This window comes from Miscanthus floridulus, chromosome 7 (assembly GCF_019320115.1).
Source record: "Miscanthus floridulus cultivar M001 chromosome 7, ASM1932011v1, whole genome shotgun sequence".
NCBI classification, from domain to species: domain Eukaryota; kingdom Viridiplantae; phylum Streptophyta; class Magnoliopsida; order Poales; family Poaceae; genus Miscanthus; species Miscanthus floridulus.
Genome location: NC_089586.1, coordinates 63,293,389 through 63,365,477, shown reverse-complemented (window position 1 = coordinate 63,365,477; position 72,089 = coordinate 63,293,389). Strand labels below are relative to the sequence as shown.

Sequence of the window (72,089 nt, the reverse complement as noted above, 5' to 3'; positions counted from 1 at the left end):
AATAAGTATACTAGTCTATAGGTGAGACAATAGGAGATGAAACTCCTACGCGAAGCAGCTACCCTTTTACTAGAGCCTTACCATTTTAATAACTTGCCTAACAACACATGGTGGAATACAAAGACTAGACAAGGCTGCCACTACTTGCTAGTGAAAGCCTAGTTTGGTTTTGAATAATTGATTAAACCTATTGGACTAACCCTATGCTCTATGTGTAGAATGAGATAGGTTGGTCCAAGTCCAAGAAAGAGCTAGATGTCACTCATGTTGATGGAGATGTCCTAAAGGTGTTGACCAACCATAGAGGGGGTTGGCCGACCCCCTATGACTAGTGGGCCCTCACATCTTCTTCTATAAGCATGGCCCACATGTCATAGTGGAGGTTGGATGATGTTGTCATGCTAGTTTTGCTTCCTTGTGGGCCCATGGATCCATGTGACTTGGTATTGAACCGTTGAGAGAAAACACAAAGTGGATCCAAGTGTTGAGGATCACTTTTGGGATGCTTCACACATGGATCATGGTGACTTGGCATGGCTTCGTGGGCCTAAGGGGGGTCGGCTAACCCCCCCCCCCCTTGGGGCCCCACAAGCTCAATTGTCCCCACTTGTCATATCTTGTAGAAAAATATCCCAAGGTACAAATGGAACTTGTTATTGATAAAATATGTTCATGTCATGTTATTCTTCCTTTGATTCAAGATTGTTGATGGTGTTTTGAGTGTGTATATTTATGACATTTTCATTGTCAACCCATACCATTGTTGTACATTGGAGAGGCTTATAGTCTTGTCAGACCACACCAAGCTCGTTTTTGGTGTGGCCGCCACCGTGTACCAGAGAGAACGAGGCCCAAAGCGATTTGGCTAAAAGCTCGTTAGTGAAGATAGCGAGAGTTGTTCGGGAGAGGCCATCTCGAAGATCTACTTGAGCATAGGTAAGGCCTAGGGGCTATCCGTGGAGTTACTCAACTAGGAGCTTTGCCCTAGCGAGGGCATTCTCGTAAGGGGTCCAACGAGGACTAGGGGGAAGCATGAGATTCTCGATACCTCAGTAAAATTATCGGAGTCATTGACGAAGAGTTGCATCTCTGTCTCAATTAAGCTTCCACATTTATATTGCATACTTAGGTTATGTGCTTTACTATTTAGTTTAGCTTGCTAGATTAGTTGATAGGATTGGAACTTAGGTTGCATAATTTATTTTAGGTTGCATAACTTATTTACTGGTAGATACATCAATACACCTAGCAAAATCTTAGTTGCACATATCGGTAGATTGTTTTATTGCATAGGTTTTGACTAGTGGAAATTAGAGGCAATAGTTTAGAGTAGATTTGTAGAAGGCCTAATTAAACCCCCCAGACGTCACAGTCCCTTTGAGTAAGTTTTTAATTTGAAGTTGTTTAGAGTCTCAAATATTTATTTTAAATTCACATATTTAGATTCAAATTTTTAAAATTTTCAAATCTCATATGGAGACAACCTTTATCAAAATTGTAAAGCTCTACCAGACCTAAACTTTATAGTTGAGACTTTTTCCATTTGAAATCATTTTGAGGCTGAAATATTTAATACATGATTACGAAATGTTGATTAAAAAGGATTACAAAATGTTGATATATACTCACAAATAAGTGTATAGTTTATTTCCTCAAAAAAAGTATATAATTTAGTGGGAGAAAAACATTATACGTTTTGAAGGTTCGAAAGAAAACCATTTATAGAGATAAGCATCTTAACATGTTTGTCTCTGTAAATGGCATTAGTAGAGATGGGCACCTTGATGCCCGTCTCTATTAATCAATTTACAAAGACGGCCGCATATGCCCACCTCTAGAAATGGTCAATTAACCATGACTATGCCAGAGGCGGCCATGCTTCCCGCTTCTAAAAATGAATTTTGACCGCCTCTAGAAATCCAAAATCCCTTTATCTAGTAGTGTAACGTTGCTCCGAATTGTTCAAGCCTCACAACAGAGATGAGCAAATCACTAAAAAGTAATATTTCTACACTCTACAGACTTGTGGAAGTTTTCTACACCTTCAATTCTAAATTAACTTTTTTCCTAAATTGAACTTGTATAACGTTGACGAAGCTTTTATATTAATAGCATCTATAAGTTCCAATAAATACACAATTAAAATATATTACACAGAAATTTTGATGAAACTAATTTACTGCGTTGTTCGTTTAGGCTTGTTTGACTTGTTTTTGGCTTGTTTTCAGCCAACGAACAGTATTTTTCTCTCACCCTAAATCAGTCAACAGTACTTTCAGCCATGGCTTATAAGCCAAACACGACCAAGCGAACAGGTTGTTAGTGATTTAGATGTAGGTGCTTTATTTATAAACTCGGTCAAAACTAGAAAGTTTGACGTGTGATAAAGCTAAAGTAAATTATAATTTGAATCCAAGGGAATGAACTCTTATCTAAGTTTACTTGTCCCAAACTAGCCCCTAGCACTTGCAAGATTAGAATTGGGGTGAGAAGCTCTGCCGCACGTTGTTGCAATGCTGTCTGATGTACGCAACTGAAGACTGATGCAGTGCATATCTCCTGCAATCCATTAATTGTAGAACAAGTTTGCACCTCTTGTCCCGTGTTGCTCCCTTCACGAGCTACCCGCGGGTTACCTCTGCTGCATTTTCAAACCATTTGAGCAGCTCGCCCAGCAAACAATATAGTTTGGTCCAAGTAATCTAGTAGTAGTAATCTCCCTCAAATCAAGTAATGTTTCTAAAAGAAAATGAGAAAATGGTTTAAGTACCCAGAGCTAGCCCCTCGGCCGCCAATCCTCTCCCATGCTTGCTTGACACAACAGTAACTGCCACGAAATGGCCGGCCGGCCACGTACGTCTACTGAATTTCCTCGTCGTGACCTTCATACCAAAGCACTTGGCACGCGTTTTGACATGCATCAGACATCACACGTCGACATCCCCTAAACCTAAGCGTCTGACCTGCAAAAGGCAGCCTTGGCCTGGGCGCTTGGCCACCACACCTTTTTTCTGGCTCTATACTGTTGGCCCACAGGATCACCGGCTCAGCTGAGTGAATCATTCACCGGTCTTTTCGAGCACCCGCTAGTGTTGCCGAGCACCCAATAACTAAGCCGACCACGAACAAGCATTGTCCTGTCCCCACACACTATGACTAGGGGTTGAAGAAGAGGAGAGAACAAAGCATACACACAGTACAAGACACTAGCGTTGACCGAAGCCTTGTATGAGAGATGACAAATCTGAACTCTCTTTACTGAGTTACCGTGGTAGTCTATTTATATAACTCTATCCATCTAGTCTTAGTACAACGCACATGTTATAAAAGTAGTAGGACTGACTTCTACGTCTGTCCTTGCATGTGGCTACAGTGCGGCAGGTGAGCCGTTCGGCGCCTGCCTCTGACAGTGGCTACAGTACACACAGCAGGGAGTCTTTTCGACTGTCGCCTTCTGTCGACAGAATATCGTCGGCAGTCCTCCGAGGGGTATCCCACGAAGGTAGATTGATCGGCAGAGGAGCGTGAGATCAAGAATAAGAAGACAAGAGAGACACACGAGTTAGACAGGTTCAAGCCGTCAGTATGACGTAATACCCTACTCCTGTGGTCTGTTGGTTTGTATTAGCTATCGTATGATATTGCGTGAGTTTGGAGGGGGTCCCTGCCTACCTTATATAGTCCGAGGAGCAGGGTTACAAGTCGGTTAGATCTGAGAGATAACCGGAAAGTAATAAGTGATTATAGGAATATTGGGATCATACATATCCTAACAGATCTCGTAGTATCTTCAAGATATCTTCCTGGTGTCTTGCGGGTGGCGCCGAGCAGAGTCGTGCCCCGCAAGGCTTCATCTTATAGGCTGAGCCACCCCTGGGGGCGCAGCCCATGTGGTCTGCCGTGGGTATCCGGGGTCGTACCTCCCACAGCTAGTCCTCGAGCGCCTTGTACCCGTTGTGCAACACTGTCTTGAGCTCGTCCGAGCAGGAGCGAATAAAGCCGAGTAGTCAAACTCATGGTCCAACCACCGTGATGAGTTGCCGAGCAGTGTGAATTGTCGTCGAGCAGCGTGAACCATCGCCGAGCAGTGTCAACCATCGCTGAACAGTGTGAACCGTCGCCGAGAAGCGTGACCTATCGCCGAGCAGTGTGACCCAAGTACGGCTTGCCATAAGGGTGTAAGGAGCTCAAGTTCTAAATCGAAAATTCCTTCGCAGTGGACCAAGTGTGCCTACTTAGAGTCCGATCATGGTAGGAGGAGTCAATCTTCTTCTGTAGTCATGTAGTATTCGAGAAAAAATCCCGCACATTCACGACGAGGTGAAGTGTGCCCACTTAGTCCCCAAGCTTGACAGTAGATGATGTAGTCATGTGGTGTCAGGGTCAGAAAATAGTAGAAATGTAGAAAACCAACCGAACAGGCAGCCAGTCCCCGGACGTGACCCAAAAAGAGACAAAGCACATTCACTGCGAGGTGAAGTGTGCCCACTTAGTCCCCGAGCCTGACAGTAGTTGACGCAATCAAACCATAGAGGAAAAACCAGAGTAATGGTTGTACAGTGTTGGTTTCTGAGCCTCAATAAATGACGGAGAAGTCGGTGATTATTCGACGAGTGGCAACTGACAGCGGCGACAAATGGGCGACGTGGGCTGCGGTTGCGCAAAAGCCCATGTTATGGCCCACCTTACTGTTGTGGAGGACTCGGAGAGGCGCAAATCGTGGGAACAGTTTCCCAAAAACCCTCGACTACGAAGAGGTGGGGAAACTGCTTTATAACTACGCCGCCGCACCCCACGCTTCCACCTTTGCCACTTCATCTTCCTCCAAAGCTCTCACATTTCCAAATTCGCATCCACAGTAGCCTCCGCCGCCAAACCCCAATCGAATCTAAGGGATGGCGCTGAAGAAAGGAAACGCCAAGTTGAAGAAGACAAGCCCGAAGAAAGCAGGAACCAAAGCCCGGCGTGACGAAGAGTGGGTGCCATCGCGTATGGGAGAAACGGAGCTGAATAGATTGGTGGAAGCCGGCGTTCTTCCTGACCGCACCTCCGCCGGATGGCGGCTGGCCCTCGATGAGCCCTTCCCAACACCTCATACCGACGAAGTGGTGGTATTCGAAGATTACTTCTAACGTAGGTTGGGATTTCCTGTTCACCCATTCCTTAGGGATTTGATGGAGCTTTGGGCGGTCAATCTATGCAACCTCCACCCAAATACCATTTTACACACCTCTATCTTGATCCATTTCTGTGAAGCATACCTTGGAATCCTCCCCCACTTCAACCTCTTTCGCTACCTATTTTGGTAGAAGAAGAAAGGCGGCGATGGTTCTAAGGTGGTCGGCGGAGTGTACCTTCAGCTGCGCTGACGGAATGGTGGGGGAGTACCTTACTGTGCCGCTCAACACATCACTGAAAACTAGAACACCAGGTGGTTTTACATGAGGCAGAGTCATCCTGGCCATCCGCTATGATACCGATCACGTTCCGAAAAACCAGAGGAGCTGGTCGGAGATTCCAAGAAGCGCTGATATGGAACAAGTAAAAGAGCACCTTAGCATAATTCAGGGTGTGAAGACCAACGGTGGATTGGTAGCATTGAGCTTCATAGCTCGCCGCGTTCAACCTTGCAAGGAGAGAGCCCACCCCTCCTTTGAATTCAAGGGAGAAACCGACGGTACCCGGGAGAGGCCGGAGATACTGTCGAGAGATGTTGTGGAGGAGCGGGCTGTAGAGCTATTCGCTCTGTTTGCCTCATTCAAGATGTCGGGGTATTCAAAACCCTTTAACTATAGGAATCTGCCACATCAGGTAAACATCTCAAGGTCACATTTGTACTTCTTTGTATCTTTTGTCGAATCCAACCATGGTAACTAATTCACCTTTGCGAAGATCCATTCGTAGGAGAGGGCGGTCTACTTCTCGGGCGTGCCGAGGGGTGAATGGCCGAAAGGGGTGGACGCCCGACCACCGCCACAGCCCATAGAAGAGGCGGTGAGCATCTCATCAGAGAGTTTGTCCCCAGTTTTGGAGAAAATCCGGGGGAAGAGGGCAGCAGAAGACAAACCAGCTCAGAAGAAAAGAAAGATGGCGGGTGCCGCTTCCCACAAACTAGGGCGGCATCTTGCTTGGTGATGATCAGACCACTCGACCGCGGAGGACCATGGTGTTTGACTGGTCCGATGACGATGAAATTTTGGCAGCTGGTCTGCCGAGCACAATGGAGCCCCCACACAATGCTGGCGTGGAAGATCGATCCAAGGGACATAAGGAAACCCCCGAGCAGCGAACGAGGGAGGTTCCTGCACAGCAGACAATGGAAGCCCTGGTAGTGCAAACGACCGGAGTCCCCGAGCAACAAGGGGAGGTGAACCTAGAGCGACATGTAGAGACGAGGTCTGCTGCGGAGGAGCAGGAACCTTCCTCCTAGAACACTGGAGTTGAAAACACTGTTGCGCCTAGGGGTTCAGGCAGGCACCGCCGGCTCAAGAAATTGAACCGACAGACCAAACCATAAGCATCTTTGTCTTTAAGTACCTCTGTGGTTTCTTTAGTTCCTTAGCTACTGATGAGCTGATCTGACGTAGTGCAACACCAAGGCCTAAACCCATGGTGGGGGCAACACTGGATGCTCCCATCCCGAAGTCCTCGAGCACCCGACAGTCGGAGGAACCATTAGCGCAAACAACAGACGCCTCGGCAACGATGGTCGAAGCGATGGCGAAAACCGTCGGGCCTTCAGGAGCGGAAGCTATAGTTGCCGACGATGTGCCAAAGCCCAAGGAAGCAAATCTGATGATGGCCGAGGAACAACTGGTACCGCCTGAAGCATTGCCAGGGGTGGTCGGACCCGCTGTCTGTCCGTAGAGCCCCCCGACGATACCTCAAACCATGGCGGAAGAGGACGAGGTGGAGGAGATCGAATGCGCCAAATCTCAACTGCAATCCATCCGGATTATCCGCAAACATGGCGACGAGGTGGTGGTTATCGAGGAGGAAAACACCACCAGGGAGATGAAGAGATTAAAAACTACCATCGCCGGAGTAATGAACCAAATCGAGGTGAGTACTGCAACTGGAAAGCTTGTACATGTTATTGGAGATCGAAGGTCATCATTAGCGTTGTACATCTATAGGGGATAACCCGGACTGCCAAGCATCGGCACCAACTGATAAAGAGGATAGAGCCCCTCATCAAGGAGAACAAGAAACTCAGGGAGGTGATGAACCTTTCAGAGAAGAACATCTAGAGAGCCCGATGTGAGCGAGACCTTGCAGAGTCCAACTCACGAGACCTGGAACATTAGAGGGGAGTCCTATCCGAAAAGTTGGCAGCTACATCCGAGCAGTTGCAGAAAAAATCCAAGCAGCTGGTCACTGTGTCCGAGCAACTGAAAAAAGCCTCCGAGCAGTTGGACAAGAAATGCGAACAGCTCAAAAGTGTATCCGAGTAGAAATCTGGTATGCTATATTAGCGAATGTACTTTGTAATTGCTGAAAAGCCGTAACTTTGGTGATAACTATTTTGCTTTCAGAGTTAGATACAGAGCTCAGCCAGCTACGCCAGACCGTCAAGCAAATCCGACTAGGAGAAAGCGAAAGAGTCAGAGCGAGCAGACAAACTGGCTGAGGAGCTAAAAGGTGAATACCTCCTGGTCGGAATTACTATTGAAGTAGTTTTCTGGTATGACAGAACATTGTAATGTTTATAGGCTATTGTCATAAAGCCAAGGCGCAGTTCGACGTGCTGGTGCAGGGGGCCGAGACTCAAAAGGAGAACTTCGATGCTGTAGTTGCCGCAATTAAGCCAGTGCTTGACTGTGTCGACCTGGACACGGCTATTCAGCCCGACGGCAAACGGCAATGCTTGGACACCATCATCTAGAGGTGCAAGGCAGCGTGGGAGAACTTTAAGAGCTTCAACCATGACGCCATCGTGACCGTCGCTACTCATGTCCTTGCGGTGGTTCGGTCTCATTACCCAACCCTCGACATTCAGTCGATAGGGGGTGGTTTCGCATGAAGGACTGAGCGATGTAGAGACCCAACAGCTAGGAGGACGAAGTGGAAGATGCAGCGAATATAGACCTGTTTGGCGAGACTAACGGCAATGTCGGAGCACAATGATCTGCTCGGCAGACATCATCTGTAATTTCTGAATAGTGCAGTTACAAGCGCGTGAAGGCCAAAAACACTTATGTATACGACAAATGTTATAAGGTGCATGTGTATGCAGGTTAGATAGTATTTCGGCGAATTTTTTTATAGTTTTAACCACGTAGTGTAAGCAGAGTCTGAGCAATTGGCTTGCTATTGACTCATATGGCCTCTGCTAGCCCGTAGTCCATGGTGTCGAGCGCGAAGCCCGTGCACGCGTAAGAGGAACATGCGTGACCAAGGAACCGCAGCCGACCACCCATAACGCAGGGCACGGAGCCCGTAGCATGTGTAGGGAGAGATCAGAAACTAGGTCTTCTCCATAGAGAAAAGAACTGGGACATGTGCTGCATGCCGGTTATCAAGATAACTTGGAGATATAGGTAATATCGACGGCGTTCGAGCAATTTATTCTATGCTGAACTCTCGGCCTTGGCTAACCCATAGTCCATAACGTCGAGCGCAGAGCCCGTAGACGTGTAGGATGAATAGGCATGACCAAGGAACCATAGCCGACCACACATAACGCAGAGCGCGGAGCCCGTAGCACGTGTAGGGAGAGATCGGAGACTGGGTCTTCTCCGAAGAGAACAAAAAAGAAAGTATGTTGCTCGCCAATCGGCGAAATATCTTGGAGATGTGGAGAAAAGTGTTCGGTGATTTGGAGAAAACAGTGTTTGGTGATTTTGGAGAAAATGTGTTTGGCGATAACGTTGGAGAAAATGTGTTCGGCGATTTTGGAGAAAATGTGTTCAGCGATAATGTTGGAGAAAACTGTGTTCGGTGTTTTTTTTAGGCGAAAAATGTGTCGGCAACTTGGAGAAATCTTTCAGCGATTTTGGAGAAAATGGTTCAGCGATAACGTTGGAGATTTGGAGGAACGTGGTCGACGCAGTTATGGCGATTACTGTATTGGAGTTCGTTATGAAGTAGCAAAGAGCTCAGCTGACTGCGAGTGGATGTTAAACCACAATAGAGACAAAATGGAGACAAGTTATGGAGACCAAAACTTTATTCAATATAAAAGTGGAGAGTACATATCTAGGAGCATTTCAAGGATAGAAACGTATAAGGTGTTCGATGTGCCACGAGTTGGGAACATCAACTCCTTCTAAGTCACTTAGGTGATAAGACCCTGGTCGGGTAACCTCTTTGACGACATAAGGCCCTTCCCAAGGGGAAGAGAGCTTGTGCATCCCTTTAGTTTTTTGTTTTCTGTGGAGAACGAGATCACCGACTAGCAAATGAACGACCTTTGATGTTTTGGTTGTAGTACCTCCGCAAGCCTTCTAGATATTTAGCTGTGCTGGACACATGTGATTAGGCATTCTTCCTCTGGCCCTATCGACTGTCCTCTAACTGAACAGCTATGGCCTACTGCTTCATCATAGTTTTCCACCCTAGGTGCTCAGAAGGCAATGTCCGCTGGTAGTATGGCTTCTAAGCCATAGACTAAGAAGTATGGAGTCACGTCGGTGCTATGACTAGCTTGAGTACGCAGTCCCCAGACTACAGCTGGAAGCTCCTTGAGCCACCTACTCAGGTGCTTTTCTTCTTTCTGATATAGTCGCTTTTTGAGGGCATCAAGGATCATGCTGTTCGCCCATTCGACTTGACCGTTGGCTCTTGGATGGGCAACAGAGACATATTTGACGGAGATGCAATGGTCTTCATAGAAGTCCCAGAAGTGATGGCCAGTAAACGTAGTTCTGAGGTCAGTGATGATGCTGTTTGGGAGACCAAATCTGTGGATGATATCTTTGAAGAGCTCGACTGCTTTCTTTGCAGTAGCCGAGACGAGCGGTTTATATTCAATCCACTTGGAGAACTTGTCGATGCCAACATATACGTACCGAAAACTACCTAGTGCTAGTTTGAAAGGCCTGATCATGTCCAGTCCCCAGCATGTGAAGGGCCAGGAAGCTGGGATGGTTTGCAGCTCTTGCGCCAGACATGTGTATTTGCTTAGCGAAGAATTAGCATCCTTCACAACGTCGGACAAGGTCTTCTGCATCAGTGATGGCTGTGGGCCAATAAAAACTAGCTCGGAAAGCCTTGCCAACCAGTGTTCTTGAGGCCGCATGGTTGTCGTAGGAACCAGAGTGAATTTTAAGAAGTAGCTTTACTCCCTCCTCTTGGGTGATGCATTTCTGTAGTATCCCTTCCTTAGCACTTTTTCTCATCAAGTTGCCGTTCACCAGCACATAATGCTTGCTTCGATGAACTAGGCATTCAGTTTTAGTCTTGTCGGTGGGTACCTTGGCACTGGTGATGTACTTGATGAATTGCCCCCTCCAATCGGTGTACGGCGAAGGTACTATAACCACCAGTTGCTCGGTAGGGGGAACTTCCTGAACTTCCTTATCTTCTTTGATAGGATGGCACCAGGAGATCCTGAACTGAAGACCCCTAGGCGGGATCACGACACGAGAAGAGCCCAACTTGGATAAGTGATTGGCGAGATAATTTTGGTCGCGTACCACATGGTGATACTCGATGCCGTAGAATTTTCCTTCAAAAGACACTAATATGCGTCCATCTTCTCGCTGGAGCAAGACCAGTCTTTGTTAAGCTAGTTAATGACTAGTGCAGAATTGTCAGTAAACCATGAGGCATTTGACGCCGAGCTCAATGGCTATACTGAAGTCCATGGAGACATGCTTCATATTCGGCGGTGTTGTTGGAGGCTAGAAAGTGTATCCGAAGAACGTATCGGAGCTTATCCTTGGTCGGCGTAAAGAACATAATGCCCGCTCTAGCACTAGTTGATGTTAAGGGCACCATCGAAGTACATCACCCAATGCTCAGGGCAAGTGGCAGCGATAGGCTCTTGGATCTCTATCCACTCAGCGATGAAATCAGCGAGCGCCTATGACTTGATGGTAGGCCTGCTTCTAAATTTGATGGAGTAAGTACTGAGCTCAATGGCCCACTTGATGATGCGGTTGTTGGCCTCCTTGTTGCGGAGAATGTCCCCTAGAGGGAACTCAGTGACTACGGCGATCTTGTAGTAGTCAAAGTAGTGTCGAAGCTTGCGCGACGTAATCAGGATTGCATATAACAGCTTTTGTACCTGAGGATAACGAGTTTTGGGCTCATTAAGTACCTCGCTTATGAAGTACACCGGACGTTGCACCTTGTAGGCGTGCTTGGCTTCCTCGCGTTCGACGACAATAGCTGTGCTGACAACATGGGAAGTGGCGGCGATGTAGATCAACAAAGTTTCATCTAGTCGTGGCGCTGTCATGATCGGAGGCTTTGTTAAGAACAACTTGAGTTGCTCGAAAGCTATGTCTGCCTCCTCCGACTAGGAGAAGCGCTCGGAGGCCTTGAGGAGCTTGAAGAAAGGTAGCCCTTTTTCATCGAGTCGTGATATGAAGCGGCTTAAGGCGGCCATGCAGCCTATAAGCTTCTGTATATCCTTGACACATGTCAGCCGTTTCATGTTGGTGATGGTGGACACCTTCTCAGGGTTAGGTTCGATGCCTCGAGCACTGACAATGTAGCCCAGCAGTATACCGGATGGAACTCCAAAGATGTACTTTGAAGGGTTCAACTTCCATCGGTATTTGTTCAAGTTGGCGAAAGTTTCCTCAAGGTCGACGATAAGATTATCGGCGGCCTTGGTCTTGATGACCACAGCATTGATGTAGGCTTCGATGTTGCGGCCGATCTGTTGGTCGAGGCACGTCTGGATGGCCCTTTGATAGGTTGCTCCAGCGTTCTTGAGTCCGAAGGACATGGTTGTGTAGCAGTAAGCACCGAAGGGTGTGATGAACAATGTCTTGATCTGATCTTCTTCCTTTAGGGAAATCTAGTGATAGCCGGAGTAACAGTCAAGGAAGGAGAGCAGTTCGTAGCCAGCGGTGGAGTCTACAACCTCGTTTATCTGAGGCAGGCCGAAGGGGTCTTTAGGGCAATGTTTGTTAAGATCAGTATAATCAACACACATTCTCCTATTCTTTATTCTTTTTTCGAACGAGAACAGGGTTTGCTAACCAATCTGGATGAAACACTTCTTTTATGAATCTAGTAGCTAAGAGCTGTTTTATTTCTACCCTAATAGCCTCCTTCTTGTCTGGCGTGAATCGGTGGAGTTTTTGCTTGATCGGTTTGGCGGTCGGCGAGACATTCAAGGAGTGCTCGATCTTCTTCTATGGTACCCCCGGCATGTCTGTAGGTTTCCAAGCAAACACATCGGCATTGGCACGTAGGAAGGAGATGAGTGCGCTTTCCTATTTGGGGTTAAGGTGAGCCCCAATCTTCACAGTCTTGGAGAGATCGTCGAGGCCGAGGCCAACCTCCTTGACTTCCTTTGACTTGGCAGAGGCACGGGGAGGCTCCAGCTCTAGGATCTCCGTGTCTTTGGCAGGCACCATCTTGGCTTCGGTGACCATGCTAGCCATCTATATGGAGAGGTCGGTAGCTTCGGTGAGGGCGAGACTCTCTGTCTTGCAAGCATAGGCGATGGTGAGGTTGGCCTGTAGGGCCAAGACTCCAGCGGGTGAAGGCATCTTCAGCACCAGATAGGCGTAGTGCGGCATGGCCATGAACTTGGCCAGAGCTGGCAAACCAAGTATGGCGTGGTAGGCGGTGTCGAAGTTGGCGACATAGAAGTTGATATGTTCGACGCGGTAGTTGCTTGCCATGCCGAACTGAACTGGTAGGGTAATCTCTCTAATCAGTTTGGAGGCCCTACCTAGCACCACACCCCAAAAGGTGGAGTCAGAAGGTGTGAGATCTGACAAACCGAGGCCTAGCTCTTTTAGGGCTCTGGCGAAGAGGAGATTCAGAGCGCTCCCACCATCAACGAGCAATTTTCTAAAGAGCACCTTCTATACGGTTGCGTCGAGGACAAGGGGAAAATGCCCTATGTAGGGAATATCCACCCACTGGTTGGCCCTACTGAAGGTGATGGGAACCTCGGACCATGGGCGATAGATGGGGTTAGCGGCGGCGTCTTCCATAGTGATGGAGAGCACCCACTGTGCTACGAGCTTCCTCTCTCTTCTGCTCTTAGTGGAGGCGAGGCCCCCAAAGATGGTGGCAACCACCTTATCATGGTCCTAAAAGGCATTATTGTTGCCCCCAGGTGGTCGGTGACCTCCAGCTCCATCGTTGGCATTGGCATCGAGCTTCTTGTCCTAGAACTCCTTAGCCAAACCAATGCAGTCCTTCATCTTTTGTTTGGCATTCTTGTGAAGAGGGCACAGGCCATTGAGGATCTTTTGCTACTATTCATCATAGTTGCGCTTGGCGCGAGAGGTTGACTGACGGTGGCGATTATGTGGTCTGGCCGGCGGCGGCTATTTTGGCTAGGCCTGGGTCCTCCTGTCCGATCACGGCTGCTGTGGCGATGGTAGCTACGGTCATCGGGGCGGCGGTCACTGTGGCGTCGGTCGTCGGAGCGGTCGTCGTAGCGGTGAGATGGGCGATGAATGCCTACATCCTCGTTGAAGCACACCTCGGCTTCCTCGGCATCGGCGTACTGATTGGCCGTAGTTATCATCTCGCCAATGCCGGTGGGCGGCTTGCGGTTGAATTTGGAGCGAAGCTCACGATGGTGGAGTCCTCGGATAAAGGCGATGATGACCTCAGCTTCCGTGATGTTGGGAATAGAGTTCCTCATCTCAGAGAAACATTGGATGTAGCTACGGAGGAGCTTAGATGGCTTTTGGTTGATGTGGCTAAGATCATGCTTGGTGCCGGGTCGAGTACACGTGGCCATATAGTTGTCGGTGAAGACTTTCTTCAACTCTTCCTAGGATCCGATGGCATCTAGTGCAAGGCTAGTAAACCAGCTCATGGCGGGTGGCGTGAGCATGACAGGGAGATAATTCACCATGATGCTGTGTCGGGTTCATTCTTCCTTCATAGGGCTCGACCCTAGTGATCTTAAAACCACGGGGCCACCGAAGTGTTTGGAGTGCCCTTGTGAAAGCTAGAGGGCCCTCAGGGTTGTCAACATCATCGTCTATGGCATTGCGGTCAGGGATAGGCTCGAGGGCTAAGTCCGGGTTGCCGTACTCCTGCTTGAACACCTGGCGGCGACGCACTTAGTCTTCAAGGTGACCGAAGCGACATTGCTCGATACGCCGTCGCGTATCCCAGAGGTTACTGAGGTGCACTCGAGCGTCCTGTTCGACCTCCTGGTCGTGTTGGCGATGGTGTTCGGCGTGATGGCCCCTGGCTTCCCCCTAGAGAGGTAGCGACTGGTCAGCGAAATGACTTTGACTGGGGCGGCGATTGGATCTTGGCATAGCTGATCGGTGAATCGTGCTCGTAGAGCACGAAGGTCTCTGATCCTCGTGAACCTCACTGACCTAACAGTGAGTCGCTTTAAGCATGGCGGCAATCTTGGCAAGCTCGGGCGTTTGAGGGAAAAGAGCGAGCTCATTGGCGGCTACTGCCAGATTGGTGCTTGGAGTCTTGAAGACGTCATGGCCGTCAACGCGGAGAAATTCTTTGTCGAGGTCGCGGCGAAGCGGGAGCGGTCTTCCTTGTGAATCGAGCCGATTATTCCGAGCAGCCTCGGGCCTCGCAATGGCTGCCTCGTTTTCTTGGTGCTACGCATGGTTGACATTCTAGTTCTCCTGAGCAACACGCTCCTCCTCGATTTCGCCATTCCGAGGAGGGCTGTCGATGCTGATGTTGAAGATCGCACCACCCCGGAAGGGTGGAACGAGGAGTTGCTCGGAGAAGGTTTCGATGAGGGTCTCCATAGAGCCCTGAGACTCGGAGCCCAGAGTTTCTTCTAGGATGGTCTGGAGGGGCACCCCGGGGCTCTGGCCTAAGTGTAGCATGTTGATAGCTGGCGAAAGCTGGAGGCGACCTGGTCGGCAAGTAGATAGGTGCACTCCACTTGGTCGGTGAGTTTGCCCCTCAGGGCATGTTGGTAAGCGGCGGCGGCATTGGTGAACCCAAAGGGTAGGGCTGTAACCCCTATAGTTCCCCGAGCAGCCTCTGATAGATCTAGATCGGAGGGTGGTCGGCGCTGAACTAGAGTGTCCAGAGCCAATTCGGTGATGGAGAGACAATCGGCGAGCTTTAGTCTGACCTGGTCGATGGATTCGATCAGATCATCGTTGTCGATCTGCCTCCTCTGGTAGCGAGGAAGCGGACGACGAGTTGTTGCTGAAGGAGACCTCGAAATTAGCTCCGAGATCGGATCTACAGTTGCAGGTGCGGGGGTGGTCGACGCAGAACTGATCTGCCCTAGCTCGAGGAGCTCTCCAACTCTGTCAGCGTTGATGACCCACGAGATGGATCCGACCGTGAAGATCTGGCCGGGCTACGGAAAGGACAAAGAGCCTACGAAAAAGCCATCTTGTTCGATAAGGAAACAGCATGCACACCCCTACCTGGCGCGCCAACTGTCGATAGAATATCATCGGTAGTCCTCTGAGGGTATCCTATGAAGGTAGATTGATCATCAGAGGAGCAGTGAGATCAAGAACAAGAAGGCAACAGAGACACACGAGTTAGATAGGTTCAGGCCGTCAGTATGACATAATATCCTACTCTTGTGGTCTGTTGGTTTGTATTAGCTATCATATGATATTGCGTGAGTTTGGAGGGGGTCCCTGCCCGCCTTATATAGTCCGGGGAGTAGGGTTACAAGTCAGTTAGATCTGAGAGATAATCGGAAAGTAATAACTGATTACAGGAATATTAGGATCATACATATCCTAATAGATCTCATAGTACTTTAGGATATCTTCCTAGTGTCTTACGGGTGGCACCGAGCAGAGTCGTGCCCCGCAAGGCTTCATCTTATGGGCTGGGCCACTCCTAGGGGGCGTAGCCCATGTGGTCTGCCATGGGTATCCGGGGTCGTACCCCCCACACCTTCCCTTACTGTGTGTTCACACAAAGAAAGCAGTAGATTATTCTAACATATATAACCCTCGTCACACACCATTGCCTAACTTCCTAACAACAAACACAGCACCAGCCATGGACCAGACCACGGTTGGCTCCTCGATCCTGAATTCCCTTCCTGATGGAGCATTAGAGGTCAAAATCCATGGAGATAGACCCCACCATCTGGCAGATCGTGCGCCTGTAGGCCACCGGCAACGATGAGCTGGGGCAGTCCTTGTAGGGTGTACTGCCCACCGGCGATGGGGAGGGTCCCCTTCGAGTGGGAGGATGAGCCAGGGAACCCAAGGGCTTCGCCAGGTTGGACGTCGTCCCGCCACTCTGCCCCTCACCGGCCATGCAGAGCGCACGTCTCACTGACCGACATAGCCCAAGGCTGCAAGAGCAAGCAGAGCGTTTGGACAATGGCTGGTGGTTTCGAAGGCTGCATTCTGCCTAAGGTTCCACTTGGACAGGGCGATGAAGAGGTGGGTGTAAAGAAACAAGAATTTTATGTAAAGGACACTATGTACAACTGTAATACTAGTATATATAAAACGATATGCTAATTGCTTGCAACACATGTAAAGCACGTAACGGAACTCTTAGCCTTTCACATGTACATGAATCAAATAGTTTGTAAGACCATGTTCAATTTAAAATACATGATACTACTTGTAGGGCACCAGTGATGCCTAAGAGAGGGGGTGAATTAGGCAACTTAAAATTCTAACTCTAAACTATGACCTCTTTTTCTAATCTTAGCAAAACCAATACAAAAGATAAAGTATCTAAATGTGCAACTACGGTTTTACTAGTGTGTTGCTATCTCTACCGCAAAAGGAATAATACAATCAATGTAAATGCGGAAGCTAAAGAGCAAGGTAGAGATATGCAAACTCCCAGTCGATGACTCTGGTAATTTTACCGAAGTATCGAGAACCGTGCAAGCTTCTCCCTAGTCCTCGTTGGAGCCCCACACAAGGAATCCCTCGCAAGGACCAAGCTCCCGGTCGGGTAACTCTGTGGATAGCCTCGGGCCTTCCCCATACGCAAGTGGGTCTCCGACGTGCCTTCCGAAAAGCCTCTCCCAGATGCTCCATGCCGTCTTCACTATCAAGCTTTCGGCCGAAACGCCACAGGCCTTGTTCCCTCCGATACACGGTGGCAGCCACACCACAATCGCGGTTGGTGTGATCTCATGGACTACAAGCCCCTCCGATGTACAACAATGGTGCGTGAAAGCACCGAGTGGTAAGAGGTATGCAAACCTCACTAAACACTAGGCCTAAACCTAGAGCAAGCGCATAAGCAGTGGTCTAATCAACCTAAGCACTTCGCAAAGCACCTACGCTAATCACCTAATGAATCACAAAGCACTATGCAAGTGGAGATCACTAAAATGGTGTATCAACACCCTTGATATGTTTTCATCATCTCCACACACTTCATTTGGTTGGTTGGGGTTGTATTTATAAGCCCCACTAAGAAAGTAGCCATTGGGGATGAAATCCCACTTTTCTGCTACTGATCAGACGCTGATCTTGTCCTGACCGGACGCGTCCGGTCGTCCCGACCGTTAGAGCTGCGATCAACTGATCGGACGCTGCCAGCGTCTAGTCACATGCCACTAGACAAGTCCAGTCGCAATTTCACCACAATGGAACATTTCTGTACTCGATCGGACGTTGTAGTTCTACGTCCGGTCGATTTGCCGCCAGCGTCCGGTCACTGCTGCTACACCTGCTGTTGTCAAGCCTCTTGATCGGAGCATCCAGTCACTTTCTGCCAACGTCCGATCCACTATCCGGTCACCTCTGTGAGCTCATTTCTTCGTGATCCTGCATATGGCTTGGTTCTTATCTTCGTGCTTGGACTTTGCTTGATATCTTGGGTCTTCTCTTGTGCTCCTAGGGTCTTGCTTATGGTGTTGATCATCGGATCATCATGTCGTCTTCGTCCAAGTCACGTCTTACACCCTATTGAACTACAAAACAATCACTTGCAAATTCATTAGTCCAACTTGGTTGTGTTGGTCATCAAACACCAAAATCCAAAGTAAATGGGCCTTGGGTCCTATTTTCCTTACAATCTCCCTCTTTTTTGTGATTGATGACAACACGACCAAAACAAGCAAATAATATAATTTTGAAATTTGAAAACTACATACTTGCTAGGATGTAGTGCAAGGGGCAATGTTATATGATGCTAAAAGATACTACTTGTAAGGCTAAAAGATACCACATAAAAACTTATCTTGCCCTTGCAAATGTCCCCATGTGGCATTGTGGATTTAAGCCTTGCTTTCTACAAATTTTCCCCATTACATAGACTAATCCATAATCTACTATCCTTCCTTTCTCGGACCATTACCACTTGTAGACCACTACCACTTGTAAATTATTATGATCTAGTTTTTGGTCCTACCAATTAATGCTCATTTTTTGTCCTCTAAATTCTCCCCCTTTGGAATCAAACACTGAAAAGGAAGACATTAGTAGCACAAGGGAGGGTCAGACTTTGTGATCCTTTGTATGTAGAGTGGAATAGGTCATAAAATTTGACTCTCACATTATATAGACTACGCTCCCCCTAAATATATGCATACATATGGTAGAAGGCAAGCATATGCATAATTGGCAAATTTTTGCTCAAGGGAATTTAATATATATAAAGCATGGAGAAAGCATATAAATATCAAAATGAAATCAACATGATGATATCAGTTTAGGAATACCACATGTGGAAACCAATTTGATTTCTACCACTTGCAATAGGTGGTGGATATTTTAAGTATGATGCTTAACTCCGGGGACTCCATTTTTCATGCAATGAGACTACTACACACATGATAAGCTTGAAAGGGTGTTAGTCTCAAGGCATCCAACTTGTAGAGTAACCTCCCCCTAAATTTGTGCACACAAGTATGGAATACTTATAGGAAACTTGAAAATTGATTTTTAAAATAAAAAATACCACTTGAAAGATGACATCACATGAATGTGAGAGTCATTTTCGAAGGTGATATTCGGGAGAAATTATCTACAATTTAGACTTCGGCACATATTATATGAACAATCGAAAGACAAGCTACGTGTCGTGCTCCTAAATACTTTTTAAAACATGTAGGTTGCTCCAAGGGTTAAGAATTAAACCAAGCAAGCCTACCATAAGATATACCTAGTGTTTGCATGGCAAATATATATATATATATATATATATATATATAAAAGCATGCAAATGTAAACCTAGGCGTGAAAAGTAACTAGATGCTTACAGATGCCACTAGTAGGAAATTAAATCTAGTAACACTTGAAGAAAATTGAATCTAGTTACCTAACATGGAAAGGAGAATTTAGGTCCATAGTATTCACTAGCCCACTTGGCAATGATCTTGTCCATCATGATACACCCTATGAAATGCACCCATACTTTGCCAAGCCTCCAAATTCTCTGAAGTCCATCGGACTTCTCACTTCCCTTTTGGGATCCAAACCTTCTTGGTGCTCTTCATGTTAGAAATGATTTCCTTTGGCACCCAAAAGCATTTTACCATATTGTTGGCTTGCTTGTTCACCTTGATGGCCACCACCTTGTCATTTTTCTTCTTCTTTAAGAAGTATGGTGTGGAGGCCTTCTTGTCCACCTTGTTGGTGTAGGTGTTGGAGAGCTTGCTTGTTTGCTTCTTCTCTTTCTTCTTTGCTTCTCCCCCATTCTTCACTTTGCACTCATACGACTTGTGACCTTCCTTGTGGCACACGTAGCAAACCACGGTTTGTCCTTCATCAAGCTTCTTCACTCCCTTGACGGTGTTATCTTGATGAAGTTGGGCTTGCTTCGCCTTGCCTTTCACTTGAGTCAAGTCCTTGGTGAGGTGAGCTACTTCTTGCTTGAGTTGCTCATTCTCCTTTGCAACCACTTGTGTGCATGTATCTACAACAACTTTCTCAACACAAACTTAGTTGCACAAAGATGAGTCTAAACACAAATCATTACAAGAAGTAGAAACATCCTTTTAGACATGTTAAAGATAGAACTTTTCTTTTTAGATGCCTTGGTGGGGGTTATGCTAATGGCTTCAAGATTAACAACTTTATTAGTTAGCTCATCACAATGTTTCCACATGGTTTCCATTTTAGCAAGCAAACTTTTATAAGCATCTTGTGAGCTAGCTAACTTTTCTTTTAATTTTTTATTTTTCTTTACAAGTTGCTGATCATTGATTGTGCATGCATTTGTTGTTGCATTAGCCTCAAGTTGCTCAATTTTAGTAGATAGTTCAATATTGAGATTAGCAAATGTCTCATATTGTTCAAGCAATGTTTTATATCCTTCTTGTAAACTATCTAGCTTTTATTTTATTTTTTTGAGCTTCTTTTGTTGACTAGTGCAAACTTTAGCATAATTAAGATTTTGTTGCACAATTTTATCATAAGAAGGCATTTTATCATTACTATCACTCTCACTAGAGGATGAGCTTTCATTACCTCGTGCCATAAGGCACACACGAGAAGAGCTTGATGATGAGTGCTTGCGCCCTCGCCTCTTGTGATGATATTCTTCTTCACTTGAAGAATCATCCCATGTCCTTATTGACGTGAGGGCTTGGTTCTTGCATGCCTTCTTCTTTGTCTTGGGTGTGGGTTTGTTTGGACAAACTTCCACAAAGCGCCCTAACTCGCCGCATCCATAGCATCCTCTCTTTCTTTGCTCATTTCTTTGATTGGTGAAGATGATATCTTGAATTTGGATGGGCACACCCTTGACATTGAGCCTTTGGATCATCTTCTCCACCTTGTTAATAAGTTTGATTGATTCTTCATCAAGGTCGGAGGTGGAGGAGGAAGATTGATCATCATCACTTGAATCATCATCATCATCATTCTCATCTTCTTCTTCATCTTCACTTGAGGAGCTTGAGCTTGAGCTTGTCTCAACTTGCTTTCCCTTCATCTTCTTTTTCTCGCTACATGTGATAGCTTTGCCTTTGCTTGATGAAGAGGCTTCTTCTTGACCCATCTTGCGTGATATTTCAAATGCCACTATCTTGCCAATGACTATGGCTGGGGTCATGGTGCTCAAGTCCTCCATGTTGTGAAGGATGGTGATGATGCTTGCATATTTCTTTTGTGGTAGCATGGAGATGATCTTCCTCATGATATTCGCATCATCTAGCTTTGTTAGTCCTATTGAATGGAGCTCATTGATAGTTAGATTCAAACGAGAATACATATCACGAACAAGTTCATCACCATTCATTGTAAAGGAATCATAATTTTGTTTAGCTAGACAATATTTTTGCTCATAGACATTAGATGTGCCATCATGGAGCTCTTGGAGTTTTAACCAAATTTCATGTGACGTATTTAAAGTGAACACTAGGTTAAACACATCCATGCTAAAAGATTCAAACAAGCAATTCTTAGCTCTAACATTGAAATGTATTTCATTTTCTTCACTCTTTGTGGGTTTATCAAGATTCTTAATGGGTTTCATCCCGTCACGAGTGACTCTCCAAACTCCCAAATCAACCGCCTTAAGGTAGCAAGCCATTCTAGCTTTATAATAGGAGAAGTTAGTGCCATCAAACTGCGGAGGCCTAGAGGTATCCATCCCAAACATTATAAATAGCGTCGGTTCAACGGCGGTTAAGCCAAAGGTCCAAATTGAGCCAACCGGCTTTGATACCACTTGTAGGGGACCGTAACGCCTAAGAGGGGGGGTGAATTAGACAACTTAAAATTCTAACTCTAAACTATGGTCTCTTTTTCTAAACTTAGCAAAACCTATACAAAAGATAAAGTATCTAAATATGCAACTACGGTTTTGCTAGTATGTTGCTATCTCTACCGCAAAAGAAATAATACAATCAAAGTAAATGCGGAAACTAAAGAGCAAGGTAGAGATATGCAAATTCCCGTCGTCGACTCTGGTATTTTTACCGAGGTACCGAGAAGTGTGCAAGATTCTCCCTAGTCTTCATTGGAGCCCCTCGTAAGGAATCCCTCGCAAGGGCCAAGCTCATGGTCGGGTAACTCCGTGGATAGCCTCAGGCTTTCCCCACACGCAAGTGGGTCTCCGACGTGCCTTCCGGCAAGCCTCTCCCGGATGCTCCCTACAGTCTTCACTATTAAACTGTTGGCCGAAACGTCGCGGGCCTTGTTTCCTCCGGTACACGGTGGCGACCACACCACAATCGCAGTTGGTGTGATCTCACAAGACTACAAGCCCCTCCGATGTACAACAATGGTGCGCGCAAGCACCGAGTGATAAGAGGTATGCAAACCTCACTAAACACTCGGCCTAAACCTAGAGCAAGCGTATAAGCGGTGGTCTAATCAACCTAAGCACTTCGTAAAGCACCTACGCTAATCACCTAATGAATCACTAAGCACTATGCAATAAAATGGTGTATCAACACCCTTGATATGTTTTCTCAGCTCCACACACTTCATTTGGCCAGTTGGGGGTTGTATTTATAAGCCCCACTGAGAAAGTAGTCGTTGGGGATGAAATCCTGCTTTTCTGCTACTGACCCGGATGCTGATCTCGTTCCGATCGTCCCGACCATTAGAGCTGCGATCAATTGATCGGACGCTGCCAGCGTCCGGTCGCAATTTCGCCGCTCTGGAACCTTTCTGTACTCGATCGGACGCTGCAGTTTTGCGTTCGGTCGATTTGCCGCCAGCGTCCGGTCGCTGCTGCTTGCACCTGCTGTTGCCAAGCCTCTTGATCGGAGCGTCCGGTCACTTTCCGCCAGCGTCCGGTTTAGCGTCCGGTCACCTCTGTGAGCTCGTTTCTTCGCGATCTTGCGTACAGCTTGGTTCCTATCCTCGTGCTTGGATTTTGCTTGATATCTTGGGTCTTCTCTTGTGCTCCTAGGGTCTTGCTTATGTTGTTGATTATCGGATCATCACATCGCCTTTATCCAAGTCACGTCTTGCACCTTATTGAACTACAAAATAATCACTTGCAAATTATTAGTCTAACTTGGTTGTGTTGGTCATCAAACACCAAAATCCAAAGTAAATAGGTCTTGGTACATTTTCCTAACAATACTTGCATCGCAAAGTTGATCATTTCACCTCTAAGTAAAACAGCGGCGTCTGCCATAAGCATGGCAATACATCTGCGAGACTTGAGCACAACCATAGTGTCAGGTATAAGGTATTCAGCTAGGAGGCGTATCGTAGCACTATTGTGCATCAGACAGCAGGGAGCTGGAGCGGAGTGGCTGAGGGCGCGTACTAAGGCTGGTTCAGTCGAGCAACATGCAGATCAGTCAGGCATATGAAGTTGGAGTTGGTCAGGCATAGTTGATTAGTGGATATTGATCAGGCTTGAGTGGAGTTAGGTAGTTAGAATACAGCTGTTAATCTGCTAGTGGGCCAAGGCCTGGGCGGTATATGCAATGTACTGAGTTCATCATCAGAGAACAGAAATAACAAACTGTCTCTCTCGAACTCGTCTACTCTTGCTTTCCTTGTCTGAATTCCAATTCCTACCCAGTTATCCGTTAGGTTCTAATTCTGAACCTAACAATTGGTTATCAAAGCTACTCGATTCGAGCAGAATTTTTTATTTTGGCATCACGTGCGCTCAATCTGGCGCCTGCTCGGAGACCGACGAAGGCACAAGTGCAGATTGTGGCTTCCATGGACAACCTGTCCACTAAGTTTGATGAGCCTGCAAAGCAATTTGAGGGGTTTCAGACCATGATGAAGCAGACTCTTGACACGTTGAGCGCCATGACGCGTGAAAAGCCTCCGCCGATGAAGCACTCAGAGATTTGCGTCACTAGGATCGACAAGATTTAATATCAGTTGTTGCTTAAGCAATTCGATGTGTGCAAGCAGAATCTTGTTGTACAATAACAGCTATGATGATACATATTTTGTGACCAGATTCATAGCTGATTTGAAGGAGGATATCAGATCAGTGATTGCTCTTCATCAACCAAAAGATGTGGATACTGCGAGTGCGTTGGCACTACTACAATTAGCGGAATTGAGCATATCTAGGATCACGCCTTTTGGGAAGGATTTCACGTAAGGCAGTTTCAGGCAGAATCCTAAAAAGCAAAAGTTGGGAGAAGCAGATAAGAACAAAGCAGTTAGCCAAAATCAAGAACATGAGGATAAGTTAGATACTCCGAAGAAGTTTAGAAGGAAAAATGGTTTGTGATTCAAGTGTGGGGGAAAGTGGAGTCACAACCACAGATGTCCTGCCCATGTGCCATTGCATGTCTTGGGGCTGTTGGATGCTTTAGAAACTGTTGATCAGGAGGAGACTGAAGCAGTAGAAGATGTGGAGGAAGAAGCTATTGTAGCTATGGCACATACTGGTACTTCTGAGAACATTAAAAGAAAGACTATGAATATTTGTGGCAAAATTAGGAAATTGAATGTTGATTTTTCCTGATCAGAAAAATACATGAAAAAGAAAGGAGGTAGAAAATTTATTGATTTGTGGTTAAAGAAGAAAAACAAGAAAACAGGGCTTTAGTTGAATTTGAAGTATTCAGTTTCACTAATAAGATACAGAGACTAGCTTCACATTTAGAATTACACAAAAAAAAATCATCGGAAAGAGGTCTACCAAGACTTTTGAGAAAACATCAAAGTTTGTTGGGTTATTTCGATGCATGTCGGTTAGACCATCCATTCTATCCGATTCAGATCCCCACTTCGTGTGTACCAACTCTAAACCCTTCATATTAGTCTAGCAATTTGGTGCTTGTTCTAGCAATTTGGTGCTTGTTCTACTTGTTCTTGTTTGTTCTTTGATTGCTCGCCGAAATAACCCTAGTGGTTTGGTTGTCATGCTCCACAACATTAGCGGAGCCAAGAGCTTTTAGGAGCCTAGGTAATTCTTATTATGTAAAAATATTTAGCTAGAAAATTACAGGATTCTACTTTGATATATTTTTTTTCTTTCGAACGTCGGCGACGAGCCCGACCAACCACCCGGGGTGGCCGGGCGGTGGCTCCTCCACTGCTCCACGAGATCATGAACCACTGGAGTTGGCATATTAGTAGCTAAGATGCAACATCTGTTGATGGTTGAACTTGGGTCATGAACATCTCTCCAATCCAAATTACTACTATAGGAATGGTTTCTACGGGCGGTTGGTGAGGCTTTGTAGAGGCGGCTCGGCCAGCCGCCCCAACCATACCGTCTCTACAAATCATGCATTTGTAGGGGTGGTTCCCAGACCGTCCTTACAAATCGATTTGTAGAACTGGTGTTATCAGCCACCCCTACAAATCAATTTGTAGGGACGGCCGTAGTACCAGCCGCCCCTATAATACTTATTTGTAGGGGCTGTTCAGTCTAGAATCGCCCCTACAGTACATTTTTCGTAAAAAATAATCAAATTTACAATTCAAATTTGACCAGAACATATATATATATATAATTCAAATCTGACCACAAGCACAAAAGCATTATATGAACTACCATTACAAGTCCAATTCACAAAAATATATACAATCCATCATTAAATAGACATAATTCACAAGTGTAATTCGTTCCACAAGGTAAGACCAATGTCAAATTTCATACACATTGTTATCAACGGTCTAGACCTAGCCTTTCAGTCTCACGAAGGTATTGGTACTGAGGATTTCTATCTAAGTCAGAATCTCGGTCATGGTAGGTATCTTTGATGTGTACAATCTGGTCCAATATGAAGTTGCAAAGGTCGTCGACGAGCTCTAAGAGTTGGTCATCCTTGTATGGGTCTCTTTTTATTTCTTTCTCTTCTTTCCACTACAAGAGAACAAGTTTCGGTTTAGTATTTCATATCATGTGCAAAGTTTTTATACTACGGGTGAAGAGGTTCAAACTTACCCTTAAGGGGTGTTTCCTGTAGGCACCGATGTTACTCATCATAGAACATATATAGTATCCATAATGTACACTCTCAGGCTTCTGCTTGGGGCACTGTGTTTTACATATGAAAATGTTAAGTAATGCTTTTGCATGTAATGGAGTACTAAAGTAAATTACACTTACCACACATAGTGTTTTTATAGCCAGCATTTCCTTTTTTACTGGATCATGCCTTCCGTGATGTTTATTGTCATAGAAACTAAAATTGTACACATCGTGCTGGGGTCCGGAGAAAACTAAAATTCGAGTGAGTACCAAATGAATTATCAAATACTGTAGCCAGATGAATGATCACTGCCACCAAACTGCAAGTTATGTAGTCTCAACTGGCCAATGGAAAGCGTGAAATTTGAACCAAGCAACTTCGAGTAATAACATTAACATCTATGTAATCTTTAGATTTGCCACATCAAACTAATAAAAAGTCTATTTCATAGAAATAATTTCATAGTCTTTATTTTACAACTTGAATACGTGATTGGATTGTACAAACCAACACTCGACATAAAATCATGAAGACTCCAAAAAGTAAAAAGCAACACTTTAGTCTGACAGAAGGTAGTAAACATCACGTATGTCAGTTAATGAGCCAAACAAGCATTAAATAACACCTTACTAATACAGACTTGAAACCCTTGAAGTAGATGTACATAGAGTTAAGTAACTCAGGAAACTGACAAATGCAAAAAGCAAGGAGACACTGACTAGTAATATTTTGAACAGATGTGCCAACTAGGGCCCTGTTCACTTCGCTGAAAAAATATTATTCCGGCTGAAAAAAAACAAGCTGAAAAATACAGATTATAAGACAAGCGAACAGGGCCTAGCATGTCCTACCCTGACTCTGAGGGTTGATCTACTGTGCATTGCAACTATGAGCTGTATGATTTCTGACATTTTTTTCATTCTTTTTTTACTATAGCGGTATAGCCAATTTGGCACTAACCCAAAACGCCCTTAAAAAATCAGGACAAGCTTGGGGAATCTTGGGCGCTAAATACTATGAACTTATGACATCATCAGCGTGTTCGCTAGCCGGTGTTGGTGCTGGGTTTTTTTTTTAGAGAAAAACACTGTTAACTGGTTAAATAAGTCTGCCTAAAACAACGAGCAAACAGGGTGCATAGATGCAGCAATGATGATGGCTTCCCAGATAAAGACTAAACAATACTGAAAAGCATGAGGGCATCCTTGGACCCAAGCTTTCTCGAGAAGCCCAGCTGGCCAGCTTATGTGGCTTGGCATTCAGGTCAGTGAAAATCAAGTACAGGAAGTTGTCCCTCTCACAATCGACAAGTCATTTTTAGTAAGTTACAGGTGTGATATGTATCTATCATGGACAGTTTAGTGAACAGGACTTAACATCTGTGACTGATATATCTCTTCATTTCCATTTCCTAAGACTGTAAACATGGTGTTATATTTGTCTCGATTTATTTGAGCTCAGTATATTTTTCTTCATTGGACTATCTAGTCCCTTCGGAAAGTTACAGATTGCCTTTTCTTTTGGGGAAGGAAACTAAAATATGACTAATGTGCAACTTCTGGAGCCAATGCGTGGCTATCTCACATGATCTTCATCCCTTTGGAGCTGATGCTTCCAGACCTTAACTAGTAGGCTTTTGGGATGCCTTGCATGCTCTTTTTTTTCTAGTGGGACATTTTCTTCTATGCTACTTTTTTGGTTCTTTATATATTTCCTAGTTTTGTGTATTAAAGTTTCTTTTCTAGTATGTTCTGATGAACTGTTTCTGTGTTCACACTCTTTCTACCTTTTCCTCAAGTGACAATCAATTTAGAGATAATGGGCAACATCCCTTGACTAGCTGATCTCTGTAAGCTATATTTATTTGCTAACTCACAAATGGTTATGACACTTGGATACAGTTTTCTGTTTATTGTAGAGTTGAGGTGGGAATAATATATTACTCCCTCCATTCTAAGACTTTTTGACTTTTCTACATATGTTGCTTTTACTATGTATCTAGACATAGTGTATATCTAAGTGCATAGCAAAAGTTATGTATCTTAAAAAAGCCAAATAGTCTCATAATTTTGAATGGAGGGAGTACCTTTTTCTATTAAAAATATTATCTTATCAGAAACATTAAAATTCCTAAGTCTGTAAAAAGAAATGCAGTTATGTATCCTTGTGAACTGACAAAATATATTGTGATGTGCTCCATTTTTCGAATGTGGAGGTCAATTATAGAAGCATGGCTTCATATTACATCGAACATTATTATGGCCCTGTCCTAAGATTCTTGATTTAAGTATTAATTTTAGGTCTTGAGCATCATTCAGAACTGCATTGAAATATTCCATATAAACTTGTTACTGAAACAAGTTGAATTTATGTGGCTACAAACACCAAAAATGGCAAGATAAATTTTTCACACAAGGAAAAAAATTAATACTTAAAATATTAGCTAAGCTTTTGCATACATAGCCAAGAAATAAAATACAAACACTAGACAACAACATTATAGTTATTTAAATAAATCAAAGTTTAGCCCAAAAGCACAAGGAAGCATTGCTACACAGACATGGACAGAACCTAAGCTGAAACTTCAGAAATTCATATCTAGAGTTTTACCCAACCAAAAATTTTGTTTCATAACAACATGGAAATCTTAATAAAAGCACTACAACTTCCTAGTTATCAATAGGAGCTAGTTTTTTATGTTAACTAGGTCGAAATACACAAAATTCCTAGAACTTTACAGCACACAGGTCAAAACCTAACAGCAAACTTCAAAAATTCATATCTTTCAAACCTGAGGAGATTAAATCATGAAATTTTTGGACAGCACAGATGACTAAATCCCCTACGACTTTTGTATAAACAAGTTTTCCAAAAAATAATATTTTAAACAAAAAATTATTATCCCAACACAAACTGCACAGGCTGCAGTTTTCAACAGCATTAACCCAAACACCTAAATTGATCGCCTCCACTCTAAGCTCACCTCTAATACCAAAGGTTGCATGTCACCAGTCCAAGACAACAACAAAGAAGTTCATCAAACTATTTCATCAAACTATCTTATGTATATAGTATATCAGTGGTCAATATAACTAGTTAAGTGAATGTGACATGATTATTTGCTTATATGGTACAGTAGGCCTAAATCATCAAATTAGACCATTCAAATACCCCAGCATATATTTACTTGTGTGTGTACATGGATGCATGATAGAACATCATTGTAGCTAACCAAAGGCCCAACCATGCTCAGGGGATCATAGGGATACCATAAATGCAACTAGATAGACATTTCCCAACTTCACAAGCTAAGTAATACAACCTAGTTGATAGCAACAGAAACGTAATTAAACAATTCAGACTAGGCAAACAATGCAAACTTGAGAAATGTCGCTGCCAATCACTGCAAACTTGAGAAATGTCGCCTGCAATCCATCACACAAGACCTGCAGGGCCGGGGAATGGAGAAGGGGTTGGGAGTACCTGTAGAAGACCTGACAGAGAGGGCCGCCGGCAGGCTGTGCGCGGTGGCCGGGGATCTGGATGTCGGAGAGCATGGGTAGCCAGGCCGCCCGTCGTTGGAGGAGCATGGATGCCTAGAGAGCATGGGAGGCGGTGTCGATAGAAGTAGATGCCAGAGAGCGCACGTGGGCCGGCGAGTTCGGTGGTCGAGGTCGAAGAGGGAGCACCGGTGGCAGGGGACGCTAGCTAGAGCACGTGGCCGAGCCGGCGGAGCTCAAACCCTAGCCCTCGCTGAAGTTGTCAAAGCACGCACATGAGCCGACGAGGTCGGAGGTATAGGTCCTAGACAGGGTGGTGGCAGGGCGCCCGATGCTGCGAGCTCGATCTGGCAAACCCTAGCTGCCCCGGTGGCCTGCGGAAAGGCGGCGGTTAGGGGAACGGTGGACGGAGGTACAGTTAGGTGAGGATGGAGGAGGTCAGAGAAGATGGTTATAGGCCACGAAGATGGCGGCGGCGGCAATGGGGGTAGCAGAAAAAAATTCAGCAGCCTACCGACATCCGACAGGAAGAAAGCGACCAGGACTTAGAATAATTTAGGTCTCCTATGAGCTCTTGCTTATATACCGAAGGTCATTTGTAGGGGCGGCTTAAAATACCAGCTACCCCTACAAATCGATTTGTAGGGGCGGTTCCTGAGTAAGCCGCCCCTAGAAATATTTTTTAATTTATTTTAATTAATATTTTTGTAATTTATATATAAAGAACACAATGTAAATTTATATAATATTTTTTTATTATTCTATATATGTATAAATAAATATATATATAAATAATTTCAAGATATATATATATATACAGATATAATTATATATTTTGTTCTTTACAAAAAGAATATTTTAAAAATTGAAAATTTGAAATTTAAAACAACTAAAACAATTTCATCTCCACTAAATGACCTCAAATGAAAATTTTGTAAACATCAAAGTTGTAGAACTCATCAATATGTACAACTTATATTTTGGTCATCTTTTCATTTGACCAAATTTGAATAGTTCAAATTTTTAATTTCAATAAATGTTAACTTCAAATAAGATTTTGAAACCTTAAATGATTTCAAATAAGAAAGTCATGAATATAAAAGTTGTTGACCACATCACTATCTACAACTTTTATTTTGTTCATCTTCTCAGTTGACAAAATTTGAATAGTTCAAATTTTGAATTTCAATAAATGGCAACTTCAAACAAGATTTTAAAACCTTAAATGATTTCAACTACAAAAGTCATGAACATAAAAGTTGTTGAACTCATCACTATCTACAACTTTTATTTTGGTTATTTATTCATTTGACGAAGTATTAGTAAATATTGTTCACAAATTCACATATCACTCATAGTTTCATGAACTATACGAGAGACATGTTGATTTGTGAATAATGTTTACTATCACTTTGTCAGATGAAGAAATAACCAAAATAAAAGTTGTAGATCTTGATGAGTTATACATCTTTAGTATTTATCACTTTTTCAGCTGAAATTATTTGGTGTTTCCAAATCTTGTTAGAACTTGTTATTTTTTTAAATTTGAAAATTTGAATTGCTCAAAATTTGTCAAATGAAAATAATGACCAAATCAACATAGTACCTTGATAGGGCATGATTTTAGAAAATTTTAGGAAAAATCATTACATTTGGAGTTAGTATGAGGGAGAAAGACTAGTTACAAATTTTATCTGGAGATTAAAAAGAAAAATCACAACTGTTCACGATGATCAATGATGAACAAGTGTGATTTCTCTTTTTAATCTATGGCTAAAACTTATAACTAGTTTTTATCCCTCATACTAACTCCAAATGTGATGGTTTTTTCCTAAAATTTTCTAAAATCATGCTCTACCATTTTAGTCTGGTCATCTATCTTTATCACTAATTTTAGATAATTCAAATTTTGAATTTCAAAAAATGACAACTTCAAACCTGATTTTCAACCACTATATGATTTTAGCTATAAAGGTGATGAATATAAAAGTTGTACAACTCATTAAGATCTCTAACTTTTATTTTGGTCATTTCTTCATTTCATAAAGTGTTCAGTGCTTGTTTTAAATGTTTCAGTAGTAGTCCAAACATGTTGCTTTAGTAATAAGTGCATGTTTCATGTATCTGCATGTTACAGCTATTTTAGTAGTAATAGAGTAGATGTTGCATTAGATTCATCGGGATGTTGTAAAGGGTAGTCTCATACACATACATAAATATAGTCTCACACACATACATAAATATATAGTCTCACACATATACATAAATATATAGCATCACACACATGCATAAATGAAGTCTTACAAACACACACTTACACAAACACTCCACATTTAACAACTAGCTAGCCCACTGTAATGACTTTTCCCTTGACATATTTTTGTTCCCATAGCAATATGTCTTTGGGCAGGTTCTTTTCCACACCACTAATCTTCTTAGGAAAGTATGTGAATAGCGGCATCTCAACGTAGTTATTGTAAGCTTCAACATCATCCACGCCATCAACTCTAATAATGTGCTATTTCCCAGAGACAACCACGTGCTTTGTCTTCTTCCTCGGGGGGAGGTTACTTTGTGGGTCAGGAATATAGAAAACTTATGTGACACGTGAAGCAAGCACCCAAGGGTCATCTTGGTAGCCTAGATTCTCGAGGTCCAGGACTCTCAATCCAATCTCGTTCAGTTGGTGTTGTTTTATCCAGCGCATCGAAATAGGGCCACTATTATATCCCTTCTATAGTCAAGTTCCCATATCTCTTCAATGATGCTAAAGTATTGGATCTCTCGTCCTACTCCATCGAGAGCTTCTATTCGAACGCCATTATTTTAATTCACATATTTACTATCCTTTGCGTGGGTATAGTACGTGTACCCATTGATGTCATAAGCTTTTCAAGATGTCACTTCTCTTGATGGCCCCTCCGCCAACTACTGATGGTAATAGAGTCTATGGTTTCTCTAGATGATATGTTTTGGTCCTTCAACCATGTAGTTAGTTGTTGCTTGTGCTGTTTCATGACCCAATCATCTAAACAACCATTTCTCTCTGCCATAATGATAGCCAAGTGTTCATCAATGTACGGTTGTGTCAACAAAAGATGCTCGATAGTCCACCGAGGGGGTACCCATGATGGTAGATTGTTTGGTAGAGGTGCGCAGTGATCAGAAACTAGATGGTGACACTAAGGCGCAGAGAGAGCGATTTAGACAGGTTCGGGCAGTCTGATCGATATAATATCCTACGTCCTGTGTCTTTGTTGGATTGTATTAAATATGAGATGACCCTAGGCGAAGCCTAGGATCTATATCTGCCCTACCGACCAGGGGACCCCTGCCCCTCCTTATATACTCTAGAGGGGTAGGGTTACAAGAAAAGTATCCTAGTCGATTATATGGTAGGATTACAATATCTATAGTATCCAATTAGATCTTCTAGATGTCTTGTAGTGTACGCCGAGCAGTGCCATGCATCGCAAGTCTTGATCTTGTGGGCTGGGCCACCTCTGATGGTGTAGTCCATGTCTTGTCTTATGGGTACCGGGGGTCATATCCCCCACAACTAGTCCCCAAGCGCCTTGTATCCTTTGAGCAATGCTGTCTTGAACAAGTCTGAGCAGTTTGACGTGAAGCCATCCAGTTTAACTGGTGATCCGAGCAGTGGAAAGTCAAAAATGACTAGTTAAACTGGTGACCTAGGCGGTGAAAGTCATTGTCAACTAGTTAAACTAGTGACCTGGGCGGTGAAACTCAAAACCGACCAGTTAAACTGGTGACCTGGGCGGAGAAAGTCGAAGCCGACCAGTTAAACTGGTGACCTAGACGGTGAAAGTCAACGCCGACCAGTTTAACTGGTTAGAAGACCTTGGAGTTAGCCAAGTAAGGCTTGCTAGAAGGATGTAAGGGGCTCAAGATAAAATTTAAAAATTCTTCCCCTTAGGAGAAGTGTAGCCACTTAGACTCCATCAATAAGGAAGGTAAATCAAGAAATAAGCACTACATTCACCGTGAGGTGAAGTGTAACCACTTAGTCCCCTGAGCCTGCTGGAAGATGAAGAATGAATGTTATAGCAGGGTCAAAGAAAAGAAGTCTGAAAGTTTGTCGACATCATCTAACATGCGCGTATTAAGACCCCAGACTTGCTGCCTAATATCAACACCCTGATCTAAAAAGCATGGAGCAGCTTAATAGCACACCGATGAGACATAGCAAGATCTGACCACCAAGGGAGTCCCTAACTTAGTTGGCGACACTTGCATGAAGAATTCGAGCACCGAGGAGTCCTTAGCTTAGTTGGTGATGCTTGCACAAAGAATCCGAGCACCGAGGAGTCCCTGTCTTAGCTGGTGAGCCCCCTAGCGTAGCTGACGATAAAGCGACGAACAATCCGACCAATTGGTTTGTGAAGAATCAAGCACCGAGCAGCCCAACCAACTAGTTGACGGCGAAGAATCGGAACGCCTGAGGAGTCCCTAGCTTAGCTGACGAGCCCCGGCATAGCTGATGATGGAGCGACGGGTAATCCGACCAGTTGGTCAACTGGCAAAATGAGCGCCGAGCAGGAGTGAGCGCCGAGCAGTCAGACCAGTTGGTTGGCGGTGAAGTCTGTCTGATAGGTGGTTCGACCACCAAGGGAGTCCCTAGCTTAGCTGACGATGAAGCACGAGCGACGAACAGTCCAGGTCAATTGGTCGGTGGCGAAGTGAGCATTGAAGTAGAAGCGACCTGACGAATAATCTGATCAACTAGTCGGCGACGAAGTTCATGAACCTAGCGGTCCGACTAGTTGATCGGTGGAGAAGTCCAAGCACCAGGTGGTCCGACCACCTGGACGATGATTCTGCTATACAAATATGTAGAATGGGTAGTACATGATGTAAAATATATGAACTCCGAAGAAGAATCAGCAATGGTGATGAAATAGCGTATGTAGCTCGGTGATCGATTGGTGTGAGCACTCAGTGTTATTATGAAGATGTATTTATATTTAATTTAAACTGCCCGACTAGTTAGTATATAGCTGAGTCTCTAGCCCTAGCTAGCCCGTTAACCATAACGCAAAGCATGGAGCCTATGTGCGTGTAGGAAGAACAAAGCATCGCTAAGGAGCCGCTGCCGACCACCCATAACACAGAGGGAAGACGCTTGTGCACGTGTAGGGAGGAGCCAAAGACAGGGCCGTCTTTGGGGACATCCGAGCATCAACATGACTGTTCAGGGATTTACCTTAGATTTAGCTATATGTCATCTTTAAGATGGTATACATGAAATAAAATCGTTTGAAGAACAAACATGGAGAAAACAGCTCGGAGAAACATCATGGTGATATATAAAGATTAGAGAATATTTAGAAAATATAAAAGTGTGACTTAGCTTTAGACAGAACGTCTAGTCGATGACGTATGGTGTTATATGGTCGGTGTTGTTGTTGTCCCTAGGTGGTCGATGAGCTTCTGGCTGACCTAATCGATGGATGCGATTAGATCATTGTTGCTAATCTACTTCTTGGGTAGTGGGGGAGCAGGCGGTGAGTTGTTGGTGAAGGTGACCTCAGAGGTGGTTCCAAGATCGGATCTACTATTGCAGGTGTTGGAGTGGTCAGTGCAGAATCGATCTGCACCGTCTTGATGAGCTCTCCATCTCCATAGCGTTGATGACCTAGGAGATCAATCTGACCATGAAGATCTGGCCAGGCTATGGGAGGGACGAAGAGCCTACGAAATGTACCATCTTGTTCGACGTAGAAATAGCACGCACACTCCTACCTGGCACGCCAACTGTTGATAAAAGATGCTCGGTAGTCCACCGAGGGGGTACCCACGATGGTATATTGTTTGGTAGAGGTGCCTGTGATTAGAAACTAGATGGTGACATAAGGTGCAGAGACAGTGATTTAGATAGGTTTGGGCCGTCTGATCGACGTAATACCCTACGTCATGTGTCTTTGTTGGATTGTATTGAATATGAGATAACCCTAGGCGAAGCCTAGGATCTATATCTACCTACCGACCAAGGGACCCCTGCCCCGCCTTATATACTCTGGAAGAGTAGGGTTACAAGAAACGTATCCTAGTTGGTTATATGGTAGAATTACAATATCTATAGTATCCGATCAGATCTTTTAGATGCCTTGCAGTGTACGTCAAGCAGTGTCGTGCACTGCAAGTCTTGATCTTGTGGGCTAGGGCACCTCAGATGGTGCGGCCCATGTCTTGTCTTATGGGTACTGGGGGTTATATCCCCCATAGGTTGCATCAGTTGTGTACTCTACAAAACACTGTAATGCGTCCGACTTACTTCTTTATAATCATGGTTGATGAATACTTTTCTACCACTGGTGCCCTTCCCAGCCAGCCTACCCTTGTGATGAGAATCAGGTTTACTAATCCCTTTCTGTACTTTTAGGTACTCTTGACAGCACTCGATGACTTCTTCAGTACTGTAACCCTCTATCATAGAGCCCTCTGGGTATGCTCAATTATGCACGTATTGGCTTAGAACCGACATGAATAGCTCATAGGACCATATTTCATGCAAGTAGCAAGGGCCCAGTGCCTATGTCTGATAAACCATGTGAATTATGAGATGTGGCATTATATAAAAAAAGCAGGAGGTAAACACATTTCTAGTTGGTTTTGTGTCTCCACCATAAATTCATATAGGTCACTCAGCTCTTTCTTGCCAATCATCTTCTATGAGATCTTCGAAAAGAAGTAGCACATGCGGGTGATGGCCATTTTCAAGAACTCTAGCTTTATAGCCCTAATTGCAATAGGTAGAAACACTATCAGCATCACATGACAATCATGAGCCTTGCTGTGTGTTATTGACAAGTCCTTCATCGACACTAGCTTATTCACATTCACTGAAAACTCAGTCAGGACTTTGACCCCCCTCAGGAAAGTGCATATACCTCTTTTCTCTTCTGGTGTTAGGTTGAAGCACGTCGTGGGCAGAGTGAATTTTCCATTAGCCTTAGGTACCGGGTGAAGTTGTGGCATCATGTTTAGTTGCACCATGTCTTTCCGTGATTTCAGATCATCCTTTGACTTGCCTGTGTCTATCAAGGTAGTAATGAGACTCTCAAAGGCATTCTTCTATATATGCATAGCATCAATGGCATGGGGAACCTCCAAGCCTGGCCAATAAGGCAGATACTGAAAGAAGATCGATTATTTCTTGAAAGGTACGCCTTCAACAGGAGGTGTGCTTCTATCTCTGTTCATCCCATCTAGATTTTTCTTTCCATAGATGATGCGTATGTTTTTACCATTCTATACACATGTTCTCTGTTATGACGTCTCTCTATAGAGGGTTCAATCTCTAGGGTGTTGTCATAAAATCTAAAGAATAATTTGCTACGGTATTTGTGACTTATCTTTAAGAAGCACTGGTTCCTTAGGTAAACTATCTTCTTGGATGCATCCAGGAACACCCATGTAGTACCATCCAAGCAAACTAAGCATCCATTCTTCCCTTTGATCTATCTAGACAAAGCAAATAGCGTGGGGTAATCATTGGTAGTAACAAATATTATTGCTCTACATATGAAGTCCTCCTATCGGAACACATCATACATTGGCTCCCCATGTCTCCATAGCCTCTCCATTTCTTGCATCAAAGGCTTGAGGAACATGTCTATATCAATGTCTATTTCTTTAGGGCCAGAAATGAGAATAGTGAGGAGAAGGTACTTTCTCTTTTGACACAACCACGTTGGGATGTTATACATGGTCAAGATCACTGGCCAAGTGTTGTGGTTGCTCATCCTCTCATTGAAGGGATTCATTCCATCGGTGCTCAAGCCAAACCGTATATTCCTTAGGTCATCACTGAATTCTTTGTGCTTCTCATCGATCCTTTGCCACTGACTACAATCAGTCGGGTGTGCAATCTTATCATCATCCACCTTGCGCTCATCATCCACCATGTCATGAGTGTGGCTTCTTTAGGGTTTAGGAAGATACATCTTAAGTGGTCGGTTACTGGCAGGTACCACATTACCAAGGCAGAAATTTTTCTCTACTTTGCATCGTTACATGATGGAGTGTCCTCTAGGGGCTGAGATTCTTGTACCACCTTTTTTGTACCCTTATTATTCCTCTTCTCTCCCATGGAGGCTTCATCCCCACTGTAAAGGTCATTGTTCTTGTACTGGCTGGCCCCACACCGGGGACATTTATCCAATGACTTGAATGTTTCGCCACGAAATAGGATACGGTGGTTGGGGCATGCATGGATTTTTTCAACCCCTATTGTCAATGGACTTAAGACCTTCGTCATTTGGTATGTGTTGGCGGGAACTGAGTTTGGTTGTGGCAGCATCCATGACAGGAGACGTAATAGATCATTGAAACTACAGTCTGACCAGTCGTACTTAGCCTTTAGGATGAGTAGCTCAAGCACAAAACGTAGCAATGTCCAATGTGTCGAACAGCCATTTTCAATATCATACACAGTCTTCTTCGATGCTTTTGTCACCCTTTTCAAATTTTCTAGACCTTTCGGGCTCTTTAATAAAATCTCTGGTCTAAGGACTCGAACCATTTCCTCCAAATCATCAAAATCATCTTCATCACCAACATGTGCTCCCCCATCATTATTGACACCACCTTTGTCGTTACCATTCCAACCACCAGCATCACCACCTTGTTCATTGCCAAACTCAGGATCCATTTGTATATCAAGCTCTTCTGAGTATTGGGACATGTATTCTAGGGTTTCGGCGTCGTCTTCTTCACCATCGTCGTCATTATCAACAACCGTTGTTGCACCATGATGAATCCACACTGTGTAGTCCTCAACAAATCCTCGCACAATCAAATGTTCTCTGATGATACTCACATCTGTCCATGTCATAAGGTTATTGCAATCTTTGTAGGGACAAATAATTGTATCCTTATTCTCTGTCAACGTCGTTGCATGCTTCTCTGCGGCTTCAATAAATTTGTCCACCTCTTCACGAAAACCTGCCTTGAACCTTAACGAACCATACATCCAAGACTTCATGTACTCCATCTTTTAAAACACAACAATCAAAGAAAATACATTAAAGGACTACTAATTCAGATATATATGTAAAGAAATCAAATTAATAATTAATTACTTGACAATAATTATATATACTTCAGATATATATAAATATAAATATAAAATAAAATTACATGAAGCATATCAAACACACACCATGGTAGAGGGTAATTAATTAATGGCTTATTTATCAATAAATAATTAAAAATATATATTTATTAATTAAAATAAATAATTTCAAAGACAATAATTTGCAACAATTAATATTTTACCCACTACCTTTCATGCAAACCCTATTCTAATTTCATGAAACATAAATTTACAAAATTAAAATAAAAAAAAACAAACCCTAGATATAGATCTAAATCTACATATACATGAAACATACATGAAACTAGGGTGTAATCTTAACTAAAATCAAGCAAGATCGACTAATAAATGGTGTAATCTTATTTATCTAACTAATTTACACTAATAGCTTCAAAACTAGAGTCTAATTTGCTTCATACAAAGCTCAAGCACCATAGAAGAGAGAGAAAAGCAAAACTCTCGTTACGATCACTAACCGACCATTAAAACTTCAAATAAAGGCTTGGAATAGTATTTTCTTACCTTGTACAATCTCTCCACCAAAGTATTTGAGATCAAAACCTCTCCCTTAGTAGAGTAATTTTTGGGAGGAGCTCAAGATCTCCCAAACTTTTTTGCTTAGGTTAGAGAGAGTGGCCCGAGGTAAAAGAAGGTGGCTGCTATATATGCAGCGGGCATTTGTAGGGGTGGCTGGTGATTCAGCCGCCCCTACAAATGGACACAGCAGGGACGGCTGGTAATAGCCACCTCTACATACTAGTCCACCCCTACAAATCGACACATTTGTAGAGGCGGCTCGTATTACCAGCTGCCCCTACTGTGCCATTTGTAGGGGCGGCTGCTGTGTTGGAGCTCGAGCACGCCACTTTAGGGGGCTGCTCCAATGCCAGCCGCCCCTAAACAAAAGTCTTGTTGCTACAAACTGTTTTTCACATAGTAAATCAAAGTTATCAATCTTCACTGAAAGATTGGACCACCAATCTCCACCAAAAGATGGGACCATCCATACCCTCATCATAACATAGCATTAGTTCTGCTTTAAACACTATGTAAGGCTATATAAGAGTCCACAACCAAAAATGAATAAACCTATATGCAGACCAGTACATGCAATACCCTAAACAGCGAAGTTGGATTTCTGTTAGGCCTGTACATGGTCTAGTTTATGCGATTTGTGAATGAAAACCAACCCAATCCAAAAGCAATAGTCTCGCGGCTTGGAACCCGCAGGTTGCATGCAGCGGCGAATCCAAAGGGGACTTGATTTCAAGCCTAATCGCTGTAGCAAAAGCTTGATTTCACCATTAAATCTTCATGCAAATCAATATCTCCATTGTTTTAGCCCCCCTTATCCCGCATCGTGCATCCGCCACTGGTTGCACGGGTTAATTAGGCAATGCGACACGCTAGTACGCTACGGCCATAAGCTCCACCGCTCCCAGTCCCCTACCTCGATGCCAGGCTACGCACACGCGCGCCATCTGCCTCTCCGGCCATGCCGGCATCGTGGTGCCCGACGTCTGCGGGAGGTCCCGCAGAGTGCTAATGGCTGCAAGTCTTTCTCTAACTGCTCTGCGAGTTTGTCCAGTTCAGGTGCGTTTGGACGTGCGGATATCGGTTCCATTTCTCACATGAAACACCAGAATCTGCACCAAACTTTTTTTGTCAATTTGTTTCTGAGCAGAAACGGATGGAACCGTCCCGCGATTTTTGCCTAAGCTCTCCTCTGCACTAAAACGCTTGTATTTTTTCAATTAATTATTTTAAAGTGCAAAGAAATAAAACGAGTTGTATTTAAGTTTTCGTACACCCCAAAAAGTTGTAACCTTTTTTGAAGCATATTTCTATTTATATTTTTTTAACGGAAAAGATAATTTTATGTGGATCGAAATCCAGTCTAACAATCAAACAGTTTCACAAAGTGATTCTGATTCATTATTTGAAAAGTTCCTACGAGACAGCTCTACCAAACGCATCCTTGATCTCACCTGACCAAGTCAGTGCTCGCTACACGCTGCCATCCGCAGCGGTGCCACGCTATTGCGGCAAACGGCCATGTCGAACACTTGGCGTTGCTCTTGAACATGCCCTGTCGTACCCCGCTGACGGCGAGGCAGCGGTCAACAGCCGCACCATGTGGTTCAGGGCGGCCCAGGCATCCGCGGCTGCAGCGTCGCTGCTGTTGCCAGGCCACTGCCGCGGGCCGCGGAGCCCTCCACCTGGCTGTGCTCGCCGGTTTCGAGATCCTTGACCCCAACCAGCAAGCTCCATGTCAAAGACTTAGCTGAAAGGGTTAGATGGTCGCGAACCATATCCGCACCAACCCGGTTCGGGTTACAACCGGACCATGTAGAGGGCTAATTTCTGCTGTGTTCGTCCATGCAATTCAGCATATGCCAAGGGCGGTCCGGACAAGCGACAAGGAACGCAGTGCACTATCGTAATTCATGAGCTCTTAAGCTTTACGACCTGGTGCCAGAAGGGAAGCGCCTCCGATCTACGACCCTGGGCCAGGTCCGGCGGAAATTAACCGATGATTGAGATTTCACGCCGTGCGTAACATCGCCTGCCACATCACGTTATGAGCATGCTATTGCTATCTAGCCATGAAAACACGAGGGCGTGGCGGTAAACAACGGCCAGCACGCAGATTAGAAATACTATTACCCATTGCAAATAAGACCGTTTCTGTGTTTTGACATAACCTTAGGATTACAGCAGATCCTGAACGGCGGAACAAAACAGCGGCCGCTCCTTTGATTCAACCGCGGCCGCTAGAAGTCCAGATGCATGGCGCTCGGTGCAGGGCATACACTTGGGCCGCCGACAAAGCAGAGATGACCTTTCAAGGCCCCACCAAAATGTAACTAATGGAACATGCTTCTCCAGACATACGCTGCTAGCTACACATCTTCAACACAAAACGAAGTTGCGGCGAAGGTAGATATACGTGTCAGTGAACAGCACAAAGAATGTTGAAAAAGGGGAAAGGACAATACCTGATTTATCATATAGGAGTACCTCTGTCCTAAATTATTGGTCGTTTTGGCTTTTCTAGATACAATGGCTTTTGCTATGTATTTAGATATACAATATGTTTAGATACATAATAAAAGTTGTATATCAAGAAAAGCCAAAACGACATGTAAATTGGAACATAGGGAGTACAAGGTTGCTTACCCTTTTTAGACTTTCTGCACTTTAGTAGTAGTAAGCTCCTTCGGCTTACCACCTTTTACACAATCCACTTCCTGCAATGAAGTACAAAGGGCATCAAAAATCCCTATGCTCAGGGTAATTGGTAAGTAATTTTTCAAAACAGACAATTAAGTACTATGGGCACTACTCTGCCACCTGACTAGTTCCCAATACATTCTAAGATGCCGATAATGAACCAGGAAATAAGAATACTTCTTTAATATTGCTCATGATACCTCAGGTGATGGTAAAGAACACTTTCATTATCAGATTCTTCAGTTGGAACGAAAGTTCACGTGAAACATCAGCTTAATTGTTGTGTTGAAACAAATTTAAGTAAACAAACAGGTAGATACCACGAAAGTTAGAAGGGCAACTGATTTAGTGAGTTCATCAGTCATCACTATTCTCTACGTGAAAGCTTAATCCCAATAAATATTGCATATGAATGTGTAAGCTAATTGTGTTTATGCTACAGTACCATATGATGTAGAAATAGGCAATAGCAGATGCACATACAACAAATGGGCATACCCAGTGCAGAGAGCTCCCGCTCTGTGCGGGGTCTGGGAAAGAGTGTCAGTGGCAAGCCTTACCCTCGCCTGTGCAATGCGAGGAGACCGCGTCTCGAACCCGAGACCTTCCGGTCACAGGTGGTAAGACACTACCGCTTGCACTAGGCCCGCCCTTCCACATACAACAAATGGAATCTATATAATATTAATATAACCAAGCTGGATGCTGATGTTATTTTAAATCAATGAAACAGGGAAAACACAAATTAAATTTATGCCATACCAGCTTAACAGGAAAACTCAAGTGCTAGTTTTTTTTTTCTCGAAAACGCAGGAGAGCTGTGTTTTCTTTTCATTAAGAAGAAAAGGGTAGAGAGCCCTTAAAGACACACACCAACCCAAAAAGCAGATTTGAGTTGCATGCTACAATTGTTGAATCTCAAGGATTCTGCCATTTTTCTGAAGGCTATAACAATATAAAATAAGAATGTTATATTGATGTTGTAACATCATTCCATTAGATGTTACCTACAATTAGTATATGTCATCCAGAAAGTCAAATATAAAAGATATTAAGCTCTAAAATATCCTATTGTTTAAAAAAATATTGTTTTGCTTTGAATTTCCAAGCAATAAAGTGCCAAAGATAGATGAAACCATGCAAGTACAATGCCAATGATGTCATGCAATAACAGCAAATATAATATACAAGAGCGGCCCAATTCAAATGTATCAGGATTCTATGAGGTGGTGACATAAACTAACTACCACTTAGTGCTGTCATTATATCATTCGCCCATTGAATCACCACTATGAGAACTCTTGGATAAATCAAGTGAACACTGCATACTGTAAAAAGCTTGGTTTGCTAGATAAAGTGCTATCGATATTTCCAAATCCAAATATACTATGCATCAGTAGTGAACTGAGATGTTAATGGTAGAACCAAAAGAAGGTATGGAATAGAAGTGGGTGGAGCACAAAGTCAATATAAATGTTAAATAGAGTCAAGCTGGATCCCAGTTTATTACTGGTTCAATCACTGATACAGACTCAGCTGACAGAACTAGAACATCCAGGTAGATTAAGTGAATCCACTCGCACACAGTTCAAGTTTGCATTAGTACTCAAGGAAAATGCCTACTGAAAATTGTACCACATGTTTATTCCAGTTTATATTTTTCAGCACCGCAAAATTTTCTGCAGAACACATCAATTGTAGCACATATTTATTCCAATTTGGGTGTAAGTGTAAGCTACTCAATTTACATATTTTCTGCATCACAACGACTCCCAAATTCCTTCATTGAAAATTTAGTAGCAGACATGCTAAAAGGGTATAAAAAAACTACAATACTAACACGAGTGCCCTTGGTGCTTCCAAGAAAACAAACAGCAATATGTCAAAGAAAACTTTGTTCTACCCAAGAGTTCATCTGTGTGTCGAGACGAAAATGAACAAAAACAGCCAGTGCACCAAAGCTAAAACCAGGGGGACAAACTTTTTTTAACTAATCCCACAACATTTTGGATGCCTCAAAGTGTGCTACTCCAGACAATGACAGTCCTAGTGCATATTTTGTAGCCCAACACAATGACCCATCATTCTTGCAGTTGCTAAAATAAGGGTGATTAGGCATCTATTCTTGTCTTGTGTTTTAGGGCCTTCTTTGGTTCGAACTTTACAGATACTGCAAGATAGGGATTGACTTGAGCTTTTTTGAACAGGCAGCACCACCACCACTACCATCTAGACATCCTTTGCATATATTCCCCAATACAAAAGCCTTTGCGGGACCAGGCAAGGCAACACCTAACACACACACTCCAAGACCCTCTCAGCATCTTACCAGGCCATCTAATAGAATGGCCATAACACCCCGCATCTTACCAACCAACATCCACCGCCACACAAACATCAAATGCTCCATCGACCTCCAGGCATTGTCGCAAAACAGTATCTCATCCCAGATACAGATCCAGATCAGAGTACCGATAGCGGAGACGAAACGACACTGATCGAACGCGATTCCCCCTAATTACACGGTCATTCAGCAAAGTTGAAGAGGAGCGAAGTCGAAGAGCACTCACCTTGCCTGTGGCCTCGTAGTAGTCGTTGAGCGCCCACTGGTACTTGGACTGATCCAACCCGAACCAGGTAGCCACGTACTCGTCGAGGCTCGCGTGCGCTGCGACGAGAACAGAGAGAGAATCCAAGCATGAGAACCCCCCAAATCTCTGGACAAAAATCTGTTAGACAACAAAAAAAAAATGTTCTAAGTTGTCAAAATGTGAAATGGACTTCACCGTTACGTTCCTCTCGTCGAGACGGTAAAAAAAACATATATGAAACGTCTAATTCGAAGTCTGGATGAGGAAGTTATGCTCTCGGAAAGATGCCTTATTGTCGGGAGTTCCCACCCAAGTCGGAAAGATAACCCAGACACCCGATGCCTTGTCGTCGGAAGTTCCGACAGGTGTCAGGATTTCCGGAAAGCCTGAAGAAATCTGCTCGGGTATCTGGGTTATCCCTACGTCGGGAGTTCCGAGTCGGGAATTCCGACACAAATCGGGACTTCCGATATAGCCGACAAGAAAAAAATCTCGTTCGGATCTAGCCTTTTGAATTTCGATTCGAACTGTTCCAAACTGGTGGGAAACTTGAAAATCACATTTTGACAACTTCACAAGATGAACATTTTTGGTTGTCCACAAAATCCACCAAAATCACGAAATGCGGTTCGCTCACCTTCCTGGACGCGCGCGACGGCGTCCCAGAAGAAGCCGAACGCCGATCCGTCGTGCTTGCCCCCCACGGACGCCTTCTCGTACTGCGGCGGCGGCACCTGCACCGGCGGCGGCGCGACCTTCGCAGGAGCCGGCGGCGGGGGCGGGGTGAGCACCCCCGCAGGCGCCGCGACCGGGCTCTCGTGGTTCCGCGGCGAGGGAGAAGGGGAGGGCGACGGGGCTGCCCTCTGCGGGGTGGGTGTGGAGAAATCCGAGCGCTGGGACTCGGGCGGCGGCGTGCGCGAGGCGCCCCGGGGCGTGCTAGCGGGAGACGGCGGCGTGATGAAGACGGTGAGGTTCCCGGCCCGCCCGATCATGGGCGGTGGCGGCGGCGACGCCGAGGACGAGGACCCCATCACCTCAGCTGGGGCAGGAGATAGGACTGGTGCCGGCGGAGCGGCGCTGCGGGAGCGCGGCGTCTAGTTGCCTAGGGAGGAAAGCGAGAAGGGCAGGGGGGCGCTCGTGGGAAAAGCCCAGACGCCATTGCAGACAAGGCAGTGGACCTTTTGTTTGCTTCCTAAATTTCCACCTTTTCTATTTTGCCCTTCAAGTTTAAATAACGCGACTTTTGGCGATGGCCCAGGATGGTGCGTGCACCGCGACTTCCAAGGCCTCGTTGAGACCCCTTCGGTTGGTCCCAGTGTCAGAGGTTCATAGCTCGTGGACCCAACGTGGGTCTCCAGAGTATGATACACGCGCCCAAGGTTTCTCGCTCGTATTCTCCACCTTCTTTTTTTTTCCTTCTCAAAATCAAAATAACGTGCCCTTTTCGCGTTGGATTCGCCTCTGCGCGCGCCTGCACGACGTCTATGCACGTCGGGTTACGGCCTTACGGGAGCGTCAGGTGTGGGGCCACGCGGCAGAGACGAAGGTTGTGGCGGGCTCGGATGTGGTACGAGAAGACTGGGTGTATGGGGACGTGGTGAGGTGCGAACGGTAAAGGGGCTTTGTCCTTTGGAACCCCACTGTGCGCGGGGATCTAATGTAGCGACGAAGGGCGTGGGGCAAGGGAGGTTACGGTTTTGCCCCTGGGTTTTGGTTGGATTAGCAGTGTGATGGCATTGTAGATTTGTAGTCGATCACTCTAGGGCTAGGCACCATGGATTAGGCACTACACGTCTAGAGTCAATATCCAAGCGTTAAATCATGCATCAGGTAGTAAAGTCAACATATAAACATGCATATTTTAGATCATATATCAATTTTGTTGAAAAATACACGGCCCTAGAGCCTGGTCGAGAGTTAAAAAAAATTGTTGAAAAAACAAATTCTTTCTACTCAAGATCTGGACATTACATGGTTGTTTATACTGGTATCCCTTTTAGGTTTCCTGCCATTCCTTTTTAAGGACCTGGTTATGTTAGTGTGCTCTTGCATGGTTGCTTGTTTTATTATTATGACCTTGTATAATTTGGATTTTTGTAACGACCGTAGCTTTAGCAAATCTCAGGGCGAGAATTCTATAGGGGTAGTTTGCCACACCCCAAATTTCTATTTTTTATGTAAATAGTTTACACTAAATGAAATAAATCGGTTCATAATTTTTCTAAAATTTTCCAAGATTCGATTAAGTTGTGACAATTTAAATGGTTGAAAATATTTTTTAGAAAAATCATTTTATAATTTAATTTGATATTTTTTGTTGCATTCATGCCTTTGCTTTAATTTTATGATGTTGAAAATGAATTTACAAAATTTGTTTTAATTCAAATAGATTTTTCTCTACTTTAAAATATTTAAAAAAACAAACAAGTTTAAATTTAAATGTTTGCAAAAATAATTTATTAAAAACATAGTTTATTTGTGCCAAAACATTTTCAAAAGAGTTTGACAAAATTTACAAAAATCTCTAAGGCCCCATTTGGATCCTTGGAGTCAAATTCATTTTAATAATTATAATTTAGACACATATTAATTGAGCTAATATGGTTTTATATGCATTATATTTGTATATTATTGTTGGCTATACGACAGAGATACTTATGTGTTGTATTTCTACGATGGAGGAGCGAGTTGAAGAGCGTGTTATAAGTTACAAAGTAAAAACATAGAATGATGATCTATAGAATCAATTTCCATCTTTCACCCTACGAATTTCAGATAAGCTTATATATGAACTTTGAAAAGTGGTGGGATGTCAAATCCCAAGCCAAATAGCCTAATTTATTAGTAGATTTCAATTCTTCCAAATGAAAGGATCCAAACGGCCCCTAAAATTTATAATCTCTTAGAAAGCCCATTTGCTATTTTCCCTAATGGGGTTTAATGTTTATTTACGGCCCATTAGTGAAGGTGAAAGGTGCAACATCAATTAGTACCATATTACTAGTTGATAAGCTTATGCAAATCAACTTGTTCAAGCCAAAGAGAAGGAGGCTCATAGAAACAATCTAAGAAGACCTCAAGTGATCATCTCCATCAAGTGTGGTGTCTTCCCAAGATTCCAAGTGGTGTCAACCCCAACATTTCAAGTATATATATCAAGTGGTGTCATATTTTGTGGAAATTGATGACAAACGGGGAGAGATTGGCACAAAATATGGAAAGAGGGAGAAGTTGGCTGGACAAAGATATCAAGATGGAGGGAGATAAAAGAGCAAGATTGAAGAATAAAAGGGGATCAAAACTTGAAAAAGCACATAAGTAGAGGGAGAAAGCACATGAACACTTGGTTGTTGCATTTGTGTTTGTGCAACTCAAATAATTGCTTGCATTTGCATCATAGCATAGTTGTTTCCAAGTGGTTTCTGTGGTATCTCTTGCCTATGTGTGTGTTGGTTGCTAGACATAGACTTGATTGTTGCTTGAACCTAGCTCTATAAGTTGGTTAGCTTCAAGTGGTAGCAAGAGCTTAAGTAGTTTTCAATTGGCTATCTAGAAACTTGCCTATAATATTAATCTCATGGAGTTTTCTAGTGTTTTTGTTGTCTAGCTAATGAGGGTACTAAGGATGAAGATCTACAAGTGGTATACACATTACAAAGGTTTAATTCTATATACCTCAGCATCGCAATGTTCGTCTAGCAAGAGGAAACCTTTGCACTTAGTAGTGGTAATTCTCCCATGATTCCAATCTAGCATATGTGAAAGCTTGAAACCAAACCACTCTAGCACATATGTAGGGGGACTAACACTACCAAGTTGGATCTTGTGAAACTTATCCAATCCTTCCCAAGTGGTTCATGTTGGATAAGCAACACAAGGTTCCAACCAAGTTAGCAATTTACACTTATGTGAAGTGCTGGCTTGGATTTTCAACTTAATTCGTATCTTTGTGTGGTTGTCATCAATTAACAAAAATGGGGAGATTGAAAGCCCTAAGTTTGATTTTTGTAATTGAGTGACAACTAGTGAACTAATTCGTTCAATAAGTTGTGTTTGGGCTAGCTCCACATGTGGAGTGATGAGCAAGGCGAGGAGATGGTTGTGGCGATGATTAAGCCATATGGAGCAAAACTCACACATGAAGAAGGAGAAGGAGATGAAAACAACCTCGAAGGCTAAGGTATATGCTAGGTGTTTTTATTTCATCCAACAAGATGCAATAGAGTGCATGGTAAGGTTTAGGATAGATAGTCATACTATTAAGAGGGGTATTCTAAAGCAAAATAGTTATCTCAGTGCCACTAGGTTTAAACTAACTTTTCATATGCATTTAAAAGCATCGAGATGTTGCCTAAAGGGGCTGAATAGGCATTCCTAAAAATATAAAATTTCCAGTAGATACTAGGCTTGGAATTTTCGATCAAGCTCAGAGTTTCTGAACCTTCCAAGGTCAGAAAATATGATCTAGGTCGTCAGAAATTCTGAACCCGAGTAAAATGAAATCTCAAATCAATAAAGATTATGCCTCTATAATCGATTCTACTTGTTACCAAAGGTTGCTAGACATGTAGTGAGTTGATTCCTTGTAAAACCTACAATGAAAAACACAAGAACAAGTAGATTGAGTTGAATCACCTAAAATAAAATCTTGAACAACAAGAACAAGCAAATGATATTCTTGATTTGTTTACCAAAGTTTGGGCCTCCACATGAGCCATACGTCTCCATTGAGGAAGCCATGAGTGACCACTCTATAAGTGCATCAAATCCTATTTGTGGGTTTTGGTGAATAGATGATGATGCATATAAAGAGCTAATGATGATTCATGAGATTTTCAGTTAAATATCAGTGTGAAAAGTGCAATTGAAACATGTGACCCCCCTCAATTATTACTTTAAAGAAAGATGTGGCGTCATGCTTTAATTTGAGAGAAGTTTGGCCTTAATTTCAATTGGTTTTTAACTTCTCTTGAGTTATAGGATGTCGTACTATAAAGAGGGATCGAATTTATATTACCTGTAGGTGTCCTAAGTGCTCAAAAGATCTATTATAATTTCTCTAGACACCTTCCAACAATCATCCTTGACTTATTTTTGGTCCAACCTTGAAAATTCTTCTCCGCCGAAAATTCCTTTTCCTTCAACAAGAATTTTTAGAAGCCTACTCCTTTGAAATTTCTTGCTCAGCCTCCTTAAATTTCTAGAGCACCCCTCTCTGTTGAAAACTACAAATTAACTAGAATTTTTATTCCTGCCGAGCAAGAAATTCCAGTGCGGAAGTCTTCCTGGTTGTTACGGTCTGATTGAACACCCCACCCTAGAAATTCTAGATGGCAACGCCAAGAAATTCCAGCGCAGGGAGACAACCTTCACAATAGTCAGATCGACCGAGGCTGGGCATTTGAGCAGGTGTTGCTATTTATTAACATGTCAATTGTTTTAAGTAGCCACCTATTATAAACCTATATCTCCAAACATTACTTTACTAGGTTGTTATCTCTAGTTATGATGGTAGAGATGCTTGTTGGTACTACACAACATTACTACTAGAATAATACTAAGTAGTTCTTTATCATTTTATGTGACTAGAAAGAATATATAAATATATGATTAAAAAGATCTGCAAGCGCATAGATAATATACCATTATAGCACTTTACCCAAGAGTATTACATGTATTGTTATTTATATTTTTACCGCAGGGAAGGTCTAGCATGGACATGTATTGATAACTTATACTATTAAAGGAGAAATAAACCATAACCAATATTCCACTCATAACAGGGGATAAGTCATAGGATAAGATATATGATAAGTATTAATAATGATAAATCACTCAGAGTACTCCTTTCTATGGCATTAGTATGATTAGGTAGAATATTAGAGGAATAATTCCTAAATCACTCCTAATTACAAGTCAAAGCATACATTGATTAGTGCAATTATACCTAGTAGTCATTGCAAAGATCATCCTCATATCTACACATAAGGGATATTACTAAGGAAGATTAAGAACAGAGCTTGCTCTTCCTTCATAACTGGACCCTACGTGCGCCTATATTCGAGAAGTGGACTATAAAGGATTGAACAGGAGTGTCACATCCACGATCTACCATATGACCTAGAATATACGATGTATCCATAGGTAAACAATGTATAAGCACCACGCTTACACAATGTCGACCACTCACCCCGTGCGTAGTAGGAGTGAGTGCTATATGAACTTATGCATGGATATGATGATAAACTAGCTATACTAAGCATATAACCAAAGTAGACGATGAACATTGTAACAAAGAACATGAATAAGATGAATACTAATATTGTCATAACAATTGTAACTAGCATATAAAAGTAATGGAGATACAGAAGGGAGGGAGTACAAAGATTATACCGAACCACACTCTTGACAAGATTGGGAATCCAAGCAAAGCCTGCTTGCCTCTCTCTAGACCTAGCCAAACTAGTTATGCCCTAGAATATAGTGGAGCTCTAAGGATGATTAGGGTTTCTGTCTTCTTAAATGACTTATGCCTTCATTAGGGGGTAGGGGCATATATATATAGGCCAGAGCGTCCAACGTAAGCCCTTGGATCAAACCAACTTGAAGGATGACGTAGATGCAACCTAGGAGGTGGTGGAGAACCAATATTGCAACAAGGGGGCTAATAGGTGGGCCCTAGGGGACTGGGCGGCTTACAGGTGGGGCCAACCAGCCCCACCTAGCAGTCGTCTTGCCCTCCGCTTCGGTGTGGAGTCCTCCTGAGTCTTCTAGAGTCTTTTGGTGTCCTTTTTGCTACGGATAAGCGCTAATTAAATCTGACATGTAGGTTCACCTTGATGGTTTTCTGAATAAACCGTGCAGAAAATATAGATTCACTAAAACTCGTGGAATTTATTAGTTTAAACCTCTAAACCTTCATTGGTGATTATATTTATGCCCTTGTACATGTTATATTGACTGGTTTATAATGGTTGTTAACTACCATCACAAACTCCCTCAAGCTTATCCTTTGCTAGTCCCTTAGCAAATGGATCTAGAGTTGTTACGATGCTTTCACTTCTCAAAAGTACACATGGGTTCAGATAAGAATTCTCCTCTAGATTAGAATAAACCGATCTGACTTCAAACTTACCTCATATTACCTTCAACCATGGGGCTTCTCAGCCTTCTCTTGGGTCTTGAGCAATTGAAAGATATAATGATCAAGTCAAGCATCATAGTCTCAAGTTCTTTGCTCAACCATTATTCTGAAGTTTTTATAGATTTTCAAAATAAAACTCAGAGCTTCTATCGTATGACACTCTCAAGTCTCTCAATATATATGGTATTTGTGGATCCTCACTAAGATAATAAAGATGTTATGCCTTTCTTTTCCTACAACTAAGGCATATGTGGAGCTCATAGGAGTAGAAAAAGCATAAAAGAGCATACTTGCAATATATATTGTAAAGTCAAACCCCGGATCCAAAGAAAGTTGAGTCATATAATCAAATCAAGATGTGCATGTGTATGGATATATGGTGGATATATTTGGTGACTAACCTAATTCTACTATGCTCCTTGAAAATATATCTCTCTTTTAAAACTTGGAAACAATTTTATAAGAAAACATAGCTATCTTATTCATCTCTTCTTTTTTTGGGTGGGCATCTAAGTGCCCATTGTTTTAAATATATTGGACACTTGTCCATTTTTTCATCTTTCTTTTTTTCTATGAATAACTTTTGAATAGCCCCATGCCTCTTTTCTGCAACAAAAATTTTGAGAGATAGCAATAAGAACTTGGAGCATTCATTTGGTGGAAATTCCTATCAAGAATTTTTTTGATGTTTACTCCCTAGTGTAGGAGTAAAACATTTTTGGGTGGATCTAGATGGAATGGCATGTTATTGTGCCTACCCCTAGTATAGGAGTAGTGTATATTTGGGTGGTGTGTATGTGATCTTGATTTTAAGAGCATGACAAACCTCTCATAAGGGTCAACAAAGCTTGACTAAACTCAATGCTATGCAAGCAGCAAATATATAGAGTGGATGTTTTCCTAATCTAAATATCATATATTGCTCTGGTAGGAATTCAAGCTTTGTCATATAGGAGCTCATCATGTAGGGATTTTCATATTTTTTCAAAAGATAAATCTCTAGAACTTTAGTGTCATTTGAAACAAGATAAACAATAGCTCAGACCTTCTTATATCACATCAGTCAATTACCAAGACTTAGATCAAGCATATGCTAGCCATGAGTTTCAAGTTTAGAGTAAATTCTTATATCAAAACAGTCGCATCCAAAACTTAGAAGAATTCAAGGCTGAAAACTAGGAACTTGAAAGGAATTATGATAGAGCAACTATTCATCATTTCCATTTAAGAGATTATCCTCAGAGCCCATTTATTTATTCAGCTCTTAAAAACAAAAAACTAGACATACACTTTTTATTTTGTTTTTCATAATTTAAGATCACACCTTTAATATATATATGTAACTAGCTAAGATAAATTTTTATTTTGCTTTAGTTTGTTATGCATCTTTTTATTTCTTTAGCAAATATGAAGCAAACATAAAAGTTATAGAACCAAAAAAAATACTTAGCTAGATACATGGAGATGCTCCTCCCTTAAGCTGGATGTTGTCGTGGTCTTTCTTAGAGTGAGTCTACTAGCAGAAGTCTTTCTTATTCAGTCCAGAAATTGTGTTCCTCTTGTAGCGGGTGTAGCGATAGTTTTCGGAAAAATATACTTTAGATGGATGGCTTTACTCTTGATCATCCTGCAAAATACTCCAATAAGAGCACCAAAACTCGTGGCATAGATTATGATAAAGGGTTAGCGTTCAACCATTCAGAGATTTATTGTCCTTGGAGGTTTAGACAGATTTCCTAATTGGCAAAGTTCTAGCAGGATGTTTATTTAATGTTTTTGGATTTTCTTATTTATATAATGCAGAAAACATGTATGTATGTTACGTTTACTTTTATGCCACCATGGTGAATATTCCTATGGGTCTTTACACACTATAGATTTATTCACATGGGGCTTTAGGCTTTAATGATGCAATGATGCAATTTTTGTTTTCTTTCTACTAATGCAATACTAGTGCAGAAGAGTAAACATGCTAAAAGTGAAAAATAATTCATGCAATACTAAAAAGTAAATATGGATAACTACTGATGTTACCTCATAGCAAAGGTTTAGATTTTTAAGTGCTCCTAGATAGGACTCTTTTCCTATCTTCATTCCTTGGGTACATCAGCCAGTCCTAGGGATGGAGACCATGATGGTTGCACCTCTTGTGACTCTAGGTGGTGATGTTACATTTTCTTTCCATACCTGCTTGGTTTGTGGATTTGACTTAGGCAGAGTGGGTTCATCTTTTACAACTTCTTTAGGTTCCTCACATTCCTCCTATTGGTATAAATTAATGCACACAGAATAATCCACAAGCGCACGGATATTATACCGATGTTGCACTTCACTAGGAGTACCTAGTTTTATATCGAACTCAAGCAAACATGTGTGAGAATAACCAAATCTAACTTATCCCAACTTCATAATCAAGGTTAGATAATAGGAAGCATAGAGGAGACTGCTAAGTTCTTCTAGTTCTAACTTTGGTATGCTTTGTGTTCTATTGTTCAATTTTGGGGATATTACTAGAGAAAACACAGGCAGAGTATGTTTCCTATAGCAACAATGTCCTGCTAGGTCTACTAACAAGAGGTGGACTATAAAGGATTCAATGAGTCTATAAAAGTCACTCTAGTAGGCTACCACTCATCCAAAAAATAGGGTATATCCACGAGTAACCGAGTCTAGACACCACACTTACACTATGAAAACTACTTTAACCCAGGAGCTACAAGGATTAAAGTACTCAAAAGAGAGTCACAAACCTAAAGAATAATATGAATAAGATGCTTACTTGAATTAGAAGTCGATTACCAGAGAAATCTCAGAAACAAGCTCAAGAAGAACTTGATTCCACCAGGGTACAAGCCGTAGAGAGAGCACCGATAGGATGGGACTCCTCCAAACTCTTCCCTCTCACTCTATCTCACTATCTCTCATACAAGACTAGATCCTATTGAGGACTAATCTTCTCTTGATTGCTAGCCTTGATCCTGGTGGACATATGAATTAGGGTTTCTGCCTTCTCAGCTCTCAGGATCAAATGAGTCATCTACCTTGAGGGGGGTGTAGGATCAAACCTAACTTAAAGAATGGTGGAGATGCAATCCTTAAGGTGGTGGAGAACCGACATAACAATGAGGCTGATAGGTAGGGCCCATAGGGGCTGGTTAGGCCTCTAGGTGGGGCTAGGTGGCCCCACATGTCAGTGACATGTGTCCTACTTCGGTGATTTGCCTTTTGGAGTCTTCTAGAGTCTTCCCACGTTGATTACGTGACTGGAATTCTATGATTTCTTTTGATGAATAGGTCCTCCTTGATGGTTTTCTGATTAAATTCTGCTAAAAACATAGATTCACCAAAACTCATGGAATTTGTCTATTTAAACCCCTAAGTCTACATTGGTGATCCATTTTAGCCATTTATTCAAGTTATATTGATGGTTTTATGATGAATGTTAACTACCGTTAACAAACTCCCCCATACTTAGGCTTTATTCATCATCGATAAAAGGATGGATTACTCAAGACATAACCTTAGGACAAGACATGAACAAAAAACCATTCCTAGTCATATATGCTCTACAGGATTCAAAGTGTCTACCATGAAACTTTGGGCGGTTGAAGAATGGAACAGCTTGAAATAGATCACCATCTTCCTTTAGTCAAGTCAATTAGAGAAACAATTTAAGATTTTTGAAAACAAAACATAGCTTACCTTCTCCTTTTGTAGTACTCTCAAATCTTTTTGTATATATGGTATTTTTGGATTCTCACCAAGGCATTGATGACTTTGCCTTCTATGACTTTGCCTTCTTTTTTGCCTACTTCTAAAAGCTTATATGGAGCTCAGGTAGGGATGAATATGAAAACATACTTGCATTACATATATTGTAAAGTCAAAATAAGGATCTAAGGAGAAAAATGCCATACTCTTAGATCAAGATGTGCATGAGTGTGGATATGTATATGGTGGCTATCCTAATTCTACTATGCTCCTTGAAACATATCTCTCTTGATTGAAACTTGAAAAACTTTTGCAAGAAAACATGGGCTATCTTATTCATCTCTCTCTCTTTTTCCTTTCTTTTGTTTCAGGCGGGCATCTGAGTACCCATTATTTTAGATATCTTGTATACTTGTCCATTTTTCAATACTTTTTTATGAATAACTTTTGCATAGCCCATGCCTCTCTTTTTGCAATTGAAACTTTTTAAGAGAGACATTTATAAGAACTTGGAGCATTTATCCTATCAAGCATATTTTTGTGTCTATTCTTAGTGTAGGAGTAGAACATTTTTGGGTGGATGGAAAACATGTTGTTGCGTACTCCTAGTGCTAGGAGCAGTAGATATATGTGGAGTGTACATGATCTTGATCTTGAGAGCATGATAAGTTTCTCAACAAGGGTCATAAGGTTTGACCAAACTCAATACAATGACAAGTAGTATATGTAGAAGGTTTCTCTAGTTTATATTTGGCTTTGGTAGGACATTGCTTACCACAAAGGAGAGGTGTAGCTATTCTTTTTACTTTAAAAAAAATTCTCCAATAACAAGACATCAAGAATCTAGTTCTCATTATTCTTCTATATCTCATTCCACAACAACTTAAGTAACATGGGGTCCCTAATAATAAGTTCCCAATAGTAGCATGACTTCCAAGAAAAGTATTATGTGAGTCTATCCTTAAGTCATGACTGAAATAATCTTTCCTAAGGTTTTAAAGTTGTTTTATCAAAGGATTTTCAATTTGGTTCGAAATGGAAAGTGAAACATATAAATATAGAGTGTATTAGGCTCAAACTTGACTGTGTACAAAGCGCGAGGTGAGGCGGCACTGTGATGGGCCGGCCAGCCCATAGATGAGGCTGGGTGGCCCACTCTCGGGCCATTTCGGTCCAACTTTGGCGAGCGTGGTTTTTGGTCCATTGCTTTATGAATTTCATGATTTTTGTGATCGAGTCTTCGTCTTGTTGCGGTGTGCTTCCCCCACACTTGTTTTCCTGTATACCTTTATGCACAACATATGGAGACAAACACATATCCAAAAAGAAATAGAGAGCATATAATAGTAATAAGACTCCATTAATATATACTGACACTTTATTACACAAGCACAAACTAAACACAAACTTTTGATGACCTAACACTAAACTTCAATATTCTAATGATCTGAGCTAAGCGAGTGACTTAAGCATACTATCTTTAAACACATGACCTAAACACTCATGCCTTATTATCGACTATCTAATTCTCACTTCTTCACCTTAACAACAAAGTGATTTAAAGCATTAAGATCGTGCTGTAGGCTTTTGTGATAAACATGTTCCTCGTCGATCCTTTGTTCTAGGGTATAGATAACATCAGAGAGGTCTTCAATCTTCTTCTCTAGGAGAGCCATAGTCATCCTTAGACACTTCTCAGCCTCTGGGATAGGTGGTGATGGTGCCTTCCTATTCTTCTCCTTCAGTGGAACAACCTTGATCTGATCCGGTGTAGCGCGAACTCCTTCAATGGTGGTACAAGGGGTGACCGACTTGTATTTTACACATGTAACATCTCCAAATTTGTTGCTATTCACTCTAGTCAGCACCTCATGTCCCTTCAGAGGAAGGAGGTTGATCTCCTTCATCACCTTGATCAGCTTCTGGAGGTCCAGACAAGGCTCTTGTTGACGTGGCTTGTCTTTAAGAAGTGGACGTGGCGGCGGTGGAACAAGGGCCAGACGATAGATGGTTTGGGTGAAGTAAGATTGGCTTGAGCAAATGGGGGTAACTTTAGGAGGAACGACAGTCAGCGCAAGCGCGTCGGGCTTCTTGCTAGGATCAAAACCATAGGGGACGATCTCTTTGTTGACCATGGAAACTAGAAAGGAGGAGAGCTTTGCTGCTGTTGGAGAGAGAAGGCTTTGATGGGATGACTATGGAGGCAGACAAAGGCTCACTTATATAGGGGGGAAACTTACAACAGGGGTCAAGATCTATCCATATGGGGTCTCGTAACGAAGAAAAACCGAATGTGTCAAAAAACTATAGGATTTTAACAAGAAAAGATCTAGAAGACACGAGAGAGTTAACCAGGCATGAGAGAGGCTGACAGTGGGCCGAGCAGCCTCTAGGTGGGGCCGGGCGGCCCCACACATCATCATCTTGTGCGAGTTTTTCTCGTGGTGGTTTCTTATCCCTATCTAATCCCAAAAAGTATATCTTCGCATTACGAAACATAAAGAGGATGGCAGAGATGTAAATCTATGGTAAAATCAGAAAATCTACCTCATCCAAATCCTCAGGTGGTTTTTTAGGTTCTAGAAAGATCTTAAGACAGGTGGTCATTTACCTTGAATAATGTACCTTTGTTATTTTGAAGTGTTACCACTCCATGCGATGAAGTGCTTATCACCTTGAATGGTCCTTCCTATTTGCTCTAGAGTTTTCCATGCCTGAATAATTTAACCCTAGAATTAAAAAGTAACACCTTATCTCCTAGGGCGAACTCCTTCTTGATCCTCTTATCATGCCATCTTTTTGTTCTCTCCTTATAAATCTTGGAGTTGTGATATGCTTTTTCATGCCATTCATCAAGTTCAGAGAGTTGCGTCTTCCTCTTAGTTCCTATGGCTTCAAATCCTTGTTCCATCGCTTAATGGCCCAGTGAGCTTTGAATTCTAGCTCAATAGGTAGATGACAGGTCTTCCTATAGACCAACTAATATGGTGACATTCGAAGTGGTGTTTTATAGGCCGTTCTGTAAGCCCATAGTGCATTGGGTAGTCAATCCTTCCATGCAGTCCCCATCTCATTGATCGTCTTTTGTAGAATGTTCTTGATTTGTTTATTTGATGTTTCTGCTTGACTACTTGTCTGAGGGTGATATGGAGTTGCAACATTGTGATAGATCCTATGCTTTGACAAGTAATTGTGAAAGTTTTTGTCAATGAAGTGAGTTCCTCCATCACTAATACTAATCACCATCCTTAGAACTCTGAATCTTGAAAATATTGTCTCTTCAAACATCTTCTTGGAGTTCTTTGCATTAGCAGCTTTGCATGGCATGGCTTCAACCCACTTAGAGACATAGTCAACTACCACCAAGATGTATTCATCGTTCTTTGACTTTGGAAAAGGTCCCATGTAATCGATTCCCCAGACATCAAAGAGCTCAATCTAAAGGTTGTTGGTGAGTGGCATAGCATCTCTTGAATTAATGTTCCTTTGCCTCTGACATGCTCCACACCTCCTGATGAAGTCTTTTGTGTCTTCATACATGGTTGGCCAGAAGACTCCACTTTGTTAGATTTTTGAATGAGCGAGGAATGCACCATAATGTTCTCCATATGATGATGAGTGGCATCGCTCAATGATCTTGATGCCTTCTTCCACCAATACACATCTTCTGAGCAGGCTATCGGAGCAGACTCTGAAGAGGTATGGTTCATCCCATATGTGGAGACGACTTTCATAGATGTAGCTTCCTTTTATTCTCCCTTGGTGGTACATAACCTACAACCATAAAATTAACAATATTTGCATAACAGGGGGTCGGATTTTGTGACCTTGAAGAGCATGTCGTCCTATAGCAAATCATTGCTGGGCAATTCCTGCGAATTCTCAAACTGCATTCTGGACAAGTGATCAGCAACAGAATTTTCTACTCCCTTTTTATCTTTTATTTCTAAGTCAAATTCTTGGAGTAATAAAATCCATCTTATTAATCTGGGTTTAGCATTTTTCTTAGTGAGCTAGTATTTTAAAGCACCATGATCAGTATAAACAATCACCTTAGCTTCTACTAAGTAAGATCTAAACTTAACAATAGCAAAAACAATAGTTAGGAGTTATTTTTCAGTTGTTGCATACTTAAGTTGAGGTCCTGTTAGAGTTTTGCTAGCATAAGCAATTACATGATGTTTTTTATCTTTCGTTTGTCCTAAAACTGCCCCCACAACATAATCACTAGCATCACACATAATTTCAAAAGGTAGCGACCAATCAGGGGGTTGAATGATTAGTGTAGAGATGAGTGCTTTCTTAAGAATGTTAAAAGATTTCAAGCATGCATCATCAAATTCAAAGGGAACATCCTTAGCCAAAAGATTTGTAAGTGGTCTAGCAATATATGAAAAATCTTTTATAAAGCGGCGATAAAAACCAGCATGACCAAGGAAACTGTGGATCCCTCTGATATTTATGGGAGGAGGTAACTGTTCAATTACTTCAATTTTAGCTCTATCTTCCTCAATCCCTCTTTTGGACACCAAATGTCCAAGCACTATGCCTTCTCTAACCATGAAATGACATTTTTCCCAATTAAGGACTAAGTGTTTTTTTCACATCTTTGTAAAACCTTGTCTAAATTTTCAAGGCAATCATCAAAAGTTTTTCCATAAATAAAAAAGTCATCCATGAAAACTTCTATGATTTCTTCAATCATATCAGAAAATATAGACATCATGCATCTTTGAAAAGAAGCTGGAGCATTACATAGTCTAAAAGACATTCTACGGTAAGCATATGTTCCATATGGACATGTAAAGGTGGTTTTGCTTTGGTCATCTGGATGGATTGGTATCTGGTGATAACCTGAATACCCATCAAGGAAACAAATGATTCGCCAGTCGCTCCAACATTTCATCAATGAAGGGCAACTGAAAAGTGATCTTTCTTTATTGCATTGTTAAGTTTTCGGTAATCTATGCACATCCACCATCCAGTGATGGTTCTTTAGGGGATTAATTCATTCTTTTCATTTTTAACAACAGTCATGCCTCCTATTTTAGGCATAACTTGAATAGGGCTAACCCACTCACTACGCGACATAGGATAGATGATCCTGGCGTGCAAGAGTTTTAAAACCTCTTTCTTAACAACCTCTCTCATCGCATTATTAAGCCTACGCTAGGGCTCCCTAGAAGGTATAGAGTTAGGATCTATAGGGATGCGATGGGTGCAAATAGCCGGGCTAATACCCTTGAGGTCTTGGAGTGAATAGCCAAAGGCAGATCGATACTTTTCTAAGACAATTAGCAAGCATACGGATTCTTCCTTGAGAGAGTTTATCACTTATGATCATAGGAGAATCCTAATCATTATTAAGAAAAGCATATCTAAGACTAGAAGGTAGGGGTTTAAGCTTAATGGTGGGGTTAGGTGGTTCTAGCAATTCATCTAGAGGTTCAGACTCTATGGGATTTCAATCTTCCTCCTCGATGAAGAACTAGGCATCATCTTCAAGGTTGGGTTTCGATCAAATAGTCAAGAGATGCAACCTTAACCTCTTCTATTGGGTCTTCCTAGGGAATTGGCTCACTCTTAGCATTTGGAGAATGAGTAATGGGTATAGAAAGTTTAAAGTTTTTCCTGAGTCTTATATTCAACTTCCCCGTTTGTCCTTCTTGGATAAGTCTTTTAATTGGTTGTCCTATCAACAAGTCGAACTCTATAATATCAAAGATATAGAAGCTCAAATGAACCTTAGTTGCTTTTACTTGGATAGGGAGGACATACAGAATTCCCAAACTTGGGAGAATGTGTCCTGAGAGACTTTTTAATAACTTTATTGTTGGGGTCAATGGCATGTGTTTCAATAAATCAAGAGCAAAAGATACATACATGATATTAATACCCACAATAGGATTGTAAAGAGCATCGAAAGGAGCTTTGTTAATTTGGCAACGAATGGATATAGAAGGTGAATCTAAATGAATCACATCAGCGAAAAGTTCTGATTCTTCTAACCATTCATTGCTTATAATAGACACTAGCTCTTTCACAGTCTTTTTAAGGAAAGCTTCCATAGAAGGATCTAGAGGTTCTTCATGCAATGATTTTCTAGACTTCTAGGGTCTCTGATGGTATGGTAATTCAAAGTATTTCCATATTCATCAAAAAGTTCATCCTCGAATTCAAGCATAAAGTTTGAAATTGGAGTTTCCTCCTTTTCTGGTGGTTCAAGATCTAGGATAGCTGAAGTTGGTGATGGGTCTGGTAAGGATTTGGGTTTAGCTATCTAGGATTCTTCCTCTAATGGTTTGTCTTCTACTTTCTCTGGGATGTTCTCTAAGATTTTTGTAAGAATGCTTCTCCTCGTATTGGCAGAGACATGCAAGAACGAGCCTCTTGAGGCCATATTAAGAAGCTTCGAGGTTTTCCTATCAAAACTCATATAGAAGTGTTGAAGAAGAATAGGGTCTTGAATGGCAAGGTCAGGGCCAGTATTAATAAGAGTATTAAAGCATTCCCATACCCTGCCTAGAGATTCTTTTTTCTTTTGTTTAAAAGATAGAACCTCTGAACGAAGTCTGACTAACCTAGAGATGGGAAAGAATTATAAGCAAAAGCTGGAGCACAGGGCTTCAAAATCTCTTTGTCTACTCCCTATGGTGAGATTATCACAATGTTTAGCTTTTCCCGTCAAAGAGAAAGGAAAAAGCTTCCATCATAAGGTTTCATCTAACATGCCCACAATGTGCAAGCATGCATAGGTCTGCTTAAACTCATTTAGGTAGGAGTAGGGGTTTTCATTATCTTCACCTAAAAAGGATTGATCCTAAACCATGTTAATTAAACATGGGCGCAACTCATAGCCAGGTGTTAGGATAGGCTTTGAAGACTCTTTTGGCTATAGGCTTGCGCTTGTAGGTGTGCCATATTGGTAGATAGAGGTGGATTCTAGATTGATGATAAAAAGGATAAAAGAATAATGATGCAAGGATAAGCTAGGTTCAAAGTTAACTCAGCAACCGTATCCCCATCAACAGCACCAAAAATACTTATTGGTATAAATTAATGCACACAGAATAATCTGAAAGCGCGTAGATATTATATCGATGTAGCACTTCACCCGGGGTACCCAATTTTATATCGAACTTGAGGAAACGTGTGTGAGAATAACCAAATCTAACTTATCCCAACTTCATAGTCAAGGTTAGATAATAGGAGCATAGAGGAGACTGCTAAGGTCTTCTAGTTCTAACTTCAGTACGCTTTGTCTTCTATTGATCAATTCAAGGGATATTACTAGAGAAAACATAGGCATAGTATATTTCCTATAGCAACAATGTCCTGCTAGGCCTACTAATAGGAGGTGGACTATAAAGGATTCAACGAGGCTATAAAAGTCACCCTCATGAGCTACCACCGATCCAGAAAATAGGGTACATCCATGAGTAACTGAGTCTAAGCACCACGCTTACACTACAAATACTACTTTAACCTAGGAGCTACAAGGATTAAAGTACTCAAAAGAGAGTCGCAAACCTGAAGAACAATATGAACAAGATGATTACTTGAATTAGAAGTCGATTACCAGAGAAATCTCAGAAGCAAGCTCAAGAAGAACTTAATTCCGCCAGGGTACAATCCATAGAGAGAGCACTTGACAGGCCAGGACTCCTCCAAACTCTTCCCTCTCACTCTATCTCACCATCTCTCATACAAGACTAGATCCTATTGAGGACTAATTTCTCTTGATTGCTAGCCTTAATTCTGGTGGACATATGAATTAGGGTTTCTTGCTTCTCAGCGCTTAGGATCAAATGAGGCATCTGCACTGGAGGCGGGGGTGCAGGCTAGTATATAGCGCCTAGAGTGTCCAACATGAGCCCTAGGGTCAAACTAACTTAAAGAACAGTGGAGATGCAATCCTTAAGGCAGTGGAGAAGTGACATAACAACGAGGCTGATAGGTGGAGCCCACAGGGGCCATTCGGCCTCTAGGTGGGGCCGAGCGGCCCCAGATGTCAGTGACATGTGTCCTGCTTTGGTGATTTGCCTTATAGAGTCTTCTAGAGTCTTCTCACATTGATTACGCTATGGAATTCTATTATTTCTTTTGACAAATAGGTTCTCCTTGATGGTTTTCTGATTAAATCCTGTTGAAAACACAGATTCACCAAAACTCATGGAATTTGTCAGTTTAAACCCCTAAGTCTACATTAGTTATCCATTTTAGCCATTTATTCAAGTTATATTGATGATTTATGATGAATGTTAACTACCGTCAACACCTCCCAACTTTTCTTTAGGGATTGATTCTTTTGGTTTTGGGATGATCGATGTCTCCTCTTAGAGTAGGATTTCTTTGGCTGCTCATAAGTTGTATAACTATTGAAATAACTGCATACCTTTTCTCTAGGGATTTGGAAGTGGATTTGTCTAGATTCGACGTAGATGATCGCATTGGTAGTGTTGAGGAATGGTCTTCCAAGAATGATGGGTGTATCATCTTCTTCTTCTCCCATGTCTAGAACCATGAAGTCGGCAAGGGCATAGTGATCATGTATCCTTACCATGACATCTTTTGCTATTCCCTCCAAAAATCTGATTGATTGGTCTGCCATCTTGGACATTATGTTGACACCCGACCCAATGTTATAGAAGGTCTTGTAGAAGATTCTTTGTCCAATGGTGCACTCAATCATTGGTACACCTAGGTCATCCTTCTTAGCAAGGAATGGTGAGCGAGGAGGTGGTCCTACTCTGATCGAAGTGTGTTGATCATGTTGACCGATTCTTCTTGAGGCTACCTAGCCTTGTTCTTCCTCCTCCTGTTATTCTTCTTCTTGGTCACTATTGTTTCTTCAGGCAGGTATGATGTTTGTGGTTGTCGAGGAGATTGTAGGATGCGGTTCTTGAAAGTAAACTTCTCCTTTCTATCCTTGATTGTGAAGAAGATCTTGGCACTATCCGCATAGATGATGGCTTTAGTGGTGCTTAGGAAGGGTCAGACCAAAACAATGGGTGCCCTTACATCTCCACCTGTCTCCAAAACCACAAAGTCTATGGGGACATAAGATTATCCCACTCAAACAATGGCATCTTTAACAACTCCCTTGGGGCAGTAGAGTGATGGATCTGCAAGCTACAAATGCATATCTGTGTACAACAAAGTATCTCCATTAATTTGATCATAAATTACCTTAGGCATGATCTTGACACATGCTCTGAAATCATAGATAGCTTTTTGGAAAATGTGAGGTCCAGTGGCAATGGGGATGATAGGTCTTTCTGGATCACTCTTCTTTTCCAGCAAGGTATAGTGTATCCACCTTCTCATCGATGGTTGTATACAGTAGTATGCTGCATTGTGAATATCGACAAGATTTGTAGTTTCTAGATCTTCCGGTTGCCCTAGAATCTTACCTTTGTCGAATGGAGGAATAGCAGCAACGAGCTGAGCTATTTGTGATTCTACCATTTTATTAAAGCTATGCTAGTTCTTAATGGCAGAAGCAAAGCTATCCATTCTATTATTTATGTTCTTTAGAATTTTATCATTGGTAGCTACCTTTATAGATAATCCCTCCAAAAGTTTGGATTGGCCAACAATTAATTCTCTCAAGGGTGGTTGATTGAAATTGTTAAAATTATTACCTTAATAGTTACCTTGGTAGTTTGGTCTCTGTTGCTGGTTTCATCCTTGATTCTACTAAGGACGAAAGTAGTTGTTATTGACAAAGTTCACATCCTCATGGGTCTCGGGGTAGTTGTTCCCTGAATGCCTAGTGTTTCCACATACTTCACATGTCATGCGAGAATCATGAATATGCATGACTTCTTGCTTCTCATTAGCTCGATCTTCAAGCTTCTTCATTAGAAGGTCCATCTTGGCAGATAGCTTATCTACCTCCTTGAGTTGATGCATACCTCCACCCCTCTTGTGGGTTTGAACACATTTTTCATTCCAACCTTGATTGGAGGCCATCTTCTCCACAAGAGCTGTTGCAGCTGGTATGGTGAGTGATAGAAATGCACCTCCAGCAGCAGCGTCCATAGTTTCATGGGTATTGTTGGTCAAGCCATGGTAGAAAGTCTACATGAGTAGCCAATTCTCCATCCCATGATGAGGACATTTCGTAATGTAATCTTGAAAATGTTCTCATACCTCAGGGACAGATTCATCATGTTGTTACTGAAAGCTTAAAATTCTCCCACGCAGAGCATTAGCTTGCCTATAGGAAGAACTTTATTAGAAAAGCAGTGGAGTAGTTATCCCATGTAGTATTTCTATCCTTGTTGGCGTAGAACCATGGCTTGGCCTTCCCCAAGAGTGAGAATGGGAAGAGGCGAAGTAATATGGCATCTTGGGTTACTCCTTTGATGGTGAAAGTGCTATAGATCTCTAGAAAGTGTTGGAGATGTGCACTCACTTCATGTGCCTTCCCACAAAACTAGTTTGCTTGCACCATATTGATGAGAGCTGGCTCGAGCTCGAATCCATTATCTCCAACATTGACTGTTGATCCAGTACGGATGTTGGCCGTAGTTGGAGTAGAGAATTCACGAAGAGTCCTGTTAGCCATGGCTTCAAATTCAGGTGTTAAGCTTTGTCTTATATGGTTGTCTTCTAACTTTAAAGCTAGAACTTTCTTGAGTTTAGCTCTAGTCCTTCTGATTAATGCTTCTAGATCTTAAACGTAGTTTGTCGGAAGGTCAAAACCGGTCATAAATTACCCTACATAAGATACACAAGTAGACAAAACAAGGGTAAGCCTGTTTGAGCAGAGTTCAATGGTTATCTTCAATCACATCAATAAGTATAAGTTTATCAATACTTCCTTTGCCTAGCTACCTTCTCCAGCAACGGCGCCAAAAATGCTTGTTGGTATTTATTAGCGTGTCACTTGTTTTAAGTAGCCACCTATTATAAACCTATATCTCCTAACATTACTTTATTAGGTTGTCATTCCTAGTGATGATGCTAGAGATGCTTGTTGGTACTACACAACATTACTACTAGAATAATACTAAGTAGTTCTTTATCATTTTATGTGACTAGAAAGAATATATAAATATATGATTAAAAAGGATCTGCAAGCACATAGATAATATACCATTGTAGCACTTTACCCGAGAGTATTATAGGTATCATTATTTATATTTTTACCACATAGAAGGTCTAGCATGGACATGTATTGATAACTTATACTATTGAAGGAGAAATAAACCATAACTAATATTCCACTCATAACAGGAGTAAGTCATAGGATAAGATAAGATGTAGTTGTGTTATTATAAACTTGGACCTTTTCAGGCAAGGTTGTAATAACGTAACTGTATATCTGTGTAAGCTTGTTTGTTTTATAGAAAACTTATTTAAGCTTGGATCTCGTGTTGGTGTAACTAAGTGAGAACATGTTAGCGTTCTATTTAGTTGTACCAGTTTAGTCGACACATCATCCTAAAAGGTTTGTGTGGACCTAGTTTGTCCTGTGGTCGGAGTGTGAGGTGTGTAGCCTATGCACACGTAGACGCACACAAGTCAAACCAGAGGGGACCTGCCGATCACCCATAGCATAGAGAGCAGATCCCATGCATGCGTTGGGAGGAACCAGAGATAGGGTCGGCTCCAAAAACCTGAGAATGAATGGTGGTCGGTTTTGACTGGTTGAGTTAGGATAACAATAGACTTCGAAGTGACACCTTAGAGTGGTCGGAAAAATCATAATAGCTTTATTGAATTAAGTCAAAAGTACAAGAGGAGTACATATCTTAGTAGTTAAGCATAGAAACGCCTAAGCTTGTCGATGTGCCATGAATTGGGTACGTCTGTACCGTCCAGGTGAGCTAACCTATAAGACGTTGGTCGTGTAACCTCCTTGATCATGAAGGGCCCTTCCCATGGAGTTGCGAGTTTGTGGACACCAGCCTAATTCATCTTCCACTTCAGGACTAGGTCCCCAACCATGAAGAACCTCTCCTTAACGTTCTTGTGGTAGTACCTGCGCAAAATAGCAAGGTATTTGGCTGTACATTCGCAAGAATCAAGCCGCTTCTCTTCTGCACTATTCACTTCTAGCTCCTGCACTTCATTGGCCTTACCTTCGTTGAAGTTCTCTACCCATGCTGATCTAAAGGCTATATCTGCTGGGAGCACTGCCTTAGCGCCGTAAACCATAAAGTATGGTGATACGCCGGTGTTGCGACTGGGTTGGGTTCTGAGGCCCCAGACCATGGCTAGTAACTCTTTGAGCCATCTTCTGGGAGCTTTGTTGTTTTCTTTGTACATCCTCTTCTTAAGTGCATCCAAGATCATACCATTTGCTCGCTCGACCTATCCATTAGCTCTAGGGTGCACCACCAAGACATATTTTACTACTATGCTCCTTTCATCGCAAAAGTCCCAAAAAGCGTTCCTGGTGAACTGAGTACCTAAATCAGTGATGATGCTGTTGGGTATGCCGAAGCGGTGGATGACCTAGGTCGATGAACGTCATGGCCTTTTCGGAAGATGTCTGTACCAGAGGCATGTACTCTATCCACTTAGAAATTTATCGATCAGGACAAAGACACATGTGAATTTCCCTAGGAGTCTGGCTTGAAGGGCCCGATCATATCCAGTCCCCAGCATGCGAATGGGCCAAGAGGCTAGTATTGTCTGAATCTCGTGTGCTGGTACATGGATTCTCTTGGCGAAGAACTGACAACCCTCGCAATGGCGGACTAGCTTCTCTGCATTGGCTATGGCAGAAGGCCAATAGAACCCTACTCAGAAAGCCTTACCAACCAGCGTTCTCGAGGCCACGTGGTTGCTGCAGGAGCCAGAGTGGATTTGGTCTAGAAGATGTTCGCCATCCTCCTAGGTTATACACTTCATCAAGATTTCCTCCTTTGCATTCTTGCGCCACAATTTGCCATCAATGAGCAGATACTGCTTACTGCAACACATCAGGTGTTCATTTTCTGTCTGATCCATGTAACTGCTACCATCTGTCAGGTACTTGATGAAAGGTACTCTCTAGTTAGGCTCCTTAGTGGTCGGAGGTGGTTTGATGGTGTTTGACGCCGAAACCATAGCCACCAAAAGCTGGTCTGGAGGCTTGTCAACCGTGGGATCTTCCTCTTCGATGGAAGGCGTGAGCAGGTCTTGAACGAATACGCCATGTGGGACTGTAGCTCGGGATGATCCTAACTTTGACAACGCATCTGCTGCTTGATTTTTGTCCCGGACCACATGTGTGTACTCAATGCCATAGAACTTGTTTTCCAACTTTCTGATCGATTTGCAGTATGCATCCATCTTTTCGCTAGTTGTATCCCAGTCCTTGTTGAGTTGGTTGATGACCAGGGCCAAGTCTCTATAGACATAGAGATGTTTGATGCCGAGCTTGACCGCAATGTGCAGACCATGTAGGCATGCTTCGTACTCAGCAACGTTATTAGACGCTAGGAAATAAATCCTGAGGACGTATCGGAGTTGCTCCTTGGATGGTGACACAAAAAGGACTCCTGCTCCTACGCCATCAATGTTGAGAGAGCTATCGAAGTACATCTTCCAATACTCATCGAGCCCCTAAGAGGCAGGTGTGCTTAAGTCTATCCACTCGATGATGAAATCGACAAGTGCCTGAGACTTGATTGTAGTACGGCTTGCAAATTCCAAGGAGAAAGGGCATAGCTCCATTGCCCATTTGATGATGCGCCCATTCGCATCCTTGTTGTGAATGATGTCTCCTAGAGGGTACTCGGTCATGACCACCACACGATATCCGTCGAAGTAATGTTTCAACTTTCGGGATGTTATCAATATGGCATAGATCAGTTTCTGGACCTATGGGTACCTAGTCTTGGATTCATTGCATACCTCACTGATGAAATAAATTGGTCATTGTACCTTGTAGACGTGGCCAGGCTCGTCGCTCTCGACCACCATGGCAGTGGAGACCACTCGATTAGTTGCCGCAATATAAAGTAGGAGAGTTTCATCTTCTGTGGGAGTAGTGAGGACTGGAGGTGATGTAAGGTATTGTTTCAGCTATGTGAAGGCAGCGTCTGCTTCCTTCGACCACTCAAACTTCTTGGATGCTTTGAGCAGCTTAAAAAATGGTAATCCTTTTTCGCCTAATCTTGATATGAAATGACTGAGGGCAGCCATGCATCTAATAAGCTTCTGAACATCCTTCACCTTTTTAGGTGGCTTCATGTCCAAGACAGCTTTGACTTTCTCTGGGTTAGGGTGTATGCCATCATGACTGATGATGTTGCCAAGTAGTATACCAAAAGGAACACCAAAGATGCACTTCTTTAGGTTTAATTTCCATTGGAATGTATTAAGGGCTGCAAAGGTGCATTCGAGGTTGTCAACAAGGGTACATGCTTCCTTGGTTTTGACAACTATGTCATCAACATAAGCCTCGACAAGGTCGTCTTTTATCTTGTCTTTGAGGTAGGCCTATATGGCGCGTTGGTAGGTAGCCCCGATGTTCTTGAGTCCGAATGACATGGTTGTGTAGCAGTAAGCACCGAAAGGCGTGATGAAGGATGTCTTGATTTGGTCGTCCTTTTTGAGAGCGATCTGGTGATAACCAGAGTAGCAATCGAGAAAGGAAAGTAGCTCATAACTGGTGGTTGAATCTACGACCTCGTCTATGCGAGGTAAGCCAAAGGGGTCTTTAGGGCAGTGTTTATTGAGATCAGTGTAATCAACACACATTCTCCATTCATTATTCTTTTTGCGTACAAGAACCAGGTTGGCTAACCACTCTGGATGATACACTTCTTTGATAAATCTGGCTACCAAAAGCTATGTAACTTCTACCCTAATCACCTCCTTCTTATCACAAGTGAACCATCATAGCTTCTTCTTGATAGGTTTGGCCTTGCCGTTGACATTCAAGGAGTGCTCGATCAAGTTCTGAGGTACACCGGGCATGTTGGTAGGTTTCCATACGAACACACTCACATTGCTCCTCAAGAACCTGATGAACGCGTCTTCCTATTTAGGATCCAAGTTGGCCCTGATAAGGGCCATTTTGCTGGGATCACCATTGACTAGCTGGATCGCCTTGTGCTCCTTGGACTTGATGTTCTTGCGTGGAGCCTCGAGCTCTAGGATCTCTAGGTGGTCGGCTTAAGGTCTTCTTGGCAGTCGAGCATGGTCTCAGCCATGCGAATAGAGAGGTCAGCGAGCCTCTACTATTTTGAAGCTGTCATCCTCGTAGGTATAAGCTACGTATATGTTGCCCCTGAGAGTTAGAACCCCTTTCTCAAGTAGGCATCTTGAGCACCAAATACCTGTAGTGAGGTATGGCCATGAATTTGGTGAGCGATGGTCGACCAAGGATAGCATGGTAGGTGCCGTTGAAGTCAGCAACCACAAAGTTGATGTAGTCGGTGCGAAAGTGGTCTAGGGTATAAAACTACATAGGTAGTGTGATCTACCCAAGAGGTGTAAGCTCTGTCCGAGGAGGGACACCCTAGAACTGTGCCTCGTATGGTTTGAGATCCGCCTAGGTTATCTTCAGGGCTGGTAGACTATTCTTGAACAGTATATCGATGGAACTGCCACCATCAATCAGCACTCTGTCGAACTGAACCTTGTTGATACAAGGATCGAGGACTAGTGTAACAGAACTGACCAAATCATAAGAACGTAAGTACAAAAACAATCACCATAGTGATCAAATTCCTATACTTAAGCTCCCATAATCCCGGTAGTCCAGAAATCACGAAGGATTTCAACCAACTCTCGACATACAAACCAAGACCATAGTGATTCAACACAACACATCATTCGTTACAACATTTCACAAGTAGCATTCGGATACATCCATCAGAGTTCAAATAAAATATTACAAACCAAGTTCAAGTTCGTGGAAGCAACATAGTTTAGTACATAACTTCATAGTTTCAAATACATTGCCAGATCTTAGTCATGTCCCACAAAAGCATCATTAGGTATGAGAACTAGGAGAGACCGTGCCCAACAGTCTAGTCTTCATCCCCAGCCAGGAGAAGGCAATACTTGCAGCAATCAAAGTAGAACTGGTCATCTGCAATAGGTGGAAGATAAACCCTGAGTACGAGAAGGTACTCAGCTAGACTTACCCATCAAAACTAGAAATAAAGGACACCAAGGGTCATGCAAGGCTTATAAGGTGGGCTAGCTGGACACAGTTGCATAAAAGAGCTTATGAATATAGTAACCAATTTAAACTTCGCATCAAGTTTATCATCACTTACCTATCCACTAGATTTGCACCTATACTAGAGCACTCACTTATTAGGAGCAAACAATATTAACCATAGCAGGTATAATAAGGCTGTCATCATCATATCATCATTTCTAAACCATTAGGTTATTTAGTGTATCTACTTTGGAGATAAGCCTGTCAAGTTCTCACTAACCGGGAGAGACGGCGACTCGAATCGAATTACAACTCAGCTGAGGGGGTATTCCTAACTCTCACCCTAGCATACTTTGCAAGGGTAGCCATGGGTCACCTTTGGTACAACTTAGGAACCAAATTCGCGGGTTCGATCAGCACTAGCGCTCTTAGGGATTACCCTTCTACCAGGACGATCAGGACTTTTAAATCACCTACCCTTGGACTCACGCCTACGGCTCCCTTCCGAGGCGTACTTTATACTTATCGACTCCCGGCCTGAGTTGAGCTACTCGGCTTCATGGTCGGTCTCTAGACCCAGCCAACTAAGAGAGAGGCATGCGTTCAATAGGAACAGGAAAGGCTCCAAGATTCAGTCCTTAAGCGACACAGACGGAGTCACTACAAACCGGCAAGCCTCCGTCCGGTCTTCATTTCAAATTAAGACTGGTTCTTTTCCATGATAGCAAATATAGCCAACCGTGCCATATGTATCTTCCTATATCTCGTAGGTGATAG

The 72,089-nt window shown here is 42.7% G+C and overlaps 1 protein-coding gene and 1 non-coding gene across 3 annotated transcripts; one reads left to right on the top strand and one right to left on the bottom strand.

Annotated features, from left to right (window-relative positions):
* Positions 1-41,138: 41,138 nt before the first annotated feature.
* Positions 41,139-45,536, bottom strand: LOC136463319 (early nodulin-20-like). Of its 2 annotated transcripts, none has more exons than XM_066462322.1 (4): positions 44,978-45,536; positions 44,320-44,478; positions 41,696-41,766; positions 41,139-41,426 (listed from the first exon to the last, which is right to left on the bottom strand). In XM_066462322.1, the coding sequence occupies exons 1-3, from the start codon at positions 45,369-45,371 to the stop codon at positions 41,741-41,743; spliced, it is 579 nt and encodes a 192-aa protein (XP_066318419.1). In that variant the 5' UTR covers positions 45,372-45,536; the 3' UTR covers positions 41,139-41,426; positions 41,696-41,740. The 2 variants fall into 2 exon arrangements, with proteins under 2 accessions (XP_066318419.1, XP_066318420.1); XM_066462323.1 differs by having other exon boundaries at positions 44,320-44,417.
* A 19,764-nt stretch (positions 45,537-65,300) lies between these two features.
* Positions 65,301-65,409, top strand: LOC136468210 (small nucleolar RNA R71). The gene has a single exon (XR_010761743.1). It is a non-coding gene; the product is annotated as a small nucleolar RNA R71 (small nucleolar RNA).
* The last annotated feature ends 6,680 nt before the right edge of the window (positions 65,410-72,089 follow it).

Excerpts from the sequence above, each read along its gene's own strand:
- LOC136463319 (XM_066462322.1), bottom strand. The coding sequence starts at position 45,371 with ATGGGGTCCTCGTCCTCGGCGTCGCCGCCGCCACCGCCCATGATCGGG. Across the intron at positions 44,479-44,977 it reads CGTCGCGCGCGTCCAGGAAG|ATTTTTGTCCAGAGATTTGG; the intron begins GTGAGCGAACCG and ends GTTGTCTAACAG. Across the intron at positions 41,767-44,319 it reads ACTACGAGGCCACAGGCAAG|GAAGTGGATTGTGTAAAAGG; the intron begins GTGAGTGCTCTT and ends ACTTCATTGCAG.